The 72,089-nt window shown below is 41.1% G+C and overlaps 1 protein-coding gene across 1 annotated transcript; it reads left to right on the forward strand.

Annotated features, from left to right (window-relative positions):
* Window positions 1-6,928: 6,928 nt before the first annotated feature.
* Window positions 6,929-57,387, forward strand: EPDR1 (ependymin related 1). The gene is given in 4 exon segments (XM_075586642.1): window positions 6,929-7,104; window positions 7,106-7,308; window positions 53,331-53,539; window positions 55,451-57,387. Coding segments are annotated over 4 exon segments (672 nt in total). The 5' UTR covers window positions 6,929-7,035; the 3' UTR covers window positions 55,642-57,387.
* The last annotated feature ends 14,702 nt before the right edge of the window (window positions 57,388-72,089 follow it).

The following is a 72,089-nucleotide window of genomic DNA, read 5'->3' on the forward strand; positions in this document are numbered from 1 at the left end:
GTGGAAGGGAAGCCCCCTGTAGGCGTCTGTGGATGCCGGTTACAATGGAAAATCGTGACAGGAAGGGTACACAACGGTGTAAACTGGCCCGCAAAGATGGAATAGGGAAGCTAGTTGCACAGTTCACTCGCGACGCGTTTCGTATAGTAAATATACTTCATCGACGTGCACAGCTCCCCAGCTGTGCTGCAACTTTCTCTTATCTTGTGTCTCCTGCGGCCTCCCCACCTCACTACCGGTTCCCCTTCTCGCAAGCGTTACAATATGCTCAGCCCAACAAACATGGACCCCTTGAGGTGGACTTTGCCATGTCTGTTGTTCCTGAACGCATTCACCGTTGGGAGACTCAGATCCCTTTTCTTACTACAGTCCAGAATTGTTCTTCCTCCTACTTCAGGAGGGATCCCTTGAGTTCTGGACCTTGGAGTGCCCTTTCCGGGAGTTTCCAGGTTTGCTGTTTTTAAAGTCTGTTCATAGTTCCTGGTCATAGTTCCTGGTCATAGCTCCTGGTCATAGCTCCTGGTCATAGCTCCTGGTCATAGTTCCTGGTTATAGTTCCTGGTCATAGTTCCTGGTCATAGTTCCTGGTCATTGTTCCTGGTCATTGTTCCTGGTCATTGTTCCTGTTCCTGTACTGCGGCCTGGACTCTCCGCGGACCGCTCCTTGGAATCTGCCGAAACCTTGCTTTGCTTGCCGCCTTGGTAAGAACTTTCTCTGGACTGTTTCCCCCAAGTCTAGTATGGATCGCTCGGAGTTCGATCCTGAAGAGGGGGGTAATTTAAGGAATCAGAGAACACGCCCCCTGTGGCTTGTTCCCTCCTTACCTGTCGCATTTCAGATCCCCGCTCTTATTACAGAGTACGCACCCGCGGTTCTTCTACTTGTGCTATGGAGCCCGGCCCCGCCACTGGTCGCGTCGCGCACCTCTCCACACGCGCGGCGCATACACGTAACGGTGTGAGCCGCTCTCCAGCTTTGAGTCAAGACTATCTAATGTTTGTCTGTTTCCTGAACCCTTCCTTGCTTCCACAGAGGCCGCGCCTCTGCCCCACCTCCTGCCTTATCTCTTCAACAGGAAGTGACTTTAAGCATACTGAATCAAACATCGCCATCTTGCTTTCTGGCAAATCCTGCCCTCTTCCTCCTGACAGGAAGTAAGCCTCCCTCTGACTCTCATTACCAACAGCTGCCGCTGTCCTTTAAATAACAGGCAGTTGCTACCTGCCCTGGGTCATGCAAAGTACTACTCCAGTACTCTATGCCTCTTGTTCCTGCCATCGCATGCTGTTCCAGCCTGGATTTCCTCTGGGACCTCTATTTGCTTCCTTTGGCTTTCCGGAAGACTGGGACATTCCTTTTTCCTTTACTGAGGTATAGTTTACCGTTGCGGGTAGTGTTGGACCTGCTGAATAGGGTTTACCTTGACGTGGTAGCAGGCTTATAATACTTTGGCCAAAGCATTTAACTAAAGAACCCTTACTTTGAATTTAGTCCTGCTTCTCTCTTCAGTTACTGCCTATAAGGAGGCTGGACGTCCTCCTGGAAGCATTCCACTAATTGTAGCCTTGCGCTCTTACTACTCTCTCCCTTACCTCCTCACCTCTGGCACAGCAGACCCCCGCAATGGTGAATGAGAGTACGCACACCTCCGCTCTGCTAACAGAGCCCACGCGTACTAGCAGATGTCCTAACTGTGCTATGGAGCCATGCTCCACTCCTCCGGATGTGCCGTGCTTCTCTCGCGCTTCCCAGCTGCGCGGCAACTTTCTCTTATCTTGTGTCCCCTGCGGCCTCCCCACCTCACTACCGGGTTCCTCTTCTTGCGCGTGGGAGCGCAAGCATTACACAAACCTGCTTAGACCCCCTACAGCAATAAAGAAAATGGGGAGGGGAAAGCTCTTGCATCAGCCTAATAGAGGACTGAACTCTGGTGCAATAGGGATGAGGAGATAAACAGCAAATGAAAGAGGAAAGAATCCCTCTAGCTGCACTCTATACTTCACGTGTGGTAATATAAATGTTACTAAAACAAATATTTTAAAAGGTAGTTTTTCCGATTGTTATATAGGTCTATGGCCAATTGGTCAGCAACGAAAATGTATATAAATATAAGCATACAAACAAATAGTGCAAGCACAAATAGCACTGTTCAGTGATCAAAGTGTATGTAACACTTGAATAGTGAATAGGTAATGAATATAAGTAATATATTTATAAATACACCGTCCTTGGAAATAATCCTGCTCCCGAACAGGACTCATCCAAGTCCAGAAATAGAGATGGGAAACAGGATACAGGGCGCAAGTATATCCAATAACATATAAAGAAATATAAAAAGATAAACGTAGTGCAATATTGTATTGTTGATAACAAAAAGCTGGAACGTCTGATAATTCAACTCACATGTTCCAAATCAAAATCAGGCGTTGATGTTATTATGAGTAACCAACTCTTGTAGTAGTCTCAGCATTCTCTCCAGATACCCATCACAGCATAGTACTCTAGGCTCAATGCCAGTTGAGAAAGAGGGGGGGAGGGGAGGGGAATTCAACATAGAAGGAGACAAAGCAGTAATAGTGAAGATTGCTTTATAAATTGATATCACAAAGTAAAGCAGCTTTAGGAAGGGCATTCAGACCACCCTGGGTCATATGGGAGAACATACAGTAGCACTCCTACTCCGTCAGAGCAGGTGAAAGATGCCAAAAATCAGCTGCAGCTCTCCAATACCGGATGCCCGCCCAGTGCTGCAATCGATCCATGCAGACTCCGCTCTATGCCTTTCGCTCCTGTATGAGCTTCCTCAGGGGATTCTTTCCTCTTGGCGATACGTGCGCCATGATGTCACGATGTTCCGCAACTGAGGCGGCAGCTTTGAAAGTGCTTTGCAGTACTAAGCACTTTCTCAATGCGAGGGAAATTATTCTTAACATACTAATACTAGCTAGTATAAGAGGTGTAGCCTAGTGCCCTGGCTATGTCTTTGTCTGGCCCTAACATTATAAGTCCTGATAGGAACAGGCAGTGTTAGGGTTAAGCTCCTGCACCTGGGCCTAGCATGGGAATTACAGACTGGATGAATATAGTGTTTTTATATCCAGGTGCAGGCCTAACCGCAAGCTGGAGTGTCATCCTGGGAGGGTACTGACTGGGTCACATGCAATATGGTGTGATGCCTGTCAGTACCTAGACCTGACCAGTTATGGGGCAGGGTTACAAGACTCTGCACAGGTATAAAAGGGGATACTCTACTAAATTGTGTGGTTCTGGCTCTCCCTCTGAAGAGTGGAGGAGATTCTACCTTTCCCCATCAGGGGGAAAGGGGGTAAAGGCTAGCCTTGGGGTCTCAAACCTCTGGGGTGACTGGCCATGGGAATGAAGAAAATGAAGGTAATGCTGGTTCTGAATAAACACCCAGTTATATGTCACTGTTTCAGACTACGTTATTCAAAGAGAGAGAATGTGCCTGCGGGGAGAATTCCTGTCTCTTGCTGGAGTCTTGCAGGATGGAGGAGCTGTACCGAGAAACCTGAGAGCCTGAAAGCCTGTCCTGTTGCCTGTCTCCCACTACCATCTGCGGAGACACAGACCTTTATACCAGCAGATCTCCCTTGGGGAGGGGGGAGGGGAATAGAGGTGTTACTGAGGTTATAACTGGAAATACCGCTTCCGTGCCTCCTATATGCGAGTAACGGGATAACTACCAGAAGTGTGTGTATGGTGTTGACCTCAGGCGGTACACCTTTTATCGAGTCTGATACACGAGGGGGGGAGTATTAAGTACCGTATACTTTGATCAATCATTGCGGGAGGGGATCTCATACTGACCCCTTGATATAAAACTAAAGAATCCCCTACTCACAGAACACTGAGATATTAGACACCAACCACCGAACAAAGATACTGTTTCTGTGCTTCTCATACCCGAGCGACTGGCTAACTACCGGCAGTGTGTATGTGGTGTTGATCTTAGGTGGTGTATCTAACCTGACTACTGATACCGGTGTATATAGGAAAAGAGAAGGAGGGGGTACATCCACCACCAGTCTAAGTTCTTTCAAATCTAAGGCTGTCACACATTTTAATCTGGTCTGTAACTGTTTCATACGCCCATAATATATATTATCTTTAACTGTGCATGCAATGTCTTGTATATAATTTATACCCTGCTCATTTATGTAACTGTATTTGTAAACATGTATTATTTGTCTTAACTCTGTGCCCAGGACATACTTGAACACGAGAGGTATTACTTCCTGGTAAAATATTTTATAAATAAATAAATATTAACCTGTTAAAGTGCCCTGTACCGCACACTGTGATCAACCATTTCGGGGACGGGACCTCACACTGGCCCCCTGATGTACTATTAGGGAATCTCCCACTCAAAGAATACTGAGACATTGAACATTACCAGTTACGTATTCCGTGACCTTTTAACTATTACTTGGCTGGGGTTATATCAGTACATTACATTAGATACACTTAACTATCCATATAAGTGTTTGCTCCATATACTGAATGATCTCAGACCCCCTGGAGACAACTTTCTGCGGTCTTCCACTTATAAATACAATACTATGAGTCAAATATCTGGCCAGAGATACGGGGCCTTGAACGCAGCAGATTGCCAGGGGTCTTTAACAATCAGCAGCCTTGTATGCACTTTTTATTGCAGAATAACCATTTTTCCACATTTGAAGTTGGAAACATTTATGTTGATACAATCTAGATACTGGATATACGACCACTCCATGTTCCATACACTAGGAGGTGATTGCTTGGCTATACTATTCCTGTCACAATTTGACATCATATAACCAGTATCTATCCAATTTCACCTACAGCAAGTCAGCCCTGTGTATTGACACATCAGTACTGTTACCGAATATCACCACACGGTGTTAATAACTCAATGAAGATTCAAGTACCAGATTATATCATGCATGTACTAGTCTAGTATATATTTATTTGCTGTTGGTGAAAATGTTTGGGTGAGAGGGAAGGAAGAGGGGGAGAGGAGAAGGGAGGGGAGAGGGGAGAAAGGTGGGAAGGAAGAGGGGAAGACCAAGGGGAGGGGGGAAGAAAGTAGCAGAGGTGAGGGGGGAGAGTAGAGAGGGGGGAGAGTAGGGAGGGATAGGGGGAGGGAGATAAGGGAGGGTGTGGAGGGGGATTGGAGAGGGGAGGGGGAAGAGTGGAGAGGGGGATAGAGAAGGAGAGGTAGGAGTGAGGAGGGGAACAGGGGAGTTGGAGAGGGGATAGGAAGAGGAAGAGATGGGGGCGGGGAGGAGGGAGATTGGGGAGCGGGGGGTAATAGGGACAAGAGAGGAGAGAAGAAAGAGAAGAGGGGAGAAGGAGGGAAAGAAGGGAGGTGAGGGGGAGAGAGGAGAGGGGGAGATTGGGCAGAAGGGGAGAGAGACTGGGTAGGAGAGAGGGAGAAGGCGAAGAGATGGGAGAGAGGAGAGTGGGGTGGGATGGGGAGAGTGGATGGGGAGGGGGGAAGGAGGGGAAGTGAGGAAGGGGGAGAGAGGGGATGGGGAGGGGGAAGAGGGAAGGGGAGAAGGGATGGGGAGAGGGGGGTGAAGGGGAGAGAGGGGTGACGGGTGTGGTGGAAGGATGATGGGGGAGGATGGGGTTGAGGGAGGGGTGAGGGTAGAGGATGAAGGGAGGAAATCTTGAGGGGATGGGGGAAGGATGAGGGGAGGGGGGAAGAATGGGGGTGAGGGGAGGGGAGATGAAGGGAGGGAAGGTTGAGGGGAGGTTGGGGTGAGGGGACGGGGAAGGATGAGGGGAGGGGAAGGATTAAGGGTGGGAGGGGAGAGGAAGGTAGAGATGGGAGTGGGCGAGGGGGTTGAGAGAGGATGAGGGTATTGGAGGTAGAGAGGGGAGTGGGGGCTGAGGGGATGGAAGGGGGAGGGGATGGGTGGGTGAGAGGAGGGGTCTGAGGGAAGGATGAGGGAAGGTGGGGTTGGGAGGAGGATGAGGGAGGGGGATTGGGGGATGAGTGAAGGAGTAATGTTGAGGGGAGGGGGCTAAGGGGAGGGAAATTGAGGGGGGGGGAGGAGGATAAGGTGAGTGAGCGTGTGGAGAGATGAGGGGATGAGGTGGAGGGGAGGGGGTGAAGGGCTGTGAGAGGAGGATGAGGGGTACAACAATCTTGGGATTTGTAGGAGAGGAGCATTAAGATTAGTATTGCTCGCCATGGGCCTGTATGGCTTCAGGTATGTTATTTATAAATGATCTGACCTTTACGTCGTCTTTTCTAAATTATGTATGTAAGTATGCACCAATTTGCACTATTTTATATAGAATATGAAATGGTTCAAATTGGTAAATACGTGGAGTGAAATTTAGAAAAAAAACATGTCAGATCATTTATAAATAAAATACCTTCCCACCGACTTTTCTCGAGCGCTTCGCACCATTGTGTCCAGTATTTTTGGAGAAGCTACCTGGAAACCCTTTAAATCCTACTGTCAGCTCCTTGTGACCTTAGACATTTTGTCTCCCTGTGCCTCAGAGACCAAATTTAGATGGTCAGCTCAATTTGACAGGAACTCATAGTGCCTAAAATATATATATATATATATATATATATATATATATATATATATATATATATATATATATATATATATATATATATATATATATATATATATATATATATATATACACAGCTGTGCTATAAAAATTAAAAAAAAAACATTATTTGACAAAATGCAGTTTGTGAACATATTTTATTTTCTGACAAAATACATGTTGTGAAACATCCTGTAAATACCCGAATGTCAACTTCGTGCTTTATCCTGTTGGCAGAATACATGGTATTAGTCATTTTGTGTAGAAACTGCTAGTGTTCCGAACGGTGCCCCATACCCTGGCAGCCTGTGACAATTCATCACAGTGCATTGCTGCAGCAACCTCACTGCATGTGCTGTGGGCTCCTCCCTGCCTCCTTGCTGACAGTCAACACACAGAAGAGGAGGAAGGGGGAAGGGAAACAAGGCTGCTGGTGCTGACTCACAGAGAAGATGATGAAGACTGTGCACCTGCAATGTTTGTGCAGCTTCATGACCCGTGGCCTGCTGCTGCTTTTCGCTGCTTTTCCTGTGCCATGCTAATACGGGGAGGATGCTGACCCCAGCCGACCCCACCCCATGCCAGGCACCTCTGCAGTGGGAAGGCAGGACGGGGCAATATGATCACAGCACGGGCAGGAACACCAGGGCCACAGTCACTTATGATGCCACCCTGCAGCGCCTCCGGGTCTTGGAGGAGAAGAAGATGTTTGTGCCATGCAAGAAGTAAGTTTTATCTGCTGCACAGCACACAGATTGGTCTGTTTTTCTTCATGCAACATACAGTAGCTCTCCAGGCCTGTCATATCTCAATGACGTTCGGAGAGTCTCGGTTATTTGGAATTGGTCCAGGGCCTCCAATTTTGATTAGACCACTTTTGTGTTTTAACTCCCATACCTATGTATTATGTATTTGTGTATGTAACATACAGTCGCTGTAAAAAAAAATCCCCCTAGCGTGTGGTGCTCACTTTTTATAGAATTGTAGATAATTAGTGTTATTTGATTTTTAACTAGCTTTTGTAGGCATTATTGGGTTTGCAGTCTTACCCATATTTTTTGTATTTAGTATAAAAATGTCCAGGGCATTTACATTTTATTGGTCACCTAATATTATACAAAAGACTCCTGGTTTTCGATACAGTTAATTGAAAAGCCCCTCTGCCTACACCTTACCCTCAATAACACACACTCGGCCTTAGAGAAAGTATAGGAAATAAGTAAAGGAGTTAATGAAAATCATCATGTTAAACACGCAGAACTGCAAAATAGGTACAGTATAATACTGCTGCCTGCACAGAAAAATGCAGGGGTTAAGTGCAGGGGCAGAAGAAGTGGACAGTGGGCCCATTGTGAAAACCTTTCTGGGCCCTCCGCGATTATGTCCCTGCCTGGTAGTGATTGACAGGCAGTGAAAAGTTGTGCCCCAGAATTCTATGGGGCAGCTATGGTTATAAACTATGAGGCCCATCAGGAACAAAACTGAAATAATGTTAAAAAGCCATCAGGATGATGGCGAGGGAATATACAGTACCATTTAAGGCTGTGGGCCACGGTGTTTTGCATCTGCCACACAAGGCCAGCTATATTCCTTCCCCTGGTTCTGTGTTCGGGAGGATCTCTGTTTTTTTAGGTTTTCACTAATGTAAACCCTGTGCTTTGGAGCTTTAAGAAAAAAGTATTTATACATGGCACTAATAACGTATACAATACTACAAATCTCCATGCACAGTAAATATCTTGCCTAAATAGGTTTGAATCCAATATTTTGGTGTAGCTCCCAAATCAATTACCCTTTCACAGACAGGTTAAGACTCGCTGATTTTCGTGATTTTCACTGATTTTCTATTGGTCTCATAAACCTCACTGTTATAAAATAATAAGTTTTTCATTAAAATGTCATTTTATTTTCATCCGGAACCCAAAAATCTCGCTGATTTTGGCCCTTAGCGACTGACATCTCTTCTTTTATGAATCATCCGCTACAGCATAAAACATGTTGGAACAAAGCAATGGGCGGTTAAATAAAATGACGTTTTAGGAAATTACCTTCCTGACTGCTACAGTAGTTTTGTTGTTAGAAGTTCCTAAATTTCCAGTCTTCACTACACTTTTAAAGCTGAAGACCAATCAATATCCTACATGTGTGTGTGTGTTTTAATAAATCAGTTCTATACAATGAGAGCACTTGTAGCATTTTCTTTTTAAAACAGCTCTGAATGAGAGTTTTAATGTATTATAAAGTAACAAGCATTTTTGCTTCTATAGCAACCTTACAAAGTTACATCCCCTTCCTCTTCTGGAACAGGCTCTGGCACACCCCTTTTTGAGCTGTGCCCTCTCTCTAGCAGTGAACCAATTGTATCTAGTGACTGCCTGGTCACATGATCTTCCCCACAGAACTTTACATCTTTGGTCCTCTTCTGCTACACTGCCATTTAGTGAACCCCCGAGCCAAATCCTCACCGATCAATCACAGGAGAACGGATCAATCGGAAATTTTGCTAATTACTTATCATTGTGTGGATTGTATTGATGGACATATTAAAGGGGGGGGGGGGGGGAAAGCAGCTTGGACTGCTGCTTTAATATTACTGTAGTATTATCCTCTCTCAATGGGCCTTGAATGATGTTAACATGATTACCCCTCCCCCCCACCCCCCTGTGTCAAACCGGTTAAACCCCCCAATTATTCTTATTACAGATGTTATTTTACGGCGTAATTATTTGCGCTATATGCTTCCCAAAATCCATTATCAAGAAACACTGCAAAACTATATTGTATCTTCCATCTGTACCTACAGTATTTAGCATTTTTTTTTACATAAGTGGGAAACAGGGGGACCCAAGGCTGAACAATGTTATGTTAATTTCAGGTCTGGGGACCCCCTAATTCCTGAGATACTTAATGGAGAAGGTGCCTCCAGTTACTTCCTGATATTTAAATCCCCCCTGTCACATGGGCCAATAGGAAGCCACCACGAATGATGTCCCAACTTCCTATTGCCCCACGTTATGCGGAAGATGTAAATGCCATTTTGATTCCAAAAACTGGGGATGCTACTGGAGGTACCTTAACCAGTAAGTAAGTCTAGAAGCATGTGGTCCCCGTAACTGAAATGAGCGTGGTTCAGTTCCCGAGATGCAAGAGCATCATTTCCTCTTCATTTCTGCCAGCAAGAAGTCACATGATTCTTGCGAAAGTGATTATATGACCCCATCCAGATCCGCTAAGTTTCCCGGCGTCAAAGACTGAAGGACTGATCCGGGAGTCCAGCTTGTAGAGCGGTGGGGCGATAAGGGGTCAGCTGCCTTAGATGTGATCTGGCATCTTCTTGAGTGCGCTAGGGGGTTGGATTGGTGGTTTGAGTGGGGTTGCTGTCTAGCTGGGGTTGAGTACACCAGGTATAACAGTGCTGCACACCTAAATTATAAATCAGAAAAAGGCAAAATACTTGCAATTTAGTACAGGTGCTTTTGGTTTAATAAAATCCTGCTTACAGAGATCCTGAGCATAGAAGAAAATTGAGGATGCAAGGCTCTGCAGATTTTTTTCAAGAGATTTAGAGGTTTATTGTGTCAAAACAGCACACAGCACTATTAGCTGGGGTTGAGGACAGAGCCCATTCATGTCGGAGGGAGAGCCTGGCATGGGTAAGCGGGTGAGCCGGTCATCCTTGCTCTTCCCCCAATGCCATTGGCTCATTTAGGCCTAAGGAGGGAGTGCAACTTTAATGAGTGTTAGAAATGTCCAGCATTTTATCCAGAGTTTGTAGCATTACATTACCTGCTGTGTAGGAATTCTGCTATTTCCCATCATAAAATAAGGAAATTCATTTTTTGTGCCATGTGCGCAATGAGACTTTTTCCTTCTTCATATAAGCAATAAAATAAAGAGGCCACAATAACATCATGTTAAACTGTGTATTGCAAAGCCAGCAATGACTTCAACAAACTTTGATGATTCCTTGTTTGTCAGTATCCACTAAAGATTATATATTGAGTGGGAGCAGGGGATTGTGCATGAGAATTTGGCAGGACTATGAACACAACAGCACCATTGAGTTCACAACTGATCAGGTGCCTAAATATTTATAATGTGTAAAACCCCGCAAGTCCCCGGGGCTGTGTAATATACAACTTACCATTATTGTAGATTTCAGATAAATTATTTCACCCCTCCTAATTCACAACTCCTTCGGCTGCTTAACTAGAAATCTGGCAGAGTGGCTTGTTGATTAAGACCAAACTAATATCAGGTCCTGGGAACTTCACATCAACATTGATTTCAGACTTACGTTTTAATCACCAGTCCCAGCTGCTTGCGCCAAAGCAAATAATAATGTACTTTTCAAATTGAGTTTCTGTTCCTTTTTTCATCCTGGTCACATACCTCTTAGTGAAATCTTCCAGTTTTTTTTTTTGGTCTATTTGCAGGATGGTTAAAAACACATGAGCTGCACATGAACTGCTACCTTAGAACGGCAACACCCTATATATCTAGTGCCAGTCGTTTCCAAACGTTTACCCTAAGCCCCCCTGACAAGCTATTTGCTTTGCGTTTGGGACCTCCTTTCTGTATTCCGTGTACACAACACAATGACATGGGTATAAGAGTTGTGCTCTCAAAAACGACAATTAAAAAAATAAATAAGGATATTTTAGTGCAATTTATTACTTGGGTTATTGATGAAGGGAAACTACATTCTTTCTCTCTAAAACAATCTTTAGAGCCCTTATTTGGTAAGCCATTGTGGCTTTCCATGTGATACTGCCAGATTGGTGGTATCAGATCTTACAGAATAAGGGTTTATTTCTTGTTCATATTTTTTCTTTATACTGTAATTTTGTGACTCCACTGTTCTTCGTTTCGTCTCTGTTTATTTCTGACCATTTCTGAATCTCCCACTGTATGTATCTTACTTGTCAATCTGGGCCCCCCTGTGAAGCCCCCAAGGCTCCACTTCAAGTTCAGCACTCCAGGTTGGAAAACACTGGCTAATGCTGAATAGCGGAGCAGCAGAAGGGAAGGGAGAGAAGCATCGTGCATAGCACAGCCGGCATTGTACTAAGTTAGCTGCATTTGTTCCACAAGCATGGTGAAATGCGTATTCATTCCCATCTTAGGGTGCTAACAATAACGCTTCTTCTGTCAGGCGGCTCACCAACATAACGCTTTTGCCAGTGGTCATGTAGAACTGTTTATTTTTGTGGCAAAAGCTTCTCAGGCCATGCACCAGAAATAATTCTAAAGTTGCAGTTATCCGGGAGTGGACAAAAATATATACCGATAAAACGTTTTAGAATTTTTAGGAGCCAGAAGTTTGTTGAGTGGAGGGAAGCTGGTTAGGGGGATTTGTTGTGTTGGGTGGGAGGAATCAGGGAGGCTGCTTTGGAGGGGTTTGTTGATGGAGATAGGGGGTACTGTGGGAGGGGTGGGTGTTTTGGGGTGAGACTTTGTGTGTGTGTGTGTGTGTGTATCTCTGACACACACTGAGACGCACAATGACAGAAGACACTCCCAGAGACAGTGGCAGACACACCCAGAAACAGTGACAAACAAAACGCACCATAACAGACACACACAGTGAGCGACAGAAACACTCCTTCCTCAACACCGTACCACAGTGCAGCTCTATTGATCAGCATTGACAAGAAAGAGGGAGTGAGGTGTGGGCAGAGCGTTTTTTCTTCCCATTCCTCTTCCCACCCATATGCCTGGATAGAGATGTGTAAACGTTTTGCATACCTCAGTGAACTATGCGAATTTCACCCTTTACCACGAAAAAATAGCCTTGATCCCCAAATTTGCGGCACCTTCGTTTCACGCTAAAAGTCGGCGGGTATTTTATGTTCAATTAATTTTGATCACTTTTGCTTTCGAAATTCTATTGAACTGAAAAGTCAAGGGCTGCTATTTTGTCACTTTAAAAAAAAGCAAAGTAGCCAATTTTGAACTATTTGAGCCATTGTGCCAAAACGTTTGGCAGCAAGAGTTTGATCGAAATTTCTGTGTTTTCTTTTAACTTTTTGGAAAGTTTGACCGAAACTGTGGCGAAGCGGATCAGCGGGTACGCACATCTCTGTGCCTAGGGTAATGCCTATTCTTATTTTCCCATGGTACTCTCTTCTTTTTCTCTTCCTTGTCTTTCTATTCTGTGCCCCCTCTTTCTCTTGACTGCTAGATTCCTTATATAAAAACAGCCATCCGTCCCAAATCCCCAATAAAACACAGGCACCTTATTTGAATATACATGGCCATACCATTTATTAACATAACCTTGCCAGCTCCATAACACAAACATAAATCAATTTTCACCATAAGTGCCAGCCACTGACCCTAAAGTCAAGTGGGCTTGTAAAACCATAATTAACCAAAGGTTAGCGTAACCCGTGCCACAAAGCTAAAGGCGCTCCGGCTACCTTCCCATTATCCATATAGGGGCTAATCATCTTTTAATTTTCCATCATATGTTCAGATGACAAGGACCCCCCGCCTTGCTGAGATAAATATTTGTATATATTACTTATACATAACATAAATCACAGTAAAAAAAATTCAACAATACTTGATATACTGTATATATGTTTTTTTTTTTAATTATTAGTGCAGGGAGGGAAACTTCTTCCATGAGTGTTTTTCCTAAAATGGCTGACCACCCTAAACGAACTATCTATTTTATTACATTCCTGTCACCACTCCCCTTCCCCACCCCATCCCACTTGATACCTTTGAATAAATACCACCCATAGCTGCCATAAAGCCACAATCTTTCTAGACGCGACACTTCCGCCATGTGTCCCATTCACTATTATTCCATGCGACCTTGCGTTCTCTGGCTTTTCCCTACATTACTCGGCACCATGTAATGCTCTCTCTTCCCTTTGTTCAATGTCTCTCTTTCTCCTTTCTCTCTGTGTCCACTATTCGACTATGATGCCGTCTTTCAAATGAATGGGACTTACACCTTCCCAAGTAATTATTGAATAACCTGTATCTCTGTCCACTTTCACCTCTCTTCTTCCTTCTGATATCCCAATGTCATGTTCTCTCTCTGTCCCCCACTCCTTAGGGCAGCTGCCCATGTTTGCAAATGCTAATGATCAAAATGTATCAATTCTCCGTTGTTCTCATTTACGGCAAGGACTCTGAAGGCGGCTGGACTTGTCAGTTTAATAGCGTCACTTCCGTGATGATACTGTATAATCAGATTTTATCCCATCCCCTCCATGTCAATTTATCACCTGGAAAGAAAAGGGGCCGGTGAATGCGGCGAAAAGGCAATTACAAAGAGCAGCAAAACCCAATTCTAAACATGAAGTTGAAATGTTTAAAAAAGTGTAAAAGTTTCTATAATGTCAAATATTTGTCTAATGATGTTTTTTTTTAAAGGTGTCAATCACATAGTTATGTTCAGATGTTCGGATTTCCATTACTGTCAGGCAACCCTATTCCTACTTGTTTTAACATGCACTCACATAACTAATAAAATAAAGAACATGTTAAGTAAACAGGTGACCATTGTAATATTCACTTAAATCACACCCACAGGGGAAAAAAAAACGTAAAGGGAGAAAATCCCCCAAATTAAGCACTCAGGGTCAGTGAGGTCAATGTGAGTTTCTGTGTGATAAAAGTCTAATCGACAATATCCCCCCCACCCCTTCGCTTTGGATTTCTTTTAGGTGTGGTTTATATTCTTTTTTTTTAATTCCTGGTAGCACCACAATATCATCAGTTGATCATCAATTTTTATATATTTTTTTAATTTTATGTTTTCAATGTCGTGTCAAACATCAGTTATTTTTCATTAAAATGCAACTTATTGTGAGTCTGCAACAAAATGTTACGTTTTGTGAGTCTGCAACAAAATGTTACTTATTGGTCGAGAATCCACAATTCGCATTGAATTCCGTTCTTGGAGCTTGACATATTTGCCAGAGAAGCAGTGATTTGAAAACGTGGGTATTTTTCATGGAGGAAAAATAAAAACACTAAAGCAGCCGTTATAATTGTGACCCGCAGACAAAAATATATACTGTAGGTAGTGGTCAAAGTGTAAAGGTAAGAAATAATACAGAGTACTACACATTTTTTTATTTATAAGTTTTTTTTAGGGAGGGGTCTATTTTGGAAACAACCTCTAAAACTGTATATGCTGAAAGGATTGTGCTCTAATGCAGGGGGCTCAACTCCAGTCCTCAAGACCCCCCAATACCTGTAGGTTAGGTTTTAAGGATATCCTAGCTTCAGCACAGGTGGCTCAGTCAAAGACTGTGCTGAAGCTGGGCTATCCTTAAAACCTGACCTGTTGGGGGGGTCTTGAGGACTGGCGTTGAGCACCACTGCTCTAATGCAATAAAACACAGTATCAGTACTTATTTAATGGCACTTTGGCCAATCCATGTTTGGAGTTATTCCTTACAGGTTATGAGGTTTCCTGTGCTTTTTTCTTAAGACCAGAAAACATATTTATTTCCCGCGAGGAACAGTGAGTGTGTCTGTTTTATAAGTGGAAAAAAATGTGCTTGCTAAGTTTACTCTGAAATATATTGCCTGACATTTACATTTACAGTGCACATTGTGTACGCACCGACTTCAGGATAGAAGCTGCAGCTGCTGTATCGCATGGAAAGTTCTCTGATTAGGCAAGTGGATCCTGCATACCAGCGTCAGTTCTCAGCCCAGACTGATAAGCAGGGCCATATGGTCAGGTGCAAATAGAATGCTTGTCTGGAGAGCAGTGGAGGAAAAAATATCCCCATCCAAAATAGACTGCGTGGGGTGAGGGGCAATCGGCCAAATCACAAAATCAGTTTTATACTGTTTTTGCATTCTTATTCAAGACAGAGCTTCATTGAAGGAGGTATAACAGCCCAGCCACACGTTTAACCCATTTGGTGCCATAGGCTCATGCATCACAAGTGTGAATACATGTGTCATGCATCACGTGTGAATATATATATATATATATATATATATATATATATATATATATATATATATATATATATATACACATTTGTTATTCGTGTACAGTACAATTATAGGTACACTGACAGCAGCACCCTCTCCAGTAGTCTGGTCTATACTAGTTAAGTGTGTACCCCAATCCATTTACTATATATATATATATATATATATATATATATATATATATATATATATTTGTCTAATATTTTTGTTTTATACATGCCAATGTTATTTTTAATTAGTAAATAGAATGGCCACACACACACAAGGTTGGGGTAGGTGATGCAAGGTAAAGTTAATTAATAGAAATTTTTAATGATCACCAAGGTGATCAAAATACCAGCACAGGTGTTTATTAGCACCATGTTAAAGTGTAGATAAGGTTTGTAAGCAAACCCATACACAGTCTTAACATTTTAAAGTTAAGGTGACATGCAACCTTAACTCCCCCCCTCCCCCCATGCTTTGCCGATGTCATCATACATGATGTCACAAATGACATCAGATGTGACATGATCCCATCAGAGAATATGGAATGCATCCCCAAGGAATAAGGCTTCTCGGCCCATTTCTCCCCTAGCCCGCTCCTCAAACATCAGGCATTTGTGGACTCTTCTTCCCCACCTGCCCAGGCATCACAAGTCTTTGATCCCTGTCTCCTCCCGCTCCCCTGAAACATGAGGCCTCCTATCCCTTTCTCCCCAAGCATATGGCTTCTCTGAACCCTTTCTCCTCTCACAAGCATTAGGTTTCTCAAGTGACTTTCTCCACTTGCCAACCACAAGCATGATGCATGTCCAATCACTTTCTCTCCGGTGTCTTTCTCACTCTGCCCCCGCAGATACATCAGGCTTCTGTGATCCCTTTGTTTTCCTTGCCTCACGAAGTATCTGCGGACCCTTTATCCCTCCACACCCCCACCCTCCACAAGTGTCAGTCCTCTCTGATCCCTTTCTTTATCCACCCTTTGCATCCTACAAGTATTGAGCTTCGCAATACACCACCCACCCACTCTGCTCCCCCATGCTTGTTTGTGATAGCTTAGAAGAAATTAACAGTTTTCAGTGCTAGTCAGTGTGGAGATTGTCCACGGTGCTATAATAGTAGCCTTTTGTGTGTTACATACAGATGCAGCAGCCATTATACGAACAAATCACAGCGCCGTTTTCGTGTGTGCTGCTGTATTCCACGCGGCATTAACACCGCCAATTGCCCCAGGCACACGTGTTTATCGCGGTTGCTTTGTTTGAATTTCATGGATTCTGTTTTGTATCCGTGGCAGAAATGAATGAATTGTAATGTGTACAGTACTGTGCCAATGTCAGTGTTTAACACTAACACTAAAATGCAATTTTCGTAAGGCGGTATGGTTGGAAGAAATCAAGCGCCATGACATAGGTATTCCGAGGTATACAACGCGTGAAGTGTTCGAATAACGGCCGCTGCATCTCTACATCCTGACATATGTGATGTACACTTCAACAAATTCCATGATCACCTATATCCACCCCACATTTACTGATGCGATGGGACATGTCATTTGGGACGTCATGTATGATGACATCAGCAAAGCATGGGAGGGTTACCATTGCATGTCACCTTAACTTCGACATTTACAGAGTTTTGAAGGGTTTGCTTACAAACCTTAACTACGGTACACTTTAAATACTTTTTTCAATTGAATTTCTATGGTTTTTTTATCCTATGGATCATAGATAGCATAGATAGCAATTGGTTAAAAACACTTTTTCATTCATATATTTCAATTTGAAATTATTCATAGATACCTCGCAATGATATGTTGAAAAATTGCATCAAACAGATTCAAAGGATGGTGCCCAAACTTTCCACAAAAGTCTCCTTGCTAATCTGGGGTATCCCCTCACTCTGTGTATATGTACATATTATATCTCGTGTGTATATGTGTATGTATATGTATGAGAAGTCAAGTTTGAGAAGTCATTCTATTTGCAACTGATGGGTACCGCGATGGGGTCCAATATGGCCCCATCGTATGCGAATCTCTATATGGATGCCTACGAGCAAACTCACCTCCTCAACGATGCACCACACTCGGAGTGCATTCTACATTACAACAGATATATAGATGATATCTTCATGCTTTGGAAAGGGACAGAGCAGGATCTGTCGGAGTTTGTGGCACACATCAATGGGATACCATCCACCATCAGGTTCACAGAAAGTCATGACACAAAGGAAATCAACTATTTGGATACAGTGGTCTTTTTGGATGATGGGAAGCTCGGGACACGGGTTTTCCACAAACCAACGGATAGAAACACTCTGCTGGATGCCAGGAGCCATCATCCAGCTACATTGAAAAAGGGTCTTCCATACTCACAAATGCTGAGAGCCAAGCGCATCACTAGTAATCCCTTGGAGGTGGATGCTGCGTTAGAGAAGATGGCGGATCGCTTCAGACAAAGAGGGTATGACAATGGAGTAATAGAACAAGCCCTTATTAAGGCCAGAAACAAGACCAGGGTGGAGCTTTTGACACCGGTCAACAAAACACAGGACATTGATCGTTTTAATGTTGTCTCAACATATAGTACATCCTCAAGGTTGATACAAAACAGTATCAGGGATAACTGGCACATTCTAACTAACGACAAAAAAATTGGAAAGAACTTTCAGCTGCCACCTCTTTTTTGTTATAAGAGAGGGCGTAGCGTGGGGGACATGCTTACTTCAGCAGATCCTGTGGATAAATACTCTACCAGAACGACCTGGCTCAAACAATCACCTGGAGTCTACAAATGCAAGGGTTGTGTTAATTGTCAATACCTTCTGTTAGGTAAAACCTATGCACATCCACACAGTGGTATTCCCATAAAAATCTCGCATTTCTTAAACTGCGAATCACGCTTCGTAGTGTACATTATTAGATGCCCCTGCGGACTGTACTATGTGGGGAAAACAACAAGAATGCTGAAAGAACGAATTGCGATGCACAGGTCCTCCATCAGGAAGGCACTTTTGGAGACCACAGACAAGATGAGTTGAAACACCAGCCCGTGGCTAGACACTTTAAAACTCTGAAACATAGCCTGGCCACGTTCCGTTGCATGCCGATCGCACAGGCACATGTTCCAAACAGGGGCGGCAATAGGAACAAACTGTTATTGCAAATGGAAGCAAGACTCATATATAATCTGAATACGGTGACCCCAAAGGGTCTTAATGAGGACCTTAATTTGGGATGTTTTCTATAATTGGCCTTTTTTATGATTGGCCTTTCATTTACTGTAGTTCTGCTGTTCCTTACTGCATGCACATGAAACGTACGGTGCGCTGCTGCTGCAGTCATTGTTTGTATTATCTTCCTGCCTGCTGTCTCAGTCTCTCTGTGTGTGACTGGGATATAGGGTATTGTAGGGTAGTAGTATGTATAGATATCAGACACGGCGTGACTAAATTGTTTTTAGTTTTCTTTGTGTAAATATGTATATCCCTCGTGTGTTCACATATCCCTTTCCTTTTGTGTTAGTATGGATGGTTTCTATGTTACACTGTTATGTTTGATGAGCCTTGTCCCATAGGATTGATCCAGTTTATTGATGTGCAGTAAGAGGGTTTTTTTGGCTACATTACCAGTTGTCATTTATGGGAAGCATTACTCCCTTTTTTTTTTTTTTTTTTTCTCTCTCCCCATAGTTTGCTATATCATTATTTCCATTTTTTGGGTTGATTGGTGCTTTGTTGCTGCCTGTATAGACAGCCTAAGGCTGTCCTTCACTCTTTCTGCATGCCCCATTGACTCTAGCTTGGGAATAGCCAGGTACGCCACCTAGTGGTCGTTCTGGCAGACAGACAAGCTGCAAGACTGACCTTACTATAGGGTAGATACATAGTAGCAGTGAATGAAGGCAGATCAGTGAGGTCATTACCTTCACATACACCCCCTCCAAGATGGCGACGGCTCATCACACACACCTGGCAGGTGATTTTTGCAGAGATTTGGATTGTAGGTAATGTGAGTCAGGTGTGTTTGTCACATGTGGTGAGGGTATATATATGCTTGTCTATCAGTCTGTCATTGCACCCCCTTGAGAAAGGTCCTATTCCAGGACCGAAACGTCGGATTGGGTGACTTATCTTTTTTATTCAGATGCCCAATACAGTTTTTCATGATTACTGAACCGAGTGCAGTCTTTCTTTACCGGACGAGAGAATGGTAATGTTGTTTTTCTATTATTTGAGACTAGCACCTGTCTATATGAACCAGTACATTGAGTGCAAGCTGTGATGTTGGTTTATATATATATATATATATATATATATATATATATATATATATATATATATATATATACAGCACTCAAAGTGTATATATTATTAAAATCAATATTTTGTGCTAACATAAGTAAACCCAAACCTAAAATAGGAGGAATGTATAAATATACAGATGAATGAGTACAGTAACAATATTGCCAGCCAGATTGGATTGGCAATAAACTGAGGGGATGCTTATAGCTGGGGAGAAAGGCAGCTTTTCCAGAAACAACCTAATCCCAAAACACATGTAGAAAATTAAGAAAAGCGCATAGTGTGTGTGTGTGTGTGTGTGTGTGTGTGTGTGTATAAAAAGAAAAAACTGAAAAAGCGCACACTCCATGGTATAATAAAAACTTGTGTTCTTTAATCCATATAAAAAAGACAAGGCTCACTAATTGAGACAAAAAAGGTTAAATCACAATTGATTGTAACTAAGCAACAGGTTCAATTTCACATGTGATAGTAACAGATACAGGGTTGCCACAGTGTCCTTGATAGTTTGTGAAATATGAGCTGCTGAGTAACCAACTCTCCCCACTGATTTAGTGAAATCAGCTGTTAAAGTCCCATATAGAAACAAGCAGGGAGAGTAAACCATAACAATACATCTCAATCCGTTATATGGTCTCCTCACCTAACCTATTGAGACCTATAGATGGGCTATACCGTGATGTGGTTGTAGGCTTAAAATACTTTGGCCAAAGAATTTTACTAAAGGACCCTTGTTTATGAGAAGATATACAGATAAGTATTTATCTATATAATATATTACGTTAGATGTAGCACTAGGACTTTTTGTCTTTTGTTATATACCGTATTGGCCAGAATATAGTACGGCCTCGCACACGATACGACCCTAAAGTTTTGAAGGTGTTCTACATGAAAAATAAAAGGGGTTAGGCTGCGCATATAATACGAGTACAGGTTTCGGAAGGGCATTTTTAGGAAAAAAAACATAGCACTATATTCAGGCCAATACAGTGTGTGTGTGTGTGTGTGTGTGTGTGTGTGTGTGTGTGTGTGTGTGTGTGTGTGTGTGTGTGTGTGTGTATACACACGCGTGCATATATATCGCATATATGTATGCAAATATATATTCTATTGCACCTCCATAATATACAGATGTAGCAGACATTATTACCTTTGTTAATGACAATGAATGTGTTAAATAACACATATGTCCTCAACCATTGTTTTTAGTAGCGCTACTGTTAAATAACTTACCAGTCTTAACAGGAGCAGAAACGTCTCCTACATCATTATATACCGCATATTATTTTTAAAGATTTTTCTCATCACAGACAGATATAGAAATTAATAATAGATCATAGGAATAAGGCTTGTTTTATGATTTTTAAACTGGACTGGAAAGAGATTGAAGCGACTGCACTTATTTTTTCTTGTTCAAAGAGTTTTTATTTTTATTTTACAGCAAATAAAAATATCACTTGTGAGCACATTCACATGTCTCAGACAGGTCTGCAACCCTGATTTTCCCCATTATCTCCTAGCATACAGTGCTTCCACTGCAGCAAGGGATTCTGGGAAATGACGTGCAAATGAGCACACAGTTTCACCTTTACCTTCATGTCCATTTTAACATGTACCCCTATAAGCATACAGTATGCCTACGGTATTACACAGCTTTTCAGCACAACCTGAGTTCAAGAAGTGCATAGCCATTAAACCTATTCACAGACAGCTTTTTCAACCTTTTTATTTTAGAAAGACTGAAATGTCTGCTTTTATTATTTTAACCCATTCTGTCATGATTTTTTTTTTAATGCTTTTTTTTTTTTATTGGTCGTTATTTTATATCAGTCGGCAACTAAAGAAGCTTTTTACCCAGTTGATTAATTTAAAAAAAATTTTATAGAAAATTAAATGACACACAATTGTGCTAGTTGTGACTCAACAGGCAAAAAAACCCCCACTTTTTCAAACTGTTTTAATACTTACATAATTTCCCATGACTACAAATAAAACTTTTTGAAACAATAAATGTCTTTAGAAAAACAAATTGGAGAATTTTCAAAAACTGTACTGTACACGTTATTGTGTACATTCAGAAACACTGAGTGTGACTGTGCTGGGCTGAATCACTGCAGCCTCTGGGTGAAAACTAAAAACGTTTTTTAAACACCAAAATAAACCCCAAACTCCATACAAAACACACAGGGGCTTATGCAGAGAGGATCGTGATTTACTGTGAAAACGGCAATGAAATAGCCACAGTTTTGGCATAAATTATGGCCGTATGCAGAAAGCGCCTTTACCGTCTTTTAGCAGATGGTAGTCAAATTGCCAAGTTTTCCTGGCTACCTGGAACACGCCATAGTAAAGGGCAGAATGGCGCGTTCCAGCGCTTCGGTCCTTCTGGCATTGCACGCTAAAATAGCATGGCGAGTTCCAGGTTCTCGCCACGTGTGTGGCGACTTTTACACTTTACAAAACTGTTCTGGCGGATTTTAAAAATCGCGCCATTTTCTCGTGACTAAAAGATTTTCTGGCGAGTTTTTTGGCCAGAAGATGGCGCTATTCCCTTTCCGATCCTCTCTGCATAAGCCCCTCAGTGTATTACCCTATATTTCCCACACCAAAATATGTCAAATGAAATAAACTTAGAAAACAATCAAATCGATTTCAAACCAAATGTTTGGAAGCTCTGTACACACGCTTCTGAGTGGGAGGAGGAGGACTATTTAATCTGGTAAGGCCTGATTGGCCGTCAAAACCAGCCAATCAGATCAACAGGTAACTCACTGGTCCTTAACGGACGCAGTGAGAAAAAAATATCAGACTAACAAAAATATAACATAAACCGGTATCAAGTGCAACAGTAAATTAAAATAATGTGCACTAAAATATTGGAGTTAATGTTAAAAAATCCAAATGGGGGGATACCGAGCAGAGCACCCCGCCTGACGCCCACTGGGAGGCAAACTCTGAAACCGTCACAGTGGATTCGGCGTACATGTACTCTGCCCGGATACGGGAGTGCACCAGTGCCCAGAACATGGCCACGATGTTTGTTGGGACCTCATTCTCCAGACACGGCTTCCTGGTCTTATAAATGGCTAGCTTTGCCAATGCCAGGAGCAGGTTGACGAGGAGATCCCTAGGCTTATTGTCCCAGGACACTGGGCACCCAAAAATAAAAAGGTGAGGAGAAAAGTGCAGCCAGAACTGCAGGAGATGGCCCCTCAAGGTGGATAAGAGAGGCTGCAGTCTGGCGTAGCTAAAGTATATATGGTACACGGACTCCCGTGGGAATGTGGCGGGGGAGTCCGTGAAGTGGGCCAAGTACTCTCCCGTGCTCAGAAGTGAGAGGAGGAGGGAGAGACCTAAGGAGGGACATAAGAGAGATGGGGAAAAGATGGAATGACAAACGGGTCTGAGAGAGAAAGACACTGGGGGGGGGGGGGAAGGAAAGACATGTGGGGGCAAAGTAGACTGAATATGATTATGTCGTAACATTTACAGGGCCCCAAAAATTCTGTTGGCGGCCCTGTTTGCAATCCCTGTTAACGGCTGGGCTACCATGACAGTGACTGCTTTGAATTATGTTAAAGAGGCCGTCTGTCTAGAAAAAAAGTGAACTTAGAAAAGTGGTATTTTTAGTAGGTTAAATGACACCCATAGGCAAGAATAAGAAATGTCAAAATATGTATATAAAAAAACTTTTAATGTTTTCGTGATAAACAAAAATAAGCTGTGTAGCAATATTACAATCTTTACATAAAGTAGGTAAAGGTAGGTCCTTATTCTGTCATCTGCCAGTGTCATCAAGAAAAACATTAGAGATTGGAAAAAATACCCAGGATTGAAGCAGTGGGTCTTTGGAGCTGAACCCCCTTCCTCTTAGCCCTGGGGACACCCTGATTCTGAAGATACCTCAGTAGGTGGTGCTGGTAGCCGCTCCGGCTGAGCATGCTGGGTTTTAAAGTTTAAAGCTCCCACGTCACACTGCCCAATAGGAAGCCAAACCTGATGATGTCACAGCTTCCTATTGGCTCGCAGGGCGCTGGAGCTTTGAAACGTCGCCATAACGTGAACCCTGGTAGCCGGCTGTGTACAAAAATCTAAATAAATGTTAAAAATACTTATGCTTGTCGGATTTGCTTACAGACATATCAATCGCCTACATATAACATGTTAAACATGCACTGACCATTTAAATGTAAATTTCCTTCTAACCCTCAAATCATTACCTTCTTGGCACCAACAGAGGCAGAATTATATCTGTATATCCCATCGGAGAGCTAAAGCTATGACAAAGTAGAAATCTTCTTTCCAGCTCATGCAACAGCTGGCAATTAAAAACTGCAAAGTCGAGTTATTCACCTAGTCCCTAAAGGTAAATTACTTAGAGACCAATGTAAGCAAGCAGGGACCGGCTTTTCAATTCACTATTATGGCCATAAAGGACTGCAACATAGATACAAGAATGAAAATGGGATCTAAAACAGAAAGCTTCCCAAAATAAGACAGAGCAAAAGTTGTTATAGGTACAGTGTAAACCAGTGGTGGGCAACATCAGTTCTCAAGGGCTAAAAACAAGTCATGTTTTCAGGATATCCCTGCTTCAGCACAGGTGGCTCAATCAATGGCGCAGTCGAAGCATGGACTGATTGAGCCACCTGTGCTGACGCAAGGATATCCTGAAAACATGACCTGTTGGGGGGCTTGGAGACTGGAGTTGAGCACCCAGGGTATAGATCAGCGATTTCAGTTTGAACAGATACAGCAAATAGCAATCTACCTTAATAAATCTAGTCTTGTAAAAAGTGGCAGTTTTATACTTAAGCTTCCGGGCAGAGTATTTTGGGAGTTTGTACCTCCTCAAGAAGGAGGGCTCGCCCTTCCTTGCCTCACCATTGTCCAGAGACACTGCACCTGGCTCCACACAAAGGTTAGTCACTGACATATTGTATGGTAGCCCTCAACCTTTGATAGCGGCCCAGGCATTCAATGAGTCACACAGAAACATGTAGAAATCACACCGATACATAAGAAATAACTACACAGATGTCAGACTGGGGAATAATTTATTAACGGGCCCGGCAGCCATTTCGTGGCTCTGAGATGGCCACTTTGACCCTGCCCCTGGGTCGCAATCTTGACTGGCATGGGCTTAACCTTTATTATGCTGGGCCCCACTGCCCCTAACGACACAGTCACCATCCTCTCCTCAATATTACAAAGCTCCCGACACTATCTTGAAGAAGTTGGAACTGTTCTCTTCAGTATATTTCTGCTTTTCAGTGCAAGTTCTTTTTTAATTTAATATATTTATTTCTTGCAATTAATATTTACTCCAGTTTTCCCTTTACCTCTGTACCAATAATAGATTTGGAAGAGTATTGCTTTTAAAAACAAAAATGCAGAGAAAGCGGGCAAAAGAAGCCATTTCAGAAAATGTTGGCCTCTTATTCCAATACTCTTTCATTGAGTTTTCAATATAACTACAGGCATACCCCGCTTTAAGGACACTCACTTTAAGTACACTCGCGAGTAAGTACATATCGCCCAATAGGCAAATGGCAGCTCACGCATGCGCCTGTCAGCACGTCCTGAACAGCAATACCAGCTCCCTACCTGTACCGAAGCTGTGCGCAAGCAGGGAGACTATAGAGCCTGTTACAAATGTGTTATTTACATCAGTTATGCATGTATAGGACGATTGCAGTACAGTACATGCATCCATAAGTGGGAAAAGGTACTGCTTCACTTTAAGTACATTTTCGCTTTACATACATGCTCCGGTCCCATTGCGTACGTTAATGCGGGGTATGCCTGTACATATATATTTTTTAGGAAAACAGTAGACACCCGTGACTTTTCCAATTCTTCCAGCTAGGAACATACAGTTATTTAGTCGGTTATACAATCCAGAGAGACGTTCAGATAACGTGAACACTATCCATGCAATTATATATCGGGTGAATCATTTTCCATTTGTTTAGAAGTTCAGACAAACCTTTGAAGCTGCCAAAAACAGATTGATAAGGTAACAATATAAACAGTGATGGTATTGGTGGTTATCTTCAGACAAGTAGCTGATTAAAAACAGGGACTCAAATATAGATAAACCCAACATATGGAAATCTGTGTTAAATACAGTCCTAATAGGTGGTGGTCTGAACATTCAATGCTGTTCATTTCTGAAATGTAATTAAAGGTGCAGTCAATCCAAAGTTAATGTGTTGTGTTCAATAGGGAAAATGTTGGTAATAGTAGATGTAATCCCATGCAGCCGACCAAAACACAACCTTTTGTAAATAATTTGACACTCGAATTGCCTTTAACTAATTTAACCGTGATAGCTTCAAATATTAGGCATTATTTGGGCCTTATATTTACATTTCTTAGGTGCATCTGAATGGTGAAGTCATTGTTATCCAAGTTTTTCTTTACCCTTAACCCCCCCCCTGGGAGGGGAGAGAGAGAGGGCAGCTGAGTACTAGTAAACTCTTGCTGAACACACAGTGACATCACAATAAATATTGTTCTCAGAGGAAATCAAACCCATCCCAAGTGTCTCAGCTCATCATGTTTCAAAGCAAACTTTAAAAATTATCTTTAAATAATAGTTGTCAGATTTTGAGAAAGATGCATCAATAAACCAGATATATCCACTTACACTTCACTGCCATTAGTTCTCTTTGGTTCTAACAGGGATTTCCCCATTAACAATACTACATTTCTGCCCGTTCCCCCTTTTTATTTTTATTTTTTCTTATTTGTATATGTAAAGCATGTGACAATGTATAATTCTACATTCTCACCTAAACTGGCATAGTTTTTTGCTTCTGTTATAAATTTCTAAAAATCCTTATGGTGTTACTAAGCCCGCGTCCATAGTGCAGGAAGCAAACACTAGAAAGCCAAGGCATATGCGCATAGTGCGTGCACACTAGCGCGTGCACATTTGCTATAGGGAGAGCGGCGCTTCGCAATACAAACAAGTTTGTATTTCGAGCACGATGCCGGGTCACACGGAGAGCGCAGAAGCTAGCGCGGTCTACTATGAACGCGGCCTAACATACAGTAATCACTGCTTCAATCAGTGTAACTCAGCAGCTACAATGTGTCCTTATATTTCTATGGTAACATTATCTATTGTTACATTTTCAGCTAAAACTGCTGGGAATATTGGCAACAAATTATCCCAAACAGGAAATTGTTGCACATATCTTGCACCGCTTGGGAGGTGGGCTAAAACCTGCTATAGAAATTAAATGATGCTTTAAAACTCATGAGAAATGGCATTAAGAGTTGAATAAAAAATAATTAAAAAAAATGCAGTAAGTATTATCTAATACTACAGAACAGATTTATTGAAAAAAAACATACTGTGTGAGATTTCACGTTTTGCGGCTTATTTTTATTAGTATTCTTAAATACTGTTTCAATCCAAAGGTGTATCAAATAGTTTATACTGTATGGTAGACCAAACTGAAACATGTTCCCCATTTGTATTGTGTCACACTGAGAGTAGTACATGCTGCCCTCTTCCCCAGCCTACAGTAAGTGCACTCCTCTTCTCCTTTCCTGTGGTTGGTCCTCTGACAGGAAGAAAGATTTACTCTACATCATCATCTCATCAAGGAGGCAATAGATTGATAGGAAAACATTTTGTCCATTACAGTATACAGTATGTAACTGTCTTTAAAAGTATTAGTAACGTGTTGAAAACTAGGGGGCGCCTTTGTGTTCAGTTGTCTAATGGCTGCAGACTCAACAACACTGTGGTAGTAAGCAGTCTGCGTGTACTGTTTAATTGATATGTATGTTCTATGTTCAGTAAACATCACGTTTTAAGAAGTAATACTGTAGGTTCCAGGTATGCTGATGTGTTCCTGAGAAACGTCCGAAAAGATCAGAAGGTTTTAATACTAAACAATATACTCAACGTGCATTGTGTATTCACAATTTTGTATCCTATATGGTTTGTTGTCTTTTGTCATGTTTTGTTGTGTTATTATGATCTTCTTTATTGTTCTGGTAAAGCATAAAAAAAGATTGATTGGAACAGAGGGACACCTTCGGTAACAATCAAATTACTATGGGAAGCCAGATAACCTTGGAACAAAAGTGGCCTTGTTAGAGGTATTTAACCATTTGAGTGATGTTTTTTCTGATCTCCCAGGGCAGACAAATTTAGTTTTGCATGTGATAGAGAGAGAACCTGGTGTAAGAGTATGCTCTCATCCTTACAGGTTGCTTGAAAGCCATAAGGCTCTTATAGAGAATGAGGTATAAGAAATGCTAAATCTGGACGTGATTGATAAATCTTGCAGTGAATGGTGTAGTCCAATAGTTATGGTCACTAAATCAGATGGGAAAGTAAGGTTTTGTGTGGACCTCCAAAATGTAAATGTGGTATCCAGGTTTGATACATACAGTACCTAATGCCAAGGGTAGACTCATTGATTGACGCCCTTGGTACGGCTGAGTATATATCAATGCATGACCTCACAAAAGTATACTGGCAAATACCTTTAGAGGAGGAGTCCAAGTTAAAAACTGCTTTTGCAACTCCGATGAGTTTATACCAATTTGTGATAATGGCATTTGGTCTGCATGGAGCCCCAGCCAGTTTCCAGAGACTCGTGGATAAGGTGTAGAGACCTCATAGGGCTTATGCCGCAGCATATACCTGGATGACATTATCTACAGTAAACACTGGCAGGCCCATCTATACAGGCTAAAAGTTGTCCTCGGCTCTCTGAGAGACGCAGGGCTCACAGCCAACCCTGTGATTGAAAAGGAATGCCTTGTAGTGAAGTGGGCAATTGAGGCCTTGAGGCATTACCTGCTGGCAGTCCATTTTACCTTGGTGACAGATCACGCTCTTCTAAAGTGGTTAAATTCGATGAAGGACTCCAATGCTAGACTGACCAGGTAGTATATGGCCCTCCAGCACTTCTCATTTGAGAGTAAGCACAGGCTTAGGAAGTTAAACGCAAAAGCTCATTTCCTCTCTCGAGAAGGGGTGGATGGTTGGACTTCAGCCTTGCATGTACAAACAGGGGAGGAGTGTGACAGGGTGAATTCACTATCCCAACATTATGCCTGGGAGACCTATATATAGGTCTGGAGTCCAGTTTGAGAAAAGGCTGGAATAATTAACAAGGTCCGAGCGGCCTCGTTAAGGGGCTTTAAGAACCCAGAGCTCCCACTTGTTCCTGGTTCCTGTCTGAACCAGAGAAACACATACAGAAACGCTGGAGGGAGACAAGCCTATACAGTGGGACAGTGGAACACTTACTCTTGTTCTTTGTGTTTTTCTTGGACTTGAACTGCCCTTTCTGGGAAAAGGGCAAAACCCTGTTATGGACTATTTAACTGGACTGTTCTAAGCGTTTGTTGTTGTTACTTTACACCTATGCTGAATGAAGCTCTTTTTGTGTTCCATGTTTTTGTGGCTGAATAAACAAGCCTATTCAGATAACCCACATGTTGTTTTGTTGTCCCTGCAACATACATATAATAAAATGTACAGGAGGGTCTGTGTCTATATACAGGCCCACCGATAACTTGTACTGTCACAGGACAGAGCATTAATCTGGGTCCCGGGTTGTGGACTAGGAGGATGAGGGTGTAATAATTGTGGAGGGGGGGAGGCTTGCAGGTCCCACAGCTCCAGCTTGGAAGGAGGGTCCTGCCGAGAAGTGAACATGTGCACAACTGGGTGTACGATCATAGTGGTTTGGCCTTATTTACAGTTGGGCCATACTTCCTTTACCAGCTGGACAGGCAACTCAGGGCTGCTGGACCCAGGACTGTTGCCCTATCATCTCTCCCCCTTTTGGTGGTCATCCACAAAACAGGACAGGATGGAGGGGGGTAGGGGGTGCTGTGTGTGCGGTCTTACCTTATGCAGAGCGCCCTTCCTACTGCAGCGTTGCATTGTCATGACAACGCGGCATCACGTTCTGCCATGATGTTTTGATGCTGCAGGAGGAGGGGCCCTGCTGCCAGCATGCCGCCTTGGGCCCTGCCACAAGTAAGGCTGGCCCTGCCTTCTGTGTGTGTATATAATGTACAAGAAGGAGGGTCTGTGTCTGTATATAGTGTACAGGGGGTTGTGGTCTGTGTATGTATTTAATGTACAGGGGGAGGCCTTTGTGTATATATAATATACAGGGGGAGGGTCCTGGTCTGTATATAATGTACAGAGGGGTGTCTGTGTGTGTGTGTGTCTGACTGAGGGGGCAGCCCCTAAAATAAAGAGTGAGTCCTAGCTGTCCCTCTGTCTTCATTAACCCCCATAATGGCCCCCTCTGTCTGATAACCCTCAGTGTTCCCCTTACCGACAGCACTCTGCCCCTGTCTAGTCTCTCGCTGCAATGGCAGCAGACGCACATCCCTGGTCTCTGTGCGCCCCAAAGGGGATTCTTCACTCTCCTCTCTGGTGCCGCTTGTAGTCCACTGCCTCCCTGCTCCCTTCCCTGATGGCGGGACGAGTAGGGAGTGGCAATTTGAAAGACTGTTATTTATATATGCAGCAAGAAACAAAGCGCAGGACCCCTAGAGCATGTGTAATGGACTCAAACAAAATACAAAAAACAACCAGTGTTAAAAAGTGAAAAATGTGAAGAGAAAAAATATATAAAGCAGTAGACCCACTCACATGTTAAGGGAGCAAAGAAGATCAATGATAGAGAGTAAACTCCAGGCACTCATTGATCCAATGGCTTGGTAGAAGCAAGGAATATATGGAAAAAATAGTGCAACACAAATTAATACAAAATACAAAAAAACGTGGGGGGGAGTAATGCACTTACAACAAGACAGTTGATCAATATATATATGGCTGACTCATAAATATATATATATATATGAGTCAGCTAATTGAGACTGCCACATAACATTTCTGGCATCACACATAATATATTTCCAAGCTTTATTTTACACAGATATGTAACTATTCTTTGATGCAAATGTATGTTATTCCATCAAGCAGTAATAAAAATAAAGAAACAATGAACTAGTGTTCAATTCTGAAGTACAATCTGAAGCCAATTATTACCTCCGTACTTTTTAACTCAGGGATAGATACTTATTTTAAATGAAATATTTTAACTTTGTGTCGTATAACCCACAGCAGTGTGTAGGACTCTGGCAAGAGCAACAAGAAAATAAAAAAAAATAAAAAGATATCAAAGCATCCTGAGTGTGGGAAGAAAGAGGATGTCAGACGGGCAACCGTCTCCAACAAGAGTGAGAGACTAGACTGTCTGAATTCCATGCCTAAATCCTAGACGTTTTTGGGAGGATGAAGTGAGGTTGCAATAGAATAAATACAATGGGGAAAAAAAGTTGTATACCAAAATTTGAAAATTGCTGAGTTCAATGAAAGGACACTCTTTGAAAATTAATATAACAGGACAAATTGGAGTTCATTCTGTGTTACATTAGCACTAAGAAAAGGACTTGTTATATTATGTACCTGTATGAAACCACAGACCGAACATGTATGTATGTATATATTTATTTGTATAGCGCCAAAAGTGTACTCAGCATTTCACAAAGAATACAGTACAGGAAATTATAACAATACAATAATCGCAGCAAAATCAGACAAAAGGAAATCCCTGCCCCGAAAAGCTTACAATCTAAGTGTATGTTGAGAGACTTGCAGAGACAGCAGGTGAGGGAATAAGTGCAGTGGATGGCAGTGCTTGGCCACAATGGTTGGTAGGAGTGACTTTGGGTGTGGGACAGTAGCCATGAGTGGGGGCTTTTGGGATGCTTGATTTGTGAGGTGAGTTTTAAAGGTTAGTCAGTATTAACACAATTAGCAGGGGAAGAGGTGTGAGGGAGGCATGGGTGTATATGGCTGGGTCCAGGATTAGGAGAACATGTGTCTATACCAGTGGTGGGTAACATGATCTACATATATACAAAGGTTTGCAGCACACAATCTAAAGGAGAATCAGACAAATGTCAATTTGAAAATAAAGAATGTATTGAAAATAGATCCAATACAGAGTTGCCCCTAAGAAAGGCATGGAGAGTACATCTCATCAAGCAGAATTATACAATATCAAAAAAATGGAGGGAGAGGAGGAAAAACAAGGGGGGGGGGGTGAAAAAACACAAGGAAAAAGAGGAGGGGGAGTGAAAAACTATGTAATACAAACATAAAAGATAAGGTGATTAATACAAGGGGGTTGCAGAACAACGCACAGAATGACAGTAAAAAAAATCATGCCGATGCCTTCTTCTAGTGGACTGAACCCAAAAGTAGATGCCTACATTGACTGTTTCAGCTAAAGAGTAAAATCCCAGGTCCTCAATAAACATCAGATACCATTTCTCATCACTATAAAACAAAGCCATAGAAGCACTAAAAAGGAGCCACAGGTAACTATAAAACTTGTGGACAAAGGTGGTAATGTATTGATCATGAATACTGCAGACTACATACACTAAAAGGAGCACACAGATAACTACTAGCACATTACATATTATAAAGAACTAGCTAAATATCCAACTGTAGACTATACAAGGGAATTAGAACTCTTAATTTTATCTGCCTCATATAACATCCAAGAACAAGTAGAAAAACCTTCCCAGACTTTCCTTTCCCAGGAATTTTCTAAATTCTTCCAAAAATTCCCAACCCTGAAACCCGTCATCTTTACCATCAACACTTTGATGAAAAATATTTTAGGACATAGTTAAACCATTCTAAAAGCTCTTGAAACCATAAACTGAATCCAAGACACCACAAACTTCCTGAGGAAACCCCAGGCTATCAACTAGCTACCCCCAACTCATCCCTAGACACCATGTACGTCAGTTAGCTACATAATAACAACCCTCACAAAAATGGTATTGTTGCCTGCCAGATATTCCTAGAACAAAACTCTCACGTACAGAACATTTCTGACAACATAGTAACAAAGCTGGCAACAAACAACAGCAAATAGCGCACAGCCAGGGAGCCAGGTGGAATAAAAGTTAAATGTCCTTTATTTCAGTGCATGACTGATGACAAAAATACCCCCATGGGGACAAAAACGCACCTCCTACGCGTTTCGGACCGGTAGGTCCTTTATCAAGGAGTCTGGTATATGGAGCAAATATGTGTCTTATATACCCCTAATCTCATCATCAATGATATCACATATTTGCTCCATATACCAGACTCCTTGATAAAGGACCTTCCGGTCCGAAACTCGTAGGAGGTGCGTTTTTGTCCCCATGGGGGTATTTTTGTCATCAGTCATGCACTGAAATAAAGGACATTTAACTTTTATTCCACCTGGCTCCCTGGCTGTGCGCTAATTGCTGTTGTTTGTTGCTGTTATTGGATTCATCTTCATGGCTGGCACGCCACTACTACCTTCCTTGGAGAATACAGGAGTGGGTAAGAGACATAATTTTTGACTGCAATAGTTGAGTACTTGGATGCTATTATTTTTCATAGTGACTCACAGGTCAATTCATATATATACCCACTCCTTAGATCCAACATTGGAGTTATTATCTCCTTAGAATTGTCCTATTGGATGGAGTGTCACTGGGTGGAGCACCCTATTTGTTTTTCGATAGTAACAAAGCTTACAGATGTAGCAGGCATTATTAGACCTGCTGGTGCATGCTGTAATGCATTTGCCTTCCCCATTTTTGCACACATCTAATCCATTTAGAATAGAGGCTGTTCCCGCATGCGCATTTTGTGCATCCCACTGCAACGCGCCTGCATGAGCAATAACGACAGTGTCATCTGTATATAATTTATTCTCACCCACAACAACTTCTCATTTTGGTGACAACACACTTTCTGCAAATGGCATCACAATAGGCCAACCTCTTTATTGCCAGCGTAGAGGAGGAGTTCCTTAAAGAAGAACAACACAAAGTATCGATGTACCTCACATACATACTGAAGATGACATATGCTGGATTCATAATCTGTGTCAAAAGGTGAATAATCATTCGGTTTCACAAGGACTTCAACAGCTTCCGCCCCTCTTTAAATCTGAATTTAGAATATTCCACTACTACAGTTAATTTGTTGGACGCTAGCATGACTATATAAAAAAAGATGGTTTTATTGTAACAGCGGTCTAGAGCAAGGGTGTGCAAACTGAGGGGCGTGAGATTTTCTGGGGGATGCAGCATGTACAGAGGCCCCGTGCACTTCCCCAAAGCATTTAAATTAAATGCCGGTGGAGGCGCGAGGCCTCTGTAAGTCTCTCTTACCTGGTCTCAGCCACCTCTTCGGTGACTCTTCGCAAGGACAACGCGGCATCAAATGATACCGCAGGGTCAGGTGACAACACATTGCCATGGCAATGCGACATCATGTGATGTCATATCAAGCCGCCATGTCACGGAGCCGGTAAGAAGGGGGCACGCGAGCGGGGGGAGGGGGGTAAACAGACAGGGGGGTGCAAGCAGAAACGTTTGCACAACCACAGATTTAGAGGAAACCCACAGATCAACATAGATCTGAGAGAATAGGCAGAGAGGGTTTAGCGACTACATCTTCATTGGATTCGTAATGGTTTCAGTGGCATACACTGATGATTTGTTTCTTACTGTAAATGCATGCTTTTAAGTGCTTTATAAAGTAGTTTTTTGCATACCTGCTTCTCCATTGTACTCTTTCTTCCATATTTTTTTTTTTTTTACTTTGAAGCGAAAACCCTGGTGATTGTGGGAGGAAAGATGGCAGCACATAATTTGAAGAAGTATGTCACCATCAAAGCTGTATTTGAAATGCTGGATGCCTTCAATTTTAAAGGATACATATATATTTACATGAAACCAGCTTCTATCCCAGCCATACCAAAAAATCAGTATATTTATGCCAGACCCACAGATAATACAGAAGCTGCTCTAACACCAGCACAAAGGGCAAACATCTCAACTTGCCTTTATGGAATAAGACCACTTTGCCCGCCAAATAGACAGAGAAATGGAATGCTCCATACAGGTCCCAAGAGAAAGTTTACCACACTGTAACTAAACTGTTTACCCAGAACCACCTATGATAGCTTACAAGCACCATTCCAGCCTCTCCAACATGCTCATTAGAAACAGACTGACATCTAACTGGAATACAGAAACAGAAGGGAACACAGCCCGGCAATGAAAAGCTGCAAAGCATGCTAACATTGAAGCACAGAGACCACCATCCCCATGGTTCCGATTTTTTTTAAATCCGTATACAAGGATCATTTACCTGCAAATTTAGCAATGTGATGTACCTTATAAAATGCAAAAAATGTACCAATATGAACTATGTTACAGAAACCAAACAGGCCCTTCAGATCAAGGGAAATAATTACAGATTCACCATATCTGACAGCAATACAAAAGCTTCATTTTCCATGTTTTGCTAATCTGCCTAATTTATACAGTAACTATTCATTCTCAAACAGAATCTAAACATATACAGCCTTAACCAAGATACTGGATTAATGGAAACGTATGGCGACATTTATTCCACTTCCTTCTCCCCATTTTAGAGAAGATGTGAGTATAACAGCCTGAACCCTTTTTACACCTAAGCTAGACACACACCCCTGACACGTATCACACTTAACTTGTGCTGATATATGCTAATACTCTCACAACTCCTCTTGAATTCTCCCTACACAGTTTATCTTCAACCCCTACTCATCATATATATTTCTTTCTAACCCGCGGAAGTTCAGGCCTTGCATACAACATAAATCAAGTCACCTGTCAGGGGAGGTGCTCACCCCACCTCTCCCACTCGACAACAACTTTGGCCCAGTGTCTCAGAAGGGCCTAACAACCATCACACAAAACCACAGGTGACCAGAACAAAGAGCATGTTAAAAGACTCCAAAAGCCTGGAAAGCACCTTTGTCCTCTGACTATTCTAGGCTTGCAATATATTTAATGGGAAGTCTAATAAAGCACATCAGATAGTACCTTGCTAAGGGTGTTCAAACGTCACAGTAATCCCTGAGATCTAGGAGGGGTTAGATAATGTCCTTTCCTAAACAAATGGATGTCTGCCCAGCCGGCAAAAAATGGTGGAATTAATAATCTCTAGTCACAGTGTGTTTAAATCTACAGGAGTAAATGAACAAAGGTCTATACATAGTAAACCCTGTTGGACTCAAATACTGTGCTGCATTTTAAATCAGGTCCTTAATCACAGGGATAACGATCCCAAACACTGATAGTTTAGTAACTCATAACAATATCTAAGAAATGGCCAGATGGGCTATGGTAAGCAAGGATACTACTATGATAATTCATATGAGCAAGCTTAAAAGTATAAAGTACCGTATTCTTACAGACCAGTCATGTAGATTTCGCTGAGTATCATTGTGTCCTATTCAGTGTGAGCCCAGCCTGCAAACACCCCGTCTAAGAGAAGGCAGGGCAAAGTGCTACCATTGGGTTAAACAAATAAACGCTGAGATGTACTGCAGGTACGGCAACTCCCTGGAAATACCCCGCAGTCCACCGGAGTATAACGCGGGCCCAAAACATTCAAAAGGGAGTCCTCAGGTATACCAAAAAGTCTGCAGTGTAGCGTAGAAGTCCAACCGGCAGGATCCCTTGCAGCAAGAGTGGCTCCACGGGAACACGGCTGACTGCTGATATGGGAACGCAGCTGACTGCTGACACGGGAACACAGCTGACTACTGACTGCTGATTTGGATAGACGGTCGTAGGAAGCACCCAACGCGGTGTTTCGCCCAGAAGGCTTCGTCAGGGGCGTGTTTGTGTAACGACCATCGATAGGCTTTATACCCTGAACGTCACTCAATCAGAAGGAGACACTGGTGGAAGAAATATAGAGCAATAAATTAGTAGCACGAATATACTACACGTATACCAAATGACCCATGTGTATAGAACATATAACCTAGTATTTTAGAGGTCAAAGATCATATATCAGTCAATTATATAAAAGATGAGAAACTAAGGTCCTCATTGAGTCCCTTTTGGGGCAGCACTACCTAAATTGAAAATCCACCTACTCTCATGGCGTAACAGTTAAGCCTCTAAATTGCCTCCTCTACTATCCAAGGAAACTTTCTCAATCCCCCAAGCAAACAGGCCTCTACTTGAACTTGCGTGTTTAGAGTAGAAATGCCAGACCTGGTGGAGCCTGCCCAGCTGGAGGCAATGGGTTGGCCGGGGGAAGCTGCTGCTTATAGGCGTGATTCCCATTGGCCAATGCATATTTACTGCTCACCCGGCTTTCTGAGCCAGATCGACACACACCCTCCTTTGACGTCAGCAGCCAGATGAGCCCCCATTCTGATTGTCTGGCTGAGTTATGATCCGTTCCCTGATTTGTTGCTAGTCTCCTTTCCATGTTAAACATAGAACAGCGGGGTCTATGTAAGGAGACTGCCTGATCAGAGAACGAGACATCTAGTGGATTGAGTTGGTGAGGTGCTGGTGGGCTTTTCAAAGTTGCTTTGTTGCGAATAGCTGAGCAACTGGCTTCAGTTTTGGAGCTAGCCTAGACTAAGTTACTAGTGAGGACCAAGTTCTGAAAATAGAACGTAGCGGTTGGGTATTCTCCCCGAAAAGAGTACTACGTAGCCCGGAACGAGGTTCCGTCAGGGTAAGCCTTCCGAATCAGGTGCACTGCATCTATTTGAGTCTATTTTTGGACCCCAGACTCCAAGTGAATGTGTATTCTATCTGTATAACCATTGTGTGTACGCGGGTTTCACCCGAATAAACCTCATTTTATTTTGAATTTCCTTGAATGATCCCAGAAGGTAAAAAGTGAATGATATTTATAGTCAAGAAGACTGTTTAACTACAATAGGTAGCGACGTATTTGAAATTCTGCTGTCCCTAAGCACAACTGTTGCGGCCGCCTCCTTGCTGCCGCCCCCCCATCTCCTACTGAACCGCAGGGTCCCATGATGCCGCGGATGTCAACATGATGTCGCACAGCATCGAGTTGCCATGGTAACGTGATGTCATGACGTCATTTGACGCTGCAACATCGCGTTGCCATGGCAAGGAGACGCTGTGACGTCACATTGGTGATGTTTGCGGCGTCATTTGACGCTGCGATTTAGAAGGAGGAGGAGGGCAGTAAGTAAGGAAGCAGGCGCAACAAATAAAATTACTTCCCATTAGGTCCGATAGGCCTGAGAGCGTGGCAAAAATATATGTGGGCGGACATTTTTGCCTTCCCAAGCTTCCCAGTCCCTGCTGAAGAGAAACATCCCCATAACAGTTTCCTGCTTGCCCAGCTGCTCAATTTGGGAGGTTGATCTGATCTGGGTGGTATGATGGTATGATTTCCACTTATGCTGAGAGGGATAATCAGCGCCTTTGAAATTTTCTTATTCCCTTCTCCTACTCTGTGTCTCTCTCTACCACTGTATCCCTGACTTGTTTGGAAAGCTCCTTGTTCTTCGTGGTTCCTTTGTTGGATCACTATGCGAGTTGCAGCTTGAAAGTCTTTATATACCTAAGGGAAATGAGCTACACGTTAAACCACTGTGATTACACACAGGCTAAAACCATTTCACTAATTTTGTGACCTTTCAAACAATTAATTTGCACCTGAGCTGATTTAGAGCTGCAGTAGCAAAGGGGTTGAATACTTATGCAACTGAGATTAATCTGTTTTTCTCTGTAAATCTTATTTCTTTATAGTATATTCTATATGCATTTTCTGACTTTATCACTTTGGCGTAGTTTTTGTAGATTTTACATGTAAAGTCTAGTTTAAAAGCTTTGTGGAGTACACTCAGGTGCCAACAAAATGTGAAAAACTTGCAGGGGGGTGAACACTACTGCAAACCACTGCACTGCTAAATGGTTCAGATTCTGCTAATTTATCATTTTGTGTTCTTATATGACCCATTGTGACTCAGTCAGAGTATTTTGGCAGTATAATTACAAACACTACGAGCCTGTTGAATAGATGCCTAAGAGAATGTACTGTACTTACCAGCAGACACTGCGTCACGAAAGTACTGCTGACTTGTGAAATGACGTCTTCCTAATCTCGCTTGCTGGCTACTCAGTTTAAATCGCTCATTAAGACCGTACACTGTTCTCCCCCTCGGTTCAGGACCCTGCGTATACTCGCAGAGCCATGTATGAGGGGAAGGGGTGTGGTTACCAAAGCTCTGCGCTGATTGGCTGATCCCTTTTTGATATTTTGGCATTTTACACAAGAGTTTCTGGGACTGAAAAAAGGATCTTACTTAGACCATTAATTATTATTAACATGAGACCAGGTGCACCGCGTTTCAGGGATACACAACCCCTTTCTCAGGTAAAATACTAATGTATTTACCACTTGATAGAGAGGCCTACAATACCAATACAATACTCTTCCTGAATCTCGGCGATTAAAGAGGATAACAATTTTTTTTATTTTTAACAAATATTTTACAGATCCCATGTATTCGTAAGGTCCCTGTTATTTATGCTAACATGATAGATGATTAAATCTGTTGGCTGCCAGTCAGCCACCATGTTTTACAGTGGTTGATTGATTACTTAATTAGTACATTGCTATACATACTAATTAATTAAGGTGGCAGTTGAATGTTGAATAGGCTGATGTACTGGAAGTATTCCATTTATCACAATTGTAAAATATTGTAGATCAGTGGCTTTTCTTTCTTTCATTATGCTTGTTTGTTTTCATAATTGTTTTTTTGCATTTAAGAAAATATACAAAAGATAATTGGGATTCCAAATATTAGACGTCTATTTGATGATACATTCTGGCAGGTTGATGATAATAGTAGAACTGGAGCTCGTTTATTAAAATGTTAACATGTACTGTATTCACAATTTTTTTTATTTGTTTCTATATAGTATTTTTAAATTACTTTCATGCACTAGATACTATTTGTTTTCAGTTGTATTGATGCAGAGAAAGTAAAATGATACACAGAGGCAGAATTTAATTAATTTCATTGCATTATCTATTACATTATGCATGTGTCATGTAACTTAGGCCTTTCCATGCCCTTGCGAAGATCAAATGGTTTCTGCCTTCATAGTGGGGCTGGCAGGGTTTTAATTTTGCCTCTACCAGCTCCACTTACTCATGGGGACATCTTGTTTGGGTTTTGTGAGTTACTTGAGTAAACCAATATTTCTTATCAGAAGGAGCGTGTCTCTCCTCACCGCTGCATTAGGCCACATTAATAGTTCTTGCGCATGCGCGATGGAGCACGTGAAGTAACGCGCACCTGTTGCTTGCGCAATTTCTGTACATACTTTTTGCACGGTGGGGAGGCGTAACTATGACATCACGCAAGTGATTCGCCCTCATTGGCTGAACCGCGCATGTGACCCGGCCGTCACGCGGCAAGAACAATTCCATTTGTATTCTCTAGAATCACTGAGCCACTCCTTCAGCCTTTGCTCACTGAGCCACTCCTTCAGCCTTTGCTCACTGAGCCACTCCTTCAGCCTTTGCTCACTGAGCCACTCCTTCAGCCTTTGCTCACTGAGCCACTCCTTCAGCCTTTACTCACTTTGCCACTGCTTCAGCCTTTGCTCACTGAGCCTCTCCTTCAGCCTTTACTCACTGTGCCACTCCTTCAGCTCTTTGTGATAATCAGGAGTTTTACATTTTGAGAGTAACACCAAATATTAGGAGGGAAAAGATTCCCCTCTTCGTCCAGGAGTTGTGTGCATTTGATAATATATTTGGAATTTTTAGTGTTGGGGGCTCAGGACTTAAAGAAACAATTTTATTTATTTACAAATATATTGGTACTATTAATTGATAGAGGGCACAAGTCCCCATCAAATCAAGGGTACTTATAAATTTCAGTGAGTAAAATGTGTTCTTTGGGACTCTTAGGCCGCCGCGTCCATGATTAGTGCGACCGCGTGAGCAAAATGCCGAAAGGCAATGATCGCGGCCATAAATGCGCGTGTGAGCGTACAGGGGTGTGTGGTGTGCGAAGAATCAAATCCATTTGATTTTGCCGCGCGAAGGCTGGATCACAGGTGCGCTGTTTTGCCAATGAGGGCAAACCGCTCATGTGACGTCAGAACGCCTCCTGGCACACCCTCGGCACGCCCCATGTCGCACAATCCAACAGGCCATGTAAACACTCCAGCAACAGGCAAGCATTAAGCCACACGCTCGCTCGCGGGTGCACGGGCACTATGGACGCAGCCTTATGAAAATGAACTCTCCAAGAAGTGATGTTCGCGAAATGTGTCAACTCTGCAAAGATCGAAATAAATGGAATAAAACTAGATGAAGGTGAAGACTATGTTTATATTGGACAGCAAATAACAATGGATAGGAACCTTTTGAGTGAAATCAATAGGAGAGTGAAGATGGGATAGAGCATATTTGGAAGAAACAAGACCATATTTCAATGGAACCTTCCACTGTGGCTCAAGAGGAATGTTTTCAATCAGTGTATTCTGCCTGTGATCATGTGTGGATGTGAAACTTGGATCATAAATGTGAAGATATTTTAGAAGCTTTAGACAACTCAAAGAAGCATGGAGAGATGTATGCTGGGCTGTGTTTCCGGCTTCCGGTCATTGTGTTTGGGGGTCCCTTTTAATTATATATTAATAATCAAAAAGATTATTTGGTATCTTGCTCTTAAAGCATTAATGTCCCTAATGGGGTTTTATATATATTTATTTATGTGTGTGTGTGAGTGTGTCTGTGTGTGTGTAAAAAGAAAAGCAAGCACTCCAATAGCAATAATCCGAAGGACCTGGTGCTAGCCCCATAAAAATGTTAACAGTACATTACCGTCCAGCAGAACGTCAATAAGGAGCAGCACTCAGTAGAAGATATCAAAAAGTGTATTGAACAGACACAAAATACCAAATAATCTTTTTGACGCAGACACAGGATGTATCTGTCAGTCAGTGGTGAGCCTACTCTTCTCATGTTTATTAGCAGCATGTAGTATAAACATATTCTTTAGGTCTAGTGACTTTTCTTTAAGGAATGCCAAACTTTAAGCAAAGACAGCACTGTATTTATGTATCTTTATGACCTGCTGGCCCAATATTCCAATATGCAAGCTGCCATTTACTGAGGCTGCTGATTATGAATACAAAATACATGTACTGGTGATATTACCATTGCCATGCCTGTTTAACACGGGTGGTGTTTGTAGCTGGTACTTACAGTAGTGGATTAAAATCAAATAATTTTACTGGTACAATGTACAGTATAAATTGAGATTATACAAACACTGTATTTAATACATAAGTACTGATAGAGTAAATACAGCTACTGTTCACTTATTACATTGAACTCAAGGAGGGAGCATGTCACAATGATTAAAAGCAGCAATCCCCCTCAATCATTTTGTTTTTACAGAACGGGAACCAGTAACTTGCTCAAACTAAACTCTTCGGCTTTAAAGACAGTGCCATTGTATATTACTCCCTTCAGTAATTGCAGGGGGCGGGTTCATCTAGTGTGGCAGTGACGAGTGATCATGCAATATTAACATTGTGACGTGTGTACAGTATGTTTATCCACACGGAATGTGACGTCTTTTTTCAGAAACGAAAATCTTAGAATACCACGAAATTACACATTTTTTTACTGTTGCATATAATTTTTTACAAGTATGGCAACACAGTTTATAGAATAAGAGCCATGATTCGCTAGTGAATGGAGTTAAGACATGCTAAAGCTTTAGTGAATCAGGGTCATAGAGTATGTTAGTTGTTCAATTGTCAGTTTCTTAAATCTAATCACTTTTGTCAGGTCATCAGTTTGCAAGTAACAGCACTAAATCATCTAGAAAAATGGAACAGATATCCCATATCCTTCTGTGCTTTGAGGACCAGTGGTCAGCTTGGGTGTTTGGTGTATTGTTGTAACAAAGCATGGACACAATGTTTTTAATCCATGTATTAAGCTTGTTGTTTTTACCTTTTACTTCCGACACCTTCTATCTAGGCACAGTAACTCATGCAATTTATTACATATACAAATAATTTTATCAATAATACACCTGTATTTTGGGATTTATTTACATTTATAGTACTAATATATACAGAAAAGAAAAGTATGATAACTTCCCTACTCGCTTATCATTATCAAACAATGACTGATTTTCAAGCTGCTGTAATTAGCTAAAGGTTTTGAACTTCCACCAATGGGAGACAGGCAATGGAGCACTTCTCGGATCTCACACACAGGCTGAAATGATCTGTTTTTAGTAGGTACAGGAGATAAACAAAATAGGTTCAGTTGGAGGTCATGTGCTTTAACCTGTTTAACAGAGATGTACTGTATCATGGACATTCCAGCATACTTTACTTAGATGAATATTACAATGATTCTAAGGGATTGTAGGGTTCTACATTATATCCAGCCTGACAGTTTGGATTTCCATGATTGGTAAGTATTTATTTATAAGGCATTTTTCCCTGGAAAATATACATTGATACATAAATCTCTTTTTCAGGTATGTCCTATGTTTATAATAGAACCTACAACATGAAGATTAGCTTCCATAACTCTGAATTTAAAATGATCTGATAATGTTAAAAATTGAACCCATATGGAATTAATTCAAAAGAACAGAAACACGTTCATTATTTGTTAAAGTATTTTTTAGGTCAACATCAACTTTTCTGTGAAAGGCAATTCTTCTTTTCTTTTTCCCATATTGAGTTTTTACATCAGGTGCCGAGGCGTCACATGAGCTTTAGTGAAGTTATATACTATTCCCTTTGTCCAAAAGTCAAAAACATATATACTGACAAAACCCAGATGCCCCAGTGCACTGTGCATTAGTGCTAGTATAACACATGACAAAAAATGCCAAGACTATATTTAATTTCACTAAAGTTGATTTGTTCCAGTTATAGAGTCTTTTTAAAAATAGACCCTGGTTTTGATTAGGTTAGTAGAAACTTAAAAGTGACAAGTCTTGTTTTTTTGTAGGGAAGGTTAGTTGCTGATATTTTACTTGTTTCCATCTCTGAGGCATGATAAAAAAAATTATTCACTTTTCAACAATGCTGTGTATGTTTATAAACTTTGTACTGTATGTATGTATGTATGTATGTATATCTTTATATAGCGCATACAGCTGTACTTAGCGCTTTACCAGAGAGACAACGCAGTACAGGTACAATAAGTGCAACAAATAAGATCAGACAGTAGGAAAGGAAATCCCTGCTCTGGAGAGTTTACAATGTAAGTGGTATGATAGGAAACATATAGAAACAGCAGGTGAGGGAATAAGTGCAGTAGATGGCAGTCATTGGTAGGAGTGACTGTGGGTGTGGCCATTAGTCTAGGCCAGTGGTTTTTAGCCGTTTGTCTCTCGGGGCACCCCTAATCAGAATGCTCAGTTCCTGAGGCACCCATACAAAAGGACAGGGTCACAGAAAACACAGGACAGAGAGACAGAGAGTCACAGGCGACAGAAAGGCTGAGTTAGAGGGCAGAGAGTCAGATAGGGGACAAAAAGTCACAGGGGGCAGAAGGGACAGAAAGTTAGAGTTAGTTTTTGTTCAGGGCCTTGAGGTTGTTTAGATGTCAGTAATACAGCGCTTGATGCGCCTTTCAAGGGATCTTTTAGTCATTAAAGCCGCTTGGGTGTCAAACTCAGCGGTCATGGAGTAATTTCTTCTATCCTCAGGAATTGGCCCATAAGGATCCCCTGAACTAGAGGTTTGGGGTGAGGACTGTCGGCCGGTAATAGGCTGTTTGGGACCGTTTTATAGCAATAGATGCTGGTCGAATGATGCCATCTGGTGGTTTGTAGATTCTGAGGTCTAGAAAGTAGATTTTTCGGTGGTTAATCTTACAGGTCAAATTTAGATTAATATTGATTGTGATAAGTGTGTTAACAAACTCCAAGAATAGTTCTTGTGTACCTTTCCAAAGGATCAGAATAACGTCAATATACCTCACCCATAACTCGATGTGAGAGGTATATTGTACTAGATCATCAATAAATACTTTGCATTCCTCCCACTGGCCTAGGTGAAGGTTGGCATAGGTGGGAGAACATGTAGTCCCCATCGCCGAACCCCAGATCTGATGACAGAGTTTGTTGTAAAACCAGAAATATTTTTTGTGAGGACAAAGTTAAAAATATCCAGGATTAATTAATTGTGTCTCTTGAACTGCTGACACTTGGCATTTAGAGAATGATTTATTCTGTAGCTTCCAGGCCTACAGTACCTTGTGTAATCTTCTTGTGTATAGTGCCTCTATATCTATGCTTACCAGGTAGGTCTGGTCATCCAAAACAACAGAATCTAGTATTTGTAATACATCATTGCTATCCTATAGATAGTAGCGATACCACAAAATTACAGCGTACTTTATCCAAGGAGATGCTACCCTGTTCCTTAAAATTTCCGATGCCTGAGACTATAGGGTGGTGGTGTTTTATTCTTATGTACCTTTGACAGGCTCTAGAATGTTGCAATCCTTGGTGTTCTGTTCAATATACAGTACACACAAATTCTTTTTTGTTCCTGACCTTTGATTCAAGGTCCTCATAAAGTATGTTCGTGTGTTATTTAGTACTGTATATAGAATCATAGAGTCACTGAAAAGAATCTCATAACATTCAACGTCAGATAATAGTCTCAGATTCTCTTTAAAGTACTCATCTGTATTTTGGATGACTAAGATCCCACCCTTGTTGGATGGTTTGAAAGGGATAGTCTTATCGTTTTGGAGTTCATTAAGTGCTTTGCTTTCCCATGAACTTGTATTTTTCTGATGTCTGGTTTTATGTATATGTTCGATATCACATGTAACTAATTTTACAAACATCTCTATATTAGCCCAGGTTTCCATGGGGGGAGTGAACATGCATTTGGTTTAGTGAGCTCACAATGTGGGGATAGTAAGTGAATAAAACAGAGGCCAGTATAGTTACAAAAGAGCACCTAATGAAAAAGTAACAAAGGTAGTCATAACAAAATGAAATTGTTATGGAGAAACCCCAATCTTTGAGTGGAGTTTTTTAGCAGGCCATCTGCGAACCCCAAAAAAAGGTGGCAGTGGACTTAGTGCTATTGGAAGCTTAGAGGAGGCATATGCAAGAGTTACATCCCTATGTGTCAATAATTCAGTCCTCTTATAGGGCAGCTGAGGTGTTAGTTGACAAAAGGGGTTAACTCTGTTTTAGCCCTTTTGTGCAGCATTATTCATTTATAATTCCCAGTGAGGCTGCTATAGTATCTTTAGAAGGGATTAATCCCCATTATATCCTCCAAGCACAGTTAAAGCAGGTAGTTATGGGACTGCTGACATGTGGTTAAGTTCCCATGTGATTTATTGTGGTGCAGCGCTATTTAGGAAAAACTGCAGCAGGGATGGTTTACATATATAGAAAGCCTGCTAGCTTAGATAGAGGAGACGGGTTTAATATATAAAGATAAAAAGGTAGGGAAGAGAGATCACTGGGTCCTTTGATCAATCAGATAGCTAGGAATCATAATACTTTCTCATAGCTGCACAGGGGAACAAAGGGCACTGGTAAACAGCATTCTGTTGTCTCTCAGACCGTTCCGCTCAGTATCCCCCCACCCCAGAGATTGGTCAGTGACTAATTACGACAGTCGGGAGCACCAACGGACATGTTTTGCGTGTTACTACACGCTTCTTCCTGGGTGGTCTCGAGTCAAGCTCCGATCATGCTACTTAAAAAGTCCTGTTGTTATAGCCACCAGAATCTCCTGCCTTAAAGGGGTAGCATCCCGGGTAGTTTATAAGACACTCACCCAGGAAATAGGTCAATGTAATATACAGAATGAGTGGCTGCAATAAACTATCTCTTTGTTGGATTCTCAGAGCTCTGAGGCTGCTTTATTTAAACAGGGATAAGTCCCTGTTACACCACCTCATTCATTTCTTTTTAAATTTTGATAAACTTTCACAGAGCAAACCAGCACAGTTTTGCAAATCTCTAGTGCTTGTAATATAGTTACATAGTTACATAGTAGATGAGGTTGAAAAAAGACATGCGTCCATCAAGTTCAACCTATGCTAAACTTAGACAACAGATACTTTATCTTATATCTATACTTACTTATTGATCCAGAAGAAGACAAACAAAAAAAACCCTAGTGAAATATCAGCCAATGATATATCATAAGGGGAAAAATAAATTCCTTCCTGACTCCAAGAATTGGTAATCGGATTAATCCCTGGATCAACATCCTTCCCATGTTTACTTATTTGGTATATCACTGTATACCTTTCCTTTCTAAAAAAGATGACAAACCTTTTTTTGAACAAATCTATTGTATCTGCCATCACAGTCTCCATGGGTAATGAATTCCACTTTTAACTGCCCTTACTGTAAAGAACCCTTTCCTTTGTTGCTGGTGAAATCTCCTTTCCTCCAATTTAAGGGATTACTCCAAAGCCTTTGTACTGTCCGTGGGATAAATAGTTCTTTTAAAAGCTCCTTATACTATCCCCGAATAAATGTGTATATAGTTATCATATCCCCTCTCAGATACTTATTTTCTAAAGTAAATAAATCTAATTTAGCTAGCCTCTCCTCATGAGTTAGATTTTCCACCCTTCTTATTAATTTGGTGGCTCTTCTTTGCACTATCACTAGTTCCATAATGTCTTTTCTAAGGAGTGGTGCCCAAAATTGTACTCCATATTCAAGGTATGGTCTTACTAATGCTTTATAAAGGGGCATAATTATGTTTATGTCCCTTCCATCCATTGCCCGTTTAGTGCAAGATAAGATCTTGTTTGCCTTTGCAATTACTGCATGACTGTGAGCACTATTGCTAAGCCTGCTGTCTACAAGCACTCCTAAATCCTTCTCCATCAATGATTCCCCCAATTTATCCCCTTTTAATCTGTAAGTTGCCTGTTTATGCTTGCTTTCCAAATGCATTACCTTACATTTATCTGCATTAAACCTCATCTGCCATTTACCTGCCCAAGGTTCCAGTCTCTCTAAGTCCTTCTGGAGAAAAATTACATCCTGCTCTGATTCTACTACTTTACACAATTTAGTATCATCAGCAAAGATGGAGACTTTGCTCTCAAAGCCAACCTCAAGGTCATTAATAAACCAGTTAAAAAGCAGCAGTCCCAGTACCGATCCGTGAGGTACTCCACTTACGACCCTAGTCCAACCTGAAAAAGTTCCATTTATGACAACCCTCTGTTGTCTGTCCTTTAACCAGTTTTCAATCCACGTGCATATATTTTTATTGAGTCCAATTTGCTTTATTTTGTACACCAACCTCTTGTGTGGAACTGTATCAAAAGCCGTTGCAAAATCTAAGTAGACCACATCAACGGCATTACCCTGGTCTAAATTCCTACTTACCTCCGCAAAGAAACAAATAAGGTTAGTTTGGCATGATCTATCCTTCATAAATCCATGCTGACTATTACTAATAATTTTGTTTTCTATTAGGTATTCCTGAATATTATCCTGTATTAAACCTTCAAGTAGTTTCCCCACTATTGAAGTTAGGCTTACAGGTCTGTAATTCCCCGGTTGTGATTTAGTTCCCTTTTTAAATATAGACACCACATCTTCTTTACGCCAATCTTTTTATACTGAGCCTGTGGAAATGGAGTCCTTGAATATTAAATGTAATGGATTGGTTATTACTGAAATTAACTAATTGGGAACTCTTGGAATGATACCATTGGGGCCAGGTGTTTTATTTAATATAATTTTTTTAAGCCACCTATGAACTTCTTCCTAAGTTAACCAATTGTTCATTAATATGGAGGTTGTGGCTTTCTCCTGCGGCACTACTATTGAAATTGATTTTTCCCTGGTAAACACAGAGACAAAGAATTTGTTTAATACCTCTGCTTTTTCCTTATCTCCAATAATCTGCCTGCCCATCTCACACTATATTTTCTTTTCTGATTTTTTTGTTATTAAGGTACTTAAAGAACTTTTTAGGGTTGACCTTACTTTCTATTGCAGTCCTTTTTTCATTATCCATTTTTTCTCATTTGATTGCCCCTTTGCAATTTTTGTTACATTCCTTATAATTCTGATACGATGTCTCTGTCCCTTCTGACATCAAGAATCTAAACGCCTTCCTCTTCTTGTCCATTTCCTCGCTACCTGTTTATTTAGCCACATTGGTTTTGACTTATTTCTTTTATACTTATTACCCAAGGGTATACACTGATAAGTGTGCTTTTCTAACTATGTTTTAAAGACTTGCCCATTTATCTTCAATTTTTTCCCTGCAAAAACATCCCAATGTATTACTTGTACATTAGTCCTCAGTTTATTAAAATCTGCCTTTTTTTCTCATTTAGTTCAAATGAGACCATGTTATGATCACTGTTACCCAAATGTTCCAGGACTTGAATATTTGCTATTACTTCTACATTGTTTGATATTACCAAATCCAGTATTGCCCTTCTCCTGGTTGGTTCCTCAATAATTTGGGTCATATACTGTATTTGTCTTTAAGCACCCCTAAAAACCTGTTTCCTTTTGTTGTAATGCTAATCTCATTGCCCCAGTCTATGTCTGGATTATTAAAATCACCCTTTATGCAAACATGACCTAGTTTTGATGCCTTCTCCATTTGCAAAAGTATTTTACCATCCTCAATCTCACCGATATTTGGTGGTTTATAGCATATCCCTACAAACATTTTCATTATACTTTTACCTCCACTGCTAATTTCTATCCACAAGTTCTCTACATTTTCATCATTCCCTTCATAAACATCTTCCCTTATCATAGGTTTTAGATCCGGTTTAAGATACAAGCATACTCTACCTCCTCTTCTATTTGCTCGATCCTTCAAAAAAAGTGAATAACCCTCTAAATTAACTGTCCAGTTATGAGTTTCATCCCACTATGTTTCAGTAAAGCCTATGATATCATACTGCTCCCTTGCAGCTATTAATTCCCAGCTCCCCCATTTTATCTGTCAGGCTTCTTGCATTAGCAAGCATGCGTTTAAGTTTTTGTTCAGCCTGTACTATTATCTTATCTGCTCCTTCCTTCCTGCGCCAATTTGGTTTAGTCTTTATAAGTTTTCTAGTATTATCTGTATTTACTATGAGTGTCTCGCTGCTTGTCAAACTCGCACTTGCCCCCATTCTACCTCCATAACCCCCTGTATCCTCCTCTATTCAATATAGTTCGTTATCTGTTTCATTCCCCTCCCCCATCCATCCTAGTTTAAAATCTCCTCCAACGTTTTTAACATTCTCCCCCCTAGCACAGAAGATCCCTCTTCATTGAGGTGCAATCCGTCCCTAGAATAAAGATGGCACCTATCAGAAAGGGAGTCCCAGTGCTCTAAAAACCCCAAACCCTTCTTCTTACACCACTTTCTCAGCCACGCATTAACCTTCCTAATCTGTGACTGTCTCCCTGCGGTAGAGGAGGAATATTATTGAATTTACTATATATGTTTTGTTTAGACAGTAGAACACTACTCAATATTTTCACAATAATTTATGTGAACAAAATGTAAAATATGTAAGTCCAATACCAGATTTCCAATAAATTACAACCATAGCAAACAGATATGCGGTAGTTGCCATGAATTGCTGGCCATAGATATACATTTTCCTACTTTAAATCTATCCAATTGTTAACTGACTTTATCATTCCTTATTATCCAATGCCGCACACAAACATCTGTACAGTTTAAACCGGCCATCTCTGACTAATGCTTTGACAATCACGGTTAAGCAGCTTACTGAAAAGATTTGAAACCTCTGTCATATAGATATGGAATCCCCTAGGTATTTGACTGTGATTGGCATGCTTTTGATGTTGTTCCCTATCAGTATTTCACTGGAATTTCATCATTACCTTCTAGATGATGGGTCTTTAATGCTTCGCAAATAACCATTCTTTCTCCCTGTCATTGTTTATTCCATACCTTGGTAATTAAAACCTCTGACAGTCCTGTGGAAAGAAAATGTTCAAATACTACCAGTTGAAAATCACTTATTACTTATTACCGACATTACTATTTTTTTGGTAAAACGCAACCCAAATTAATTAAAGTATGTTGGAAAACCAGTTGTTATTTTTTTAATCTAATTTTTCTGTATTTACCATATAGTTGGCATTTTCATTTAAATTACCGTATATACTTCTTGGAAAGCATGTAAATCTTGGAATCTTGTGTATAATTGTATCTACGATATGAAAGTACAGCTACTGTAGTATACAGTATATCGCTAAAGATACAGGTCCTGACCATCAGCAAACCAATGCTGGTGATAGAACTCTACATACTTTAGTGTATATTGTAATACTATTGTTGATTAACATACTATTAGGTAAATCTCTGCTCTATACACCCTACTTTGGGAAATCAAGTCAGATAAATGAGTCATGTAAGAAGCCTTAAATGAATTAGTGATGAAGTCTAATCATGATCACTGTACTGAATAGGGAGCACTCATGATACTGAAGGCCTGCCACGGGTGCTCCTGAATCAAGTATCCAAGCGGAACTTCTATACTGTAGGCATAAAATATGCAGGCGCTCCAGTGGTCTTGGTGCAGAAAAAATATATTTATTTAAACAGAATCGACGATTCGGTCAAACCTCGGACTTTTGTCAAGATGACTACTTGATATTTTTTCCTACAGTCTGATCATGAGCTGCCTAAATTCCAGTAAATAAAAGGGTAAGGGAAATGTAAACAAAAAAAAACCAGACCTTTTTTGTTTTACGTGAATACATTTTACAATGGCATGACATTGTTCCTTTTCTCTTCATTTTTCGCCATGTTCTCTGTGTCAAAAAGATCTGTCAGGCCTAAAAGAATGTTGTCAGATTTTAGAAACTTTAAGAAGAAAGTTGTTAAATTTGAGGTACAGTAGGCTAATGTCTTAGGAATTCCTTGTAGCTGTGAAACTGTTTTGATAAATAGACCCAATGGCGGGGATTCGCTAAGCTCCATGACTTGAATAGTAGTTAAAACGAGATCGAGCTCCAATACCCCTTATATTGGGGCTGAATCAATCGCCCCAAATGTGTTTCAGGTTCCTTCTGCAGTAATATACTAAGGAGAAGACTGGGAGAGGGAAGGAGAGGAAGGACAGGGAAAACCCTTTGCTACAGCTAGTGACACAGTGCTACAATCAGGGGCAAATAATATAAATAACGAATGAAACACACAGAACAAGAGTCCCCTAAGTAGTGAGAGCACTCGAGGCTAAATGGAGAACTGGGATATACCTGGGGACTTAAGGACCACAATGTGAATGGTTATAAGAGCAAATTATATAGTTTCAAATGGCTCCTTCTGCAGTAAAGAGTGGAAGAGGCTTCCCCCACTTAAAGAGGCATTCTTGGCGGCTATTTTTTAAAATATTTTTGTTCCTGGTGTTTTAATATATACAGCGTTTGATTACCTCTAATGAAAACGAATTACCTCAGCTGCCGATCTATCCATTCTCCTGTGATCGATCAGCGAATATCTTGCTCTTGGGGCTAAATAAATAGCTGCTGAATCAATCATGTTGGTGAAATGAAACAGCTACAATATAGCTTTATATTACTAAGAGCAGCATTGCCTGTTGTTACAGCTTTCAACTCAGATAGTCTTAGGCCAGGTCCCCGCTGCAGTCGGCGGCACGCACAGCCACGTGCGCTCCTCCCACCAGCTCCTTACCTTCTTCCTGGTAGTCCCCGGTGCCTCCTCGCTCCCTGGCTCACTGCATGCTGTGACGCGTCAGCCAGCAGTGGCTACAACAGGATAGTGTTCCCATGCGGCGCCAGGGAGCCAATGAACAGGGGAGATCACTGGCAGGGGGGGTGGATCCATGTTGTCCGAGTTCCCTTCTGATTTAGAGTATTGGGTCACGTATATGTGTAGGACTGTGATTGCGGTAGAAGTAACTCCTATTACAGGATGATTGCAAAGGTATGCATATTATAAGGGAGTTTGTACAGTAGGTTCAGCACCTAAGGGTGCATTCACATTTTTGTTAGACATGCAGTGCACATCCAGAGCTTCGGGGTCCTGAAGAATTGAATTGTTCTCTGGCATACTGTAGCTCTTAAACTATTGATTATCTTTTGAGGAAGTTAAGGTTAGGGTGAGGTGAGTTGAGTTGTGAGGTGTGCTCTTGGAGAATCATAACCGGGTTTGAGGAAAATAACACACACGCCCCGTGTCGTGGCCACGCTCCCCGCGCCTAAAAACAGCTGGCTGCAGACCGCAGATCGTGGTGAAGCGCCGTGCACGCATCGCCAGGACGCAAGGCAGGAGTGCAGGCGCAGGCCTTAGCCTGTTTGTGATAATTTGTTGCAAATGCTTTTCCACAGCTGGGCTTAAAAAGAGGTGTGCCAGAGTCTGCTATAGAATCCAAAGGAAAGAATGCTCAGTACATTAAAACTAATTAAAAATGGCATTGAGTTGAAAAAAAAAATGCAGTATTATCTAATACTACAGAATCGATTTGTTAAAAAAATTGCATATACTGTAGGATGTTGAATGTTTTGCTCCTTTAAGTAATCTGAGTTCCTGTCTATGTGTTACATTATTGCAGGTTCTTTGAATACATCTTTCTATATCAAGATGCGGTGATGTTTCAGATTGAGCAGGTTACAAAACTGTGCTCTAAGATCTCTTTAACTGAGCCATGGGACCCTTATGATATACCTGACAACTCGACTTATGAAGATCAGTATTACATTGGGGGGCCTGGGGATCAAATCAATGTCCAGGAATGGTCTGACAGAAAACCAGCCAGAAAATGTAAGTACAACAGTGCTGTTATTTGTATTAACCTAATTTTAAGTAAATAAACAATTTGAGGGCTATTCATTATACTGTAAGAATTGTGTATTGATTTAAACAGTTTTCGCATGTCCTGACATTGTGAAAATTGGTTGTGATTTGGTTCCAACTGTGCAAATCTGTACTATATACACATGTTATATGCAAAGGAAGACATTTTGCTAAATTAGGTAATCTTTTCTCATGTACGGCTCAGTGATAATCAGATATTTGCATCAAATTGCGTTCGGTTTTCAGGCAATTCTGCTTCATAGCATACTGTCAGCAAGTGATAACTGACAATATATCTAATAAAACACCATAACATATGTGTGTATATATATGTGTGTGTGTACAGTATATACATCGATAGATACACACATACACACATACATACATACATACATACACATATACATGATTCATCATGTTTTTGTGTATTAACTTTAGTAACTGTTGTGTTATGTAAAATCAGTAACATTCTGAAATTGAAAAGAAATATATAAAAAAAGACATGGAAATGAAAAAGTGCATCTGAAGTGTCTTTGCCCTGAGAAACGAAGCTTCCTTAGTTACCTATTGTGATTTGCCTGTTGCTAAGGTCAACATAGCCTGTTCATTTACTTCTAAAGCACTGTCTGCTGTCCCAAGTGCATACCTAAACACTACAGTTGTAGATGCAGTGGAAAATTGTATATTGAAAGGTAGACCGTCTGGATGCCGTGGGGAGCCGTCAAGCATTACAGTGCTACAGTGGGTCCACATGTTACTCAGAATAGCCAGTGGATGGGAATCCAATTCATATTGTGCAAAGATTTCCTTTATCTTCCGTTCTCTTGCTGTCTACACAGAGAAGCCCGATGTCCCCTGCGGTCAAAGTGCAGTTATAGAAATTGAAAAACAGCTGTGAAATGTCTGATGTGTTGTCCAGTTCTTGGAGTGTGGGAACGTAAAGCAAAGCAGGGGATTTTACCCAACAAGATGGGTCCTAAAAGAAATAAATAACATTGTAGACAGGCACTTGCTATGGCTCTTAATAGCTTACTGAAGTTTAAAGGTGCATTCTGCTCTGAACAAGTAACATGTTCTGCAGACCTAACAGGCTATGTAGCAGTGAGGAGTAGAGGGGTGTACCGTATATCAATGCTACTCTTTTCATTGTGTCAAATGTAAAAGGCTTGTTGGTCCAGTTTGTTACATCTGACGCAAATTGCTAACCACATCAGACTTGGCTGATTTTTGATGACAGAAAATGTAAATGTAAATACACACAAAACTTGATATACAGATGCATCCACCAGTATTAGAACACTTACCTGGAAAATTCTGGGAGAATCTGGGGCAGTTTCACAGTAAATGCCTCAAAATTTCTTTGAGATTCTTAATGGCCCATAGGATTAACACAGCAGGGGGGGGGAAGGTCCCTGCAGGCCCATTCAAACTGAATGGGCCTGCAGGGACCCCTGCTGTGTTTATCTGATGAGCCATTAAGAATCTCACAGAAATGTTGAGGCAATAATGAGGCATTTACTGTGAGACTGCCCCAGAATTTAAAAGGCAAGAGTTTTAATACTCGTGGCTGCATCTGTATTCCACTTTAATATATGTAATGGGTTACTCCTTCTATTTTCACTCCCCAAATGATAAACTGGTGCACAAGGGTCAAAATTGTAGGAATATACCTTGATACATTGACATCAATAAAGGAAGGCAGATATAACGTGCTAAAAACTGCGCTCTGGTGTTGTGAAATAGGGTGCATGCAAAACTCCATTTACAAAGCTTTAAGCAATGCCTGTGCGATATAAGAAAAAACAATTATTTCTAACTTTAACAATGATCTTTAATACTAATCATGTTATTTTTATGCTGCACCTGCCTTTTTTACAGATGAGACATGGGTTGGAGTTTACACAGACAAGGATTGTTACCCAGTGCAGGAAACCTACACAAAAAACTACAGTGTGACAACCTCTACCCGTTTCTTTGACATACAGCGGGGCATAAAGGATCCGTCCGTGTTCAACCCACCTAGCACCTGCCAAATCGCACAGCCAGTATTAATGAGGGATGACTGCTGAGCCTCAGCCCCTGGCAGACACGGACAAGTAGCACACTGCATATATGTAATGTCTTACAAGCAACTTTTTGTTCCCTCGGTTATTGCGTTTGTTTTGACAAACTATAGACTAAAACTTGAAAGCTTCTTCATGTTAAACTCAAGTTTGTTTTAATACTTGTTTCCCCTGCCCCACGGTAATTGACATGATTTATGAAGCAATGAAGTACTGTACATGGTCTGATTGCACACTTGCAACTATCCAAAGCTGTAGCTGCAAACACATGTCTGATCGTCACTGGAATCAAAAATGTCTGCACTGATGGTGATATTTTGCAGCATGAGATGCTGAGACTGATATTGTAATATTTGTGGGGTGACAATTATTTTGTATGTTTGGAATGCCGGTGTCTAAGTGGCGGGTTGTGTGGGGTCTTCATATACTGTAGCTAGTAGAAAATCGATAAACATCAGTGGCCAAAGTGTAATGGTACTATGGGATACCTTTTTATTTTCCCCTACTTTTTTGCTGACAAACCTATAGTTTCACTATCTACTTTAATTTTGTTTCGGACCCCTCTCTCCCTTTCTACTATCTGGGAGATAATATTGTACACATCTTTCTAAAATATGGTTAGAAGAACTTTAACCTATTTGTAAGCCAATTTGACCACTGGAAAACATTAGTGTAAAGCTTTGTCTAACTAAACACACAAAAACAACTATTGGGGCTCATTAAAAGTCCTCCCAACAATGATTTATTATTAATATTATTATTATCTATGTAGAGGTAACACACAAAGTCACAGTTTCAGGTTTAATGTCCTTCACCATTTTAAAGAATCCCCAAATACATCCTAAAAGGGATGTAATACACAACATGATTATTAGTTGAAAAGAAGACCGTTGCTTTTGCCCTATTCTGTATAATGTTAGCACAAAATTATGAATACTGTATGTAATGGGTAAATGTATGGCGCCTATAATTAATTTGGTGCTCTTTTTATCTTTGATTTTTGAGTCGATTTAATATATGAAGGACAAAGTGGCTATAAAATATACTTATTTAGCTTTATTTCTTCTAAAAAAAACATTTAAGCTACTATATTTTCTTTCAACGTATTTATTTCCTCATTTGCAATCGGACTAGCACAGCTACTGAGCGGTTTGATCTCTACGAAACAAAATCAAATGCAGCACACTCAAAATAATATCATTAAAATCTTGTTTTTTTAAAGTCTGTCCCTCCCAAAGCTGATTATATAGCATTACTGGTATAATTCATGATAATGTCAGATGTCATAGACTTACCTTAGTAACAATAATGGATAATGCAGTACCTTGAAAACCAACATTTTGACCATAACTGGGGACGATCATCAGGGTAGGAAACCTGATAATGTTCATGGGCAGAGAGAAAAATGTTGGTTTACTTTTTGAACTAAGAAATTAATATTTCTACAGTAGGATTGTTGCTATTCTTCTACTGTAGCATTGTGCCTGAGTTGCTTAATTAATCGAAATCAATTATAAAACAATGTAGTTATTATGTGTTTCAAAAGAGGAGGCATTAGTTAAACCAATGTTAAAATGTGTTTTTTTTTTTTTCCAGTTTAGCTACAGTAGTAAAAGAAAATGTATTTATGTCTGAAAAAAATCCTTAACATATGGAATATAACTCTGCAATTGCATGGATTAACATTCAAAGAAACTCTGGTTGTGAACCTTTGCAATGGAACCTAGCTCAATAAATTACTAAATATTGCAATGTACTTGTTTTATTTGTATGAAACATGTGTTGTTGTCATAGACTTACATATTTTTTCACTAATGTTTGCAGCTGATTATTATGGGTGAACAAAAGCAAACTGAATGCTATCACCGTAATGTGATGAGCCAGTTGGTAACATAGAATCCCTCTTCTATCTACTTTTTGTTTCAATGGACTAATTGTACAAAAAACATTCCTAAATAACCAACACATTCACTGTTAGAGTAACCTAGAGAACATAAATGAATATTGCTAGTTTTACTTCATATCATTCTACTGGAGTTCATTCCTGCCTTTTCTAATCCCAAACTCATAACCCATGTACTCTCTATTCTTGACTCTTCCATGTGCCCCTGAACAACAATAAACAAAGACACATTAATTTGGGTTTAAATGGTAGCAGCCTTTTATTTCACTATAAACCACAAACCTTCCTGAACCTGGTCCGCAAGAAACCCCAAACCTATGAACCTGATGATGCTCACTGCCGCTCCTGACCCGGTTTTGATTGATTGATTTAAAGAGTTTTGTATCACTTCATCGCATTGTTCCTGGATCAGCACATCCTGGCCGTCCTGCTGCTCATCTGAGAGGCCTAGCTGACGGGACATTGAATATACTTCTCCCGGATCCAATACCTTTTATCATCATTGGTGAGACCGTTCTTTATTTCCTCTCTCTCCAGGATACTTCCTAAAATCAGCTACCGGATTGACTATCCATTGTTTTATACAGTATACTGACTTTATCTACAGTCAATATATGGATATGGTATACATCCTATATGCTAATTAGCAACTTTCTATCAGACGATTGCACACCCTTGAATACCTGCGTGCATTGCTAGCCTCAACTTGAGTACTCATTTCTTCCTCCACATTGAGTAGTAACTAATAATTGGCACATTGTATTGTATTTTAGACATTCATGTACATTGTATTTTTATTGTTATTGTATTTACCATTTATTTCTATCTACAGGGAATAGGATTTCTCTATTTTTTATGAAACTGTCTGCATTTATATTATATAGGATTGATAAAGTTGTGAATAAAAAACACAAGTCTGAGGATATATTTTGCAGAATGACAAATAAGTTTATTGCTTTGTGCGGTGCACACGCAGAGTAGAGTTTCAAAATTAAACCCTCCCAACGACATGGTGGCATACAGGCCTTATTTATACACAAAATACTAAACCCACGCCCCCTATACAAGGTTGCGTGTCGTCACTATGTAAACAAAATATGAACATGAACACATCGAGTTAATAACATTATGGGATGCCTAAATGAAATGATTCAGCATTATTCCTTATACAAGCCGGTGACTTTTACTCTACATACGGAACTTCACGGGCCCCCACCTTCGGAATGAGACATTGTGCCTATCAGTCTCGTATTTTCATAACATTGGCACGTTGCACCCATTCTCAAGGTTTTTTCTCAGTTAGCTGCTTGGTTTATTATCACTTGAAAAATTGAAAGCAAAAATCCCTTTCAAACCGTTCATCTCATAACCCGTTCACTCAGACAAAACCTAAGATGGATGCTGACTTAAAATGGTTGCTTAGATCCCAGTGCTGTTATGTCAGACCCCCCCCCCTTACGTCATATTCTCACTTTGTCATTCCCTCCTTTTTTTATTTTTAAAACATAGCTTTTGAGAATTAAGTTCATGACGATAGTCCAGGGATAACTCAGAGGACAAGGGCGCGTGCCCTTCACTGTCATAGTCTCGTAAGGCGCTGCGGCCAATATGTCTTTTGGAGTTGAATAACTGTGGTCGGCATCTTATTTCTTCAAGGGACTGCTGTTTCTGGCATCTGTAAAGAGCGGCATCAGATTGGGGGAGGGGGTCGCACACTTGTGGATCATACCTTTGCCACACGTGACACTCACATATATGACAACAAATAACACCCCCAAACACACCAAAACATTAAAAAAAATTGCTCCAAGTGATTTAAGCCATTCACCTAACCCCAGAGGGTCCCATTCCATCCCATCTTCCTTTCTAAGCCTCTTTTGAATCTTTTGTATTTCATCTAGTTCATGCTGCACATTGCTACACTGATCTGGAATAAAAACACAACATTGTTCCTCAATTAGGACACATACCCCTCCTTTTGAAGCTAAAACATAGTCTAAAGCAATTCGGTTTTGTAAGGCCATAAACCTAATCTGAATCTGTTCTTGGTTTAATGATGAAATTAAAAACTGCAAAATTAAGGCCACATCCTTCCTGTAAATTGTTATCTGACTAAACATACATTTTTACTCAGGTTTCATTGGTTGGTGGAGACACTTGACCCATAAATTGATTCTTGTTCCTAGTGTCTGATACACCCTTTAAAGAGGTTCCCTTAAAAAATTGGAAAAATACAGAAATTATACACAATACTAAAAACCTTATTTTATACAAGCAACCTTTCTTTGGATATGCAGTTGCTAGATAAAGGAAATGGCATCTATCTCTATCATCATATATTTTCAGATTCATCACAACATTCTATTACTGAGAATTGAGGGGGTTTGGTATCTGTGGAAGCGAAATGCATGATCCTCACCCTGCACGCATTGTATACATCATTCACTCAGAATATCAGAACAGACGATGTCTGCGATGGGTCAAAATGGCTGACTTATGATCCTTTCCTTGTGGCTGACACACGCCCCTGGGTGACCCCCTCCTTTCGGTGGAGGTGCAACACACTTCTGGATCAAAGTTTTGCTGCACATGACACATACATACAGAGTGTTGAGTACTGCCAAAACACATACAAGAGCTTTCACAAGCCACGCTTCCAGGAAACCAATCCTCCCATCAAGGCTCAATTGTACATACACCTTAAATTTCTAACTTAAACATACTCTAAAGAATAAAAATATTGAGTCTCTGAAAAAATGAAATGTTCTGATAAAACCGGGCCTTAGCCTGGTGTCTTATTTTCCTCGTTGGTTAACGGTTAGAGTTTTGACTCGGCAAGACGTTAACTTGCTGCGGCTGTGCTTTAGGTTACTTTGGTCTTTGGTGGTGCTGGAACGTTTGGTGGAGCTGGAACGAGCTTTACGTGCTTTGGGTCCAGGAAAAGAACTCTGCCACTTTAATTGCTGTATTGATGGTTACTTTAGGCTTTTTCACCTGGGATGAAAAGCATGCTTGCGCAGGAAATATGTGACTATTAACCACATCTCGAGTAGGTGCACTTTCAACGTTGCCTAGAGAGACTCAAAAAATGTATTAGTTGCATACAACTTATTGTTTTATTACCAATAACATGGTCTTTAATTCGTTCCTTTGGACTTCTGATAGTCACAAGTCATCCCATATGTGTCTCATAGGGAGATAATTTATACCTAGGAATAAATTCTTGTATCAATGTGTTTACTCCTGTCTTAGCATCCGCATATAGACAGAGGTATTCCCTATTAATGTTCCTAATTCGTTCCTCAAATTAAAACTAAGTAGCCAATGTGAACCTGACTTTGATACAATCTAAGGTCCTGAAACTTTGGGGCCTCATCCCTTGCCAAACCTCTTGCTTTCATAATTAATTATATCCTGTCTGCAGGCCATATCCCTAAGACCTGGGAAACTGCCATGCCAGAGTTTGTCCCAATCTTCAAAAGTGGGGACAAAAAACACTGTCTCAAACTACAGGCCAATCTCTCTTCTCCCAATACTATCCACTGTCATGGAAAAAATATTCCCTCCCAATTAAGCAATTATTTTACCCATACAAATTTCCCTAGCCACTCCCTATCTGGCTTTAACCCCAAACACTCCACTGTAACTATTCTGCTAAAAAAATTGAAATGCCTTGTATATAATGCATACCTTATTCACTTATGTAACTGCTTTTGCAACTATGTATCCCCTGTATTTAACCCTATGCAAAAGACACACCCACAAATGAGAGGTTACTCCCAAATTCACCCCTTCCTGGTAAACCCATTCTAGATTACACAGCACTTTTTTTTTTTTTTTACAATAACCACTGCTTACGGACACCTTTGGAAAAAATAAATGGTTAAAAGTTATAACATACATCACATATTCAGTTAATAGACAAATGATTTTGTATAAGACTCCACACTAATGTCTTTCTTTATATAATCTCTTTGCACAGTGCTGAGCACACAGTCAGCTTTATAATTTTAAAGACACTGCATATTCATCTGACTAAAGAAAAAAATAATTTTATAAGCTGGTTTCTGGGCAAAGAGCCATTTTGTTTCTGGGCGTTTCGCCAATTGACCCTGAACAGATAAGATAACGGCACACCACGGCTTCTTCCTGAAAAATAATAATTATTGGATTGGAACTTTCGCTTAAAGTTTACATACATGGAGCTATATCCAGAGCCCTAAGAACTACATTTTTTATGGCCTCTCAAAAATTAACCCACAGGCTTTTATATAGCTGAGGTTTATATAACTTCTTAACACACAAATATAGCTGAGGTTTATATAACTTCTTAACACACAAATAACTCCACACGCTCATGCTATTTCCCTACACTCATTTCTTTTTAATGCCTTTTGTGTGAACTTTCATAGTTTCACTGACTTCAGTCACTACAAATTTATGCTATCCTGTTGCAATTCTGTCCTTTCTCATGCTACACACACCTATTTCTCTCCATTAATCAACACTCACAAGTCTAACCCACACTAACTCTTCCTTCATCTCACCTCAGGACTTTTGCTGACTATTTTAAGCAAGAGGTTGAATCCATACACCAGAACATTCCCTCTTTTTCCTCCTATCCTACTTTGCTTCCTACTCTCTTCCTGCTTTCCTTGACTCTTTTTCCACTGTCTCAAAAGAGAATGTCACCATCACTGTTGATCTCCTTTCTCCCTCTAATCTGCTACATTTCCATTCTCTTCAAACATGTAATAGTTATACCATGACTCAAAAATAGCAAGCTTGACCCTACCTGTCTTTCTAACTACTGAATTCTCTTGCTTGCTCCATTTTCTCAACACCCATTCTCTCCTTAACCCTCTACAATCTGACTTCTGCACTGCTCCCTCCACGGAGACAATTCTCACTAAAATAACTGATGACCTATATGCTGCCCAAGACTGAGGTCATTACACTCTGCTCCTACTACTCTCTGGTGCATTTTACTCTGTGGACTACACTTTTCTCTTTTCTCTGTACACACTCTCTCTAATTGACCTAATAACATCTCTTAGGTTTAAATATCACCACTATGCTGACAACACCCTCATTTACTTTTCAACCCCTGACCTTACACCTGCCATACAAACCTAAGTTTCTGAATGTCTCTGTTATCTCATGCTGGAAGGCCCTCTTTCGCCTTAAATTTACCATGGCAAAAACAGAGTTCCTCATACTTCCTCCCAAACCTGAAATATCACCTTCCACATTACTCTTGACTCTTCCATCCAGTAGCCTAAGCACACTGCTTAGGGGTCACTCCCAACTTCTCTCTCATATTCTCCTCTTTCATTCAAAACATTTCTATAACTGTCGCTTTTTCCTCCACAATATCACAAAGATACACCTGTTCCTCTGTTGCTCAACTATTAAAACTCTGATTCAGACCCTCATTCTCTCCCATCTTGATAACTGTAATCCCCTGCTATCCCGCCTTCTTGACTTTCACCTGTCCTCCCTACTATCTATCCCAAATGCTGCTGCCAGAATCACTCTACTCTTTAAACTCTGATTCTGCATTTCCCCTCCTGAAATTCCTCTCCTGGCTTCTAATCAAATCCTACTGTTTCTGTATACTTTCCCTACCTAGCAATTAGATTGTAAGATCCTCAGAGCAGGGACTTCTCTTCCTACTGTTACTTTTATGTCTGGATCACTTATTTCATGACCTCTTACCTTTACCATTTGCTACCTATATGATTACGACGTGCACCACTGCTGTGAAGCGCTGTGCATATTAATGGCGTTATATACTGTACACTGGCGACACACTTTATTCGAGCTCGGCTAGTCCCACGAATTCGGGTATACCCGGGTGTATTGAGGTTTGTGACTGTTTTCTGCCCGAGTGCATTGAGTTATTTTCCAGGCAGGGATTGAAGCATTTTATTCCCGCTGGCTGCAATACTGCACAGTATATATATATATACTGCATTACAATTCATGAATTTATGCCATCTGGTAGACAAGCGAAGCATTGCAGCCTATTAAATCCTAATCATTATCATTTAACAGATCAGCCGCCCATCAGCCAGGCGTGAACCCAGGCTGGGAAGGCAAATGCAACGGGGCTTGTCAGAGGTGAGGAGCGGCGCATTCCAGGTATCTGCCAGGTACATACCGGGTATTTGATCGAATAAAGTGTGTCGGTGCAGTACATGTGCTGATGTAAAGAACACTGAAGAGGAGGTTCTGTCTCAAAATCCGGGTATGCCCCCTTCAGTGCTCCCACGGTGGGTTTGGCAAATGGGAAAACACCTCTCAAAGCAAAGAGGTGTTTTCCCAATTGCCAAACCCACCGTGGGAGCACTGAAGGGGGCATATGCAGAGCATTGTGAGGAAACTCATTTCAGGAAACAAGATCAACCCGGATTTTGAGACAGAACCTCCTCTTCAGTGTTCTTTGCATTAGCACGTGTGAAGAAAAGAGGAGTGGCCATACTGGTCAGAAGGTCGGTACCATTTGCTCTGGAGGAAAATGACTCAGACAAAGAAGGTTTGTTTGTCTGAGATTACATTGAGGACACTTCCATGGAACTCATCCCAGCCTTTTGAATTGGACTTTATTTGGTCAGATTTTTATTTCCTTTAGGCGCCGGTTTATCTGTTTTTACTGTTCTTTCATACACAGCCAAACAACATCACAAAAATAACGAACAAATAAAAGAAAAACATTTCTCCCCTATTACCCAACAATTTCACCCTGCAACTATATTAATAAAAATTCCCTTCTCTTTCTTTACTCTCTTAAATAACCATGACTTTAAAACTACTCTGATGCTCCGGAGCTTTTGAGTTAACTGTCGTATCTTAGCACATTCCTCGCGCTGGAGAAAAAAGTGGGGGCATGCTCTGTGCTGCTGCGATTTTGATTCTCTTTCTTGCAGACATTTGATTTCATTGTGAGCAAAAAATATTCATGTTTTCGTACGTACTTGCAAGTTTTTGGATGGTGATTTGTGCACACAGGTGATACTTAGATGAGACTTGTATCTTTCATACAGGTAATCATTCAGGAAAAATTAATTAGGGTATCAAATCCATCTAGCAACTCTCCATTAAGGGCGCAACAATTTTACTTGCCGGCACCGAAACTTGAGTTTATATCAGGAAATGATTTATAACCACTTATTGCATGTGAGGAAATGGAAGGAAAAGCTTATACGTTCATAACTGATTTCTGCGGCGTCCGCCAGCCGGGCAAGCCATGCATGATTTTAGCCACAAAAACCTCATAAAATCCAAAGATTTATACTGCCACAGACACACATAGTAATTTATTGCAAACAAACTTTTTTCATTGGGGTGGCATGTTTTTCCTCTGGGACTTGCATGTGTTTTTCATTGGCCAACAAAACATATTTATATTGTCTCTTCTTGTTCTCTGTATACATTCTTTATTATTTTTGTCTGCAGACACACAACCTCTAACGGCAAATTTTGAGAACTTTGGTTTCCCATTATTCTCCTGTTACAGTAATCACATTTAATTGACCTGTACAATACACCTGATACAATAATCAGCGCAAGCTGAATGCGTACAGCTCTTTTGGCATGTTATTGTTCTGAAATATGCAAATAAGGACCTGTCACAAGACTGTTCCCCAATCATATTTTTTCACCATAACTATACCCAAGAAAAACACTTGAATTACTTCAGCGGGTCCAACCCAGTCCTGATAAACCTTATACTTTTATAACATGGATACAGATAAGACCTTCTAAACAGATATCCATAAATAAACTCACTTGGTATGTTATTGACAAAAGCGGAAAAGAGAAAAAGTTCCTCCTTGAATGCACTCGGATGAGCCAGTATTGATAGTAATGAGTGTGTTAAAAACCTTTTAATCACAAGAGAAGGTTAAAAAAGAATTGTACAGAGGGGCATGGTATATATAATCCAAGGCCAGCCCCTAAAAGGCAAACCAGCAGAATCGTCCTCACTCTTGAGGAGATATGGGTATAACAACACCTAAATGTGGAACTGTGTCGCTCAGATAGTACCCTTTCCTATAATACCAGATTAGAGGGTCCATAAACCATATGGAAATCCTTATGTCAATAATTCAATGAACCTAAAATGATATAGGTCATTGAAGCTAAGTCTGGAGGGTAATTATCTTACACCGACTGGACAGATGGTATATATCTGGGTGATGTCCCTAGTCCACTTAAGCGGTGTGTATAGTAGAAAAACAAGACATGGTGAAAACAATAACAACGCAACAAAGATTATAGTCAAAAAAAGAAAAAACTCAACCACCATGTACATATAGTAGTGAGATGTGTAGCTAAATAGTGTGTGAGCTCTGCAAAGGGCAAGCACAAAGTGTGCTAACGGAGACGCCCTGAGGCACGGTTCAAAGACCGTATCCAGTTATAGCCTCTATATACTCGTTGATGTTTAGTGCAGAGATCAAAATCACAAAAAGCCTCTCTAGAGTCCAGTAGTTAGCACTAATCAGGCCCAGTAGTTATAGGTTGCTGATAAGTACATGGGGTGAGGAACAAACTAACTCATAAATCAGATTAAGTCTCCCTCTAAGCAGGTAAATATAATATATACACAGCTAGGGCTGATAATGGTCAGTTAACAGAACCCCTGATTACATCCCCCTCTCTTATTTGCACATATTATGCTGGTAACCTGAATGGTAGCTATGATAGAGTGAAAACATAGCAGACATAACAATTCACAGTAGATTGTCAGGACAGGATAGTATCTTCAGTCCTAATAAGGGTGCTACTTAGCTCTTGTGTGCACTCAAAAGCCGCTGCACCATCGTTGGTAGAGGGGAACGGCAGCATAATACCAGGGGAGGGGTATTCTGGTCTCGAGGCAGCAGCTACAGCCGCGGAGGCGCCATCTTGGGTGTGGTGACGTCACCACGCTCGTAGTCACCTGCCGCACGTTTCGCACGCGAGCGTGGTGACGTCACCGCACCCAAGATGGCGCCTCCGCGGCTGTAGCTGCTGCCTCAAGACCAGAATACACCTCCCCGGTATTATGCTGCCGTTCCCCTCTACCAACGATGGTGCAGCGGCTTTTTAGTGCACACAAGAGCTAAGTAGCACCCTTATTAGGACTGAAGATACTATCCTGTCCTGACAATCTACTGTGAATTGTTATGTCTGCTATGTTTTCACTCTATCATAGCTACCATTCAGGTTACCAGCATAATATGTGCAAATAAGAGAGGGGGATGTAATCAGGGGTTCTGTTAACTGACCATTATCAGCCCTAGCTGTGTATATATTATATTTACCTGCTTAGAGGGAGACTTAATCTGATTTATGAGTTAGTTTGTTCCTCACCCCATGTACTTATCAGCAACCTATAACTACTGGGCCTGATTAGTGCTAACTACTGGACTCTAGAGAGGCTTTTTGTGATTTTGATCTCTGCACTAAACATCAACGAGTATATAGAGGCTATAACTGGATACGGTCTTTGAACCGTGCCTCAGGGCGTCTCCGTTAGCACACTTTGTGCTTGCCCTTTGCAGAGCTCACACACTATTTAGCTACACATCTCACTACTATATGTACATGGTGGTTGAGTTTTTTCTTTTTTTGACTATAATCTTTGTTGCGTTGTTATTGTTTTCACCATGTCTTGTTTTTCTACTATACACACCGCTTAAGTGGACTAGGGACATCACCCAGATATATACCATCTGTCCAGTCGGTGTAAGATAATTACCCTCCAGACTTAGCTTCAATGACCTATATCATTTTAGGTTCATTGAATTATTGACATAAGGATTTCCATATGGTTTATGGACCCTCTAATCTGGTATTATAGGAAAGGGTACTATCTGAGCGACACAGTTCCACATTTAGGTGTTGTTATACCCATATCTCCTCAAGAGTGAGGACGATTCTGCTGGTTTGCCTTTTAGGGGCTGGCCTTGGATTATATATACCATGCCCCTCTGTACAATTCTTTTTTAACCTTCTCTTGTGATTAAAAGGTTTTTAACACACTCATTACTATCAATACTGGCTCATCCGAGTGCATTCAAGGAGGAACTTTTTCTCTTTTCCGCTTTAGTTATACTTTTCCTCTTTTGCACCGGTATTTGGCTCGACACCTTATTACTTATACACTTTTTACCTGCTGATGCGGGTGCATCCCTTACCCCTCCCTCCCCCCCCTCCCCATTCTTGGATTATCTATGTTATTGACAAGACAGAGCAAATGTACAATCAGGGACCCTTCCTGCTCAGACAACAAAAATATTTATCACAACCCAGGACAGTCTGAAAAACAATCCCTTAAGCATACAAACACTCACCTTCATCACAAAAACACCAACATTTTTAACGGGACTCTCACCTTAATCCCAATAAAACTTAACATCTATAACACTTTAAAATGGATACAGGAACAAACAAATAAACTTATTTGACACTGCTAGGTAAACCCGTCAACACAGATTGAGACACCCTTCAAAACACATCTCTCTACACATCACTCAAAACAACTTTTTAAACTCAGGCTTTCCTCAAAAGGTGCCTTTTACCTAGATTCTTACGAGCGCTCAGCTTTGAGTGACCGAGGAGTTGTTTTTTCAGGTGCTCAGCTTCCGGTATTTTTGGGTCCCTATTCGGGCGCCATCTGATAAAGTTGTGAATAAATAACACAAGTCTGAGGATATATTTTGCAGAATGACAAATAAGTTTATTGCTTTGTGCGGTGCACACGCAGAGGAGAGTTTCAAAATTAAACCCTCCCAACGACATGGTGGCATACAGGCCTTATTTATACACAAAATACTAAACCCACGCCCCCTATACAAGGTTGCGTGTCGTCACTACGTAAACAAAATATGAACATGAACACATCGAGTTAATAACATTATGGGATGCCTAAATGAAATGATTCAGCAATATTCCTTATACACGCCGGTGACTTTTACTCTACATACGGAACTTCACGGGCCCCCACCTTCGGAATGAGACACTGCGCCTATCAGTCTCGTATTTTCATAACATTGGCACGTTGCACCCATTCTCAAGGTTTTTTCTCAGTTAGCTGCTTGGTTTATTATCACTTGAAAAATTGAAAGCAAAAATCCCTTTCAAACCGTTCATCTCATAACCCGTTCACTCAGACAAAACCTAAGATGGATGCTGACTTAAAATGGTTGCTTAGATCCCAGTGCTGTTATGTCAGACCCCCCCCCCCCTTACGTCATATTCTCACTTTGTCAGGATTTTGCGCTCTTTGTTCTTTTTATGCACATTTTTTGGATTTGGATAATCCGGTTTAGAGCTGCATTTGCCTACATGAACACATTTCCTCTATCACTATTTCAGCACGGTTATTAATTAATTCAAGAAATTAATTTTATTATATATATTTATATATATATATATATATATATATATATATATATATATATATATATATATATATATATATATATATATATATATATAGAGAGAGAGAAGAAATGACCTAGGCGCAAATAAGCCAGGAAAGAGACAAAGAGAAAAATATCATAGGGCAGTATGTCTGTTAATTTCAGAGTTAAGGTGGTAAGATATACACTTACACTTAGTCAGCCAAATATAAGCCTTTAATCCACCACTGGGATTCAGGAACACTGCTGCTGGGATTTCTTTGCTGTTTGCATGGATCTCAGACTGTCCACGTGTGCTGCTTGCTTCAGGGGTCACCTTTTCATCTGCAGCTGCGTGTCTCCTTAACATGGGATATAGCTCACCAGGGAGGGGGGGGGGGGGGGGGGAAGGGACAATGGAACAAAAAATAGTATAAAACCTTTAATTGTAAAAACTATCTAAAAAATAACAAACAGTATCTCACTCACATGGTGTGAAATAATTTCAAGCAGTTGAGAGTTTCAATTGAGTCTCTCACACTCATAGAGTAAGCTGTCCGGTCCACTGCACTGCTGCTAGCCTGGTTTACTTCCGCGTCATGTGCTCCGGCTCCAATTCTCGCGAGACTTCGACCTCCAATGACGTCACAGCGCTATCTCCACTCCGTTCTGCAGCGCGTCTCACTCTGCTCGGTTTGCAATGCCTGCAATGACTGCAGGGTCTGCCCATATATATATATGTCTCAGGCACCAAAAAAAATAGATTGTAAGCTCCACGGGGCAAGGACCCGTGCATGCAAAATGTTTCTGTAAAGCGCTACATAAAACTAGCAGACCTATACAATACCATGCTATTATTATTGTTATTATTATTAACAGCATGCAATAATACAATGCAGCGCTTGATAAAATGACTTTAACCATCAAAACTTACAACAAAAGAGGTGGGTGGGCAAGAATCTTTTGAGGAGGAATCCAGCATAGAGGTAAGCACGTGGCACCCATCTCTTAAATAACCTACCCCTTCCCTAATTCTCTTTTTCCCTTCCCTTATGCATCTCCCTCCAAGGACCATCAGGCCAAGAGTCATGCCACCCCTCCCCCCATGGGTCAGGGTTCTCTTTACATTCTGTTCACAGTTGCCATCAGTTGTGAATTGGCCGGACAGTCCCAAAAATGGATGATGTGTCTGGGTAGATTTTGTAGTAGCCAATGTCCTGGAATGTGATGTGCTCTAGCGGAGAGAGAAGGGATCTCATGGGACCATGTTGGCTGGGTGAGGAATCCTTTGACCTCACACAGTGCAGCATTCAGCCTCCTCCAAGGTCACATGGAGGAGAATATGCAATAGGTATGGGTCATCAGGGACTCCGTGCTGGGGCCTCTCTAATATGCTGCTACTGTACATCTACGCGGAGTGCGGATCATTGGACTGCAGAGCAGATACTATACAAACCAGCTTACCTAGCTACAATTCCAGGTACTTAGGGGACTCAAAGAAACTGTATGGAAAATATAGTGCAGGCAAGAGAACCAATTGTATAAATCGTTTTAATATAAAAATTATTATTAAAACAGCATCTGGACTCACAATTGGTAAAGTATATACAAGACTCCACTTGTTGGATGTGGTCAGGATCTCTCTGGGCCTGTTAAAGTTGTTCCGGTGTGCCATAGATCTTAATGAGACATCAGGCAGACTTCCCAAGAACACCTTGATCCATGCATTTAGAGGCCGCGCTACCTCTTTTGGTGAACCAGACGTAGAGGTCAGAAGCTATGCTCTTTGTCGGCCAACTGGATAAGGGACATATTCATGTGGCATAACCGGAAGTCTCGTACCAAGATCAGGAAGTGAATTACTATAGCTACCGCCCTACATGTTTCGCAGTAAGTTCCAGCTATTACCTTTCACTTTATTCACCTATTATTTTATATTTTTAAGCATCAATTGTCCTTGTTTCACTACAAGTCACTGATCACATTACATTTTTGTATTAGGATTAAATTCTCCTTTAGCACACTTAAATTATACTAATTTAGGGGAGGCAGATAGGCAGTAATGATGAGGAGGACACTTAAGTGCGGGGGAAAAATCATTGGATGAGGGTGAGATTTAGGAGCTGTGTGCAGGAAGGATTAAGAGTGAGGAGGTCCGCCATGCTTGTTGGGGGGCATACAATAGTAAAGTGAGGGAGGTAGGTATGTGCAGAAGGCAACAGAACTGATGAGTGCAGGGAGGAGAGTGACAGGCAGTGGGGTGCAGAGATTGATGAAGAGGGAATGGTACAGAGGCAATCACCCAGAGGTATATAATGTGTTTCTTTAAAATAGTTTTGTCGATATATTATTTATTCCAATGCCTCACGCAATGCAATCCCTTTCCAGCTGCATGGCACACCTCACCTGTAACATCACAAAAGTTCTCCATGGAACATTTTTGGAATGTTGACAACAATTTGGTTTATTCTGTGAGCTGCAAAATCACCGATACCGGTGCTACCGCACAGAAAGCCCCATTCAAGTCCGGCGATATCACGGGTTACTGAATAAGCCTTTATGACTGTTTTATGTACAGTGGCGGCTGAGCTGAGTCTTCAGCGGCCGCCACCGCAATGTGCGGGCAGACTCTGGGCAGACGCGGCTGGTTACATGCGGCTGGTGATGCGTTACGCGCGTCACTGTGGTGCCGGTCACACGTCCGCCGGCATTTCCGGGTAAGGGGACATGGGACAGGGAAATGGAGGGGAGATGCGGGAAGAGGGGGAGCAGAGACAGCCAGGGGGTCGCGAGGGGAAGGGGAAGATGCACGAAGCTGCCGAGCAGAGGCGGAGCAGCTAAGCAGCCAGGGAGTCATGAGGAGAGGGGAAGAAGCGGCTGAGCGCGGCCAAGTTCGGCGCCAGCCAAAAAAAGCCCCGGAACATTACGGGCATTTGTGAGATTGAAGTTGGCCGCAGCAGTATGTATGTATATTGTCGCTGTAGATGTATAAGTTATTAACTACATTCTTTGAGTACTGAGGAAAAGGTGATTAAATATTCTTTTTGTCAGGAAAAAATCTGTATTTAAAAAAGAAGGTATTTTGATATGACAAGTACTGAAAATTAGTTGTCTTAAATATTTTTTTTCAATAGAAATATCAAGAAATGAGAGACTTC

The sequence above is a fragment of the Ascaphus truei genome, chromosome 2 (genome assembly GCF_040206685.1).
Source record: "Ascaphus truei isolate aAscTru1 chromosome 2, aAscTru1.hap1, whole genome shotgun sequence".
Lineage (NCBI taxonomy): Eukaryota > Metazoa > Chordata > Amphibia > Anura > Ascaphidae > Ascaphus > Ascaphus truei.